The sequence below is a fragment of the Ciconia boyciana genome, chromosome 1 (assembly GCF_034638445.1).
Source record: "Ciconia boyciana chromosome 1, ASM3463844v1, whole genome shotgun sequence".
In the NCBI taxonomy this organism is placed as follows: domain Eukaryota; kingdom Metazoa; phylum Chordata; class Aves; order Ciconiiformes; family Ciconiidae; genus Ciconia; species Ciconia boyciana.
This window is the reverse complement of record NC_132934.1, coordinates 219900732-219968967: the sequence shown is the minus strand read 5'-3', so window position 1 is coordinate 219968967 and position 68236 is coordinate 219900732. Positions and strand designations below refer to the sequence as shown.

Here is a 68236-nt window from a genome sequence, read left to right as displayed (position 1 = left end):
CCCCCCCCGGTTTACATGGTTTGCTTCCCACCATGGGCTGAGGTCACTGGGGCCTGGCGGTGGTGGGGACCGGGAGCATCCCACATCCCACATCCCACATCCCACATCCTGCATCCCGCCCCGCAGCACCCAGCAGAGGGAAGCAACGAGCCGCGCTCCGCCCGCCCGCAGCCTCCGGGGGGGTCCGCAGGCAGCCGGGGGGTGCTCGGCCTGAGCTGTGGCAGACCCCCGGGGAAGGGGAGGGGCAGTTTGCAGGGTCCTGGCTTCAGGAGCTGGCATCATACACCTCCCATACCCCACCATACATCATACACCTCCCCGCTGCTGCTGCCAAAGCTCCCGGCCGGCTCCGGCCGCGCTGGTGCCTCGGGGCTCCCAGGTTGCGATGGACTCGCTCCGGGGCGGCCGAGCTCAGCTCAGCCCGCGGCAACACGCGGGTGCTGCAAGGAGCTAGCTGTCCAGCCCAACCGCCTGGCCACCAGCAGATCCCTGGGGAAGGGTTTAAGCACAAGGCAAAGATGCAGAGGTGCTCCTCAACGCAGAAGAGCACAGGGGCTCCTCAGCCAGAGAGGCTATTTTGGTGCCAAAGGATTGCTCTCCTGTGAATTTACCTTGCTGCTTTTTGAGCTTTGCCACCCACAACATGCTGCAGAGCCTTTCCCCGAGGGAGAGGGTCTGAGGACAGCTCTGAGGCTGGGGACAGCAGGTCTCATCCGTGAGCAAGGCTCTGCCAAGCAGCTCTCGGGCAAAGGTTGTCTGATTGAAGCTCTCACCAGAACAACCCAAAACTTCAATACTGGAAGAAGCAGAATTACTGGTCTCCAGGGTCTTTAGCTGGGGCTTGTAATTTCATTATACATAGGAGGATGCATATATTTGTCTTCATGTGTTATACAGATGTATGTCACAGGGTCTGAGCCTGGAAAAGCTGGGAGAATCCACTGGACCACTTTTTAAAATATTCATAGCTCCCAGTAACAGTGCTCCCAAGGACATGTTGATCTTACTCCTTACTGTGCTGGGTGCACAGTCCATAACAAACACTGGCAGAAAACAGGAACAGTTCTTAAATGTTTAATTGTTTCAAAATGTTCTTCCAAGGGTAGTCAGTTTCTACAGCGCCCGCACCTCTGGGTCAGCGGGAGGAGAACAACTCCTTTTGAAGCAGCCCTACCCCATCAGCTCAAGTGGGAAGAAATCAATCTTCCGAGTCTAAATGAGCCAGTCTGAGGAGGCGTTGTGCTGCAGTGCCTTATGGAAACTCCAGCATACTAATTAGTGCATGCTAATTCAGGAATGACAGTTATTTCAAGAAATCTGGTGTTGTAGCCTAACCCAGGCAAAATGCTCCAGGTGAAACAAAGCAAAACCTAGGGAGGAAAGCACTTGTGTTTTAAAGAGAAAACAGAACTTTCGGTTAATGTCTGAGAGTCCAAAAGCCATTGCTTGATATAAAGGGTTCCCCTTGCAGACCTGGGGGGACTGCTTCTATTATCAGTCCCCAGTTTGGGATGTCAGTCCAGCTGTGTCTGCAGAGGGTGAACCTTGCCAGACCCGGCCCCCTCTGCTCCTGATGGCCCTCATCCTCCACATACAATGGACCAAGGCTGAATGTTCAGCGACCAGCCGGGTCTCCCTGGGGCCACACATGGTCCCAGGTGGCCAAAAGGACTGTCACAGAGAGCAGTGCCTGCCCTGGCACCCACACTGACACCAGCAGTGCTCTCGTAGACATGACCAGCACAACCCAACCCTTTTCCTCCTCAATGGCTGGTCAGGACAGGACATGACCCTCGCCCACTTTGTTCACAGTCACTCTTGTGTCCCTTGAATCCTGGAGCAGACCAGAAGCCTGTCCAGATCCATGCCTAGACCCTAGACCCATCTGTCCACTCTCCAGATCCAGCCTTGGGTCTTTCTGGGTTCTGGTCTCCTCCCATGCATCAGTTAGTCCAGCTTGTTGTTTGTCACCAAATCCCACATGTGTACCCCTGTACACAGACAGTAAGGTCACTCAGAAAAGAGACAGAAGTGAGTTTAATGAGCAGACAGGACAGGCTGCGGTGATCAGGTGCATGGCCTGGAGAGCGCATTGACCAGCAAATTGTTTACACTCTATCAGCCCCTTTACCAGTCCCACTCCATTTTCCCACGCTGGTTCCTTCCCAATCCACCTGGATCCCTCCTTTCCCTCCCCTTTGGTCCTTCTCCTAAACATCCCATAATACATTTTGCACAGTCCCACAAGTCCCTTAAATCATCCCATACAAAGTTTTACACAAGCCCCATCGAATATCCAGCACTAAGTCTGCTCTTTCCCAGGGGACTCATGATAATTTTCTTTCCTTCTCAGAAGTTCTGCTTCAACTTCTTTCCTCCTGGCTCCTCCATCCGCTCCTCAATCACTGACCTGAAGGTTGTGGTCTGTGTTATTGTCTCTGTTATCTCCTGGGGTTTTGGGTTTGTGTACGTAGGTGTGATTTGTTATTTTTCCTGTCTTTTGCCTCTGTTTATCTGTTGAAGAGCCATTAACCAAATATCCTTACAAATCATGGTACTTACATTGCAGGTATCTTTGTATCCTTTACCTTCCGTATACTTTTTACCTTCCTTATAGCCTTACTTGCCACATATCCTTACATTGGTAGAAGTTTGGCATGTGCCCTCTCCTGGCTGGTCTTCTTGGGTGTTGAACCTTGCATAAGACAGTTGGCAGCGACCGTCACATTGGCTTTACTGGTAAATGGCAACCCTGGACGTGCGGACCCCTCTTTGGCAGAGCACCCCCAGTATCCGTCTCCGGGTCGTTTTGGTTTTCACGCTGTGAACGATAGGATTCAGGATGGGTGGGGCAAGGAAATGGCTGTTGGCTGTGAAAGCGTAGGCCTGGGGGGATATGTCTTTGCCAAACCGGTGCATCATGGACAGGCAGATCATGGGGATAAAGAAGAGGAGGACAGCACAGATATGGGAGATGCAGGTGTTGAGGGCTCTGAGAATCTCCCTCCAAGTTGCAACGTTCAGGATGGTCTTAAGGATGAGAAGATAGGACAGGAGGACAAAGAGCAAGTCCAAACCTAGTGTGGAGAGTAGCACAAAAAGGCCGTAGGTACTGTTACTCCTCGTATCCGAGCCTGCATGTTTGATGATGTCTGGATGCAAACAGTAGGGATGGGAGAGCTTGCTGACCCTGGTGAAACACAGCCGAGTCAGCAGGATTGGGAGTGGGAACTGGACAAGGGCGGTCCTCACGACGATTGCCACACATATCTTGGTGGTCGCTGAGTCGGTGAGGATGTAGGAATATTGTAGGGGGTGGCAGATGGCCATGTAGCGATCGAACGCCATCGCCAGAATGACAGCAGATTCAATATCTGTGAAGGAGTGAATGAAGAACATTTGGGCAAGGCAGGAGCCAAAGCTGATCTCTCTGGCCTCCAGCCACAGCATCCTCAGCCACAGCATCCTCCAGCCACAGCATCCTCAGCATGGTCGGGAACGTGGACATGGGCAAGCCCCGGTCGGCCACAGCTAGCATAGCAAGGAATAGATACATGGGTGCGTGGAGGCTCTGCTCTGCCCTAATGACGGAAAGGACAGTCAATTTCCCCAGCAGTGCCAGGAGGTACACAGAGCAGAGAGGAACAGCAGACAACATCTGAGTGGTTTCCCATGCTGGAAAGCCACTCAAAAAGAATGATAGGGTCCTGGTCTGGCTGCTGTTGGTCCTGGGCAGGATGAAACAAGGATACTCCATCTCATGCTTGAATAGCTGCCCTGGAACGAAAGCCAGCAGGGTCACAAACCACACACAGGCAGTAAGAAATAGGGAGCCCTTCAGTCTGCAGCCTTGGATCAGAGGCATCACCATGTCCAGCAAAGCCGTGCTACAGCAAAGCTTACCTGGAGCTGTCCTGAAACAGTCTGAGCGTGCTCGCCTCCCCCTGCATGCACACTGGCACAGAAACCACGCACAGACAGAAAACACGTGTATGTGTCGCATGCCCAGTGTAGGCAGGATCTAGCTCTGGCTGCCTGGTATAGCAGGGGAATGAACCATTTTTTAAAAAAAAAGGTCCATGAGTGCTTGTGTAAATGCAAATTGAGAGGAGGACGTGACATTGCAATTAGAGAGGGCTGATCTTGAATTTTGTGCTTTGCTGGGAATCTCCGGTGAAAGGAGAGGAGCTGATAATGGATCAGATACTGGTCTGCCTGTGGAAATACAGCAACTTTCTTAGGAATGGAGACCAGTAGAGCCTGGCCCTTTTAGACCAACAAAACACAGGCCATCTACAAACACATGGAGGGAAAAATATCTACTTAAGCTGAAGGATAGTGATTACTCACAAAGCAACATGTGTAAATTGTACACGGATAAAGGTAAGCTGGAAATTACAAGGACATCATATCAAAGCAGGACGTCTCTGGGCATCCTCCCACTAGAAATACAGAGAGGAGAGATGGATCTGCTTTTACATAAATTTTTATTTCTGTAAACTCATGCTGCCTCATGCTGCCAGGAAGGATGGGGACAGGACTCAAGGACTGTCATCTCTAGAGTCCTCTCCCCACAGTACTTGCAGGCATTCACTGCATGCCTAACTTTGGCTCCCATGCCTGTCGTTGAAGGACCACCTACCACAGGGTATCCACCTGTAAGTCTAGACAAGTATTTGAAACAACTGAAATAACTGCAAAACCATTACCTTTAAAAATATCTAGAACTATCTGTCCTTTCAGAAAATTGCAGAAATATTGCTGTTCTTTCCTCAAATTCATAAGGCTTCTATTTCACAGCACCTCTCTGCCCTTCCCTGTCTCAGTGTACAGGTTTCTGGCCCAGTGCAGCACCCTTGGATAACTGCAAAGACAGAACAAGTTCCACAGATTGAACTGGGCTTGCACAAAGCTACAGACTTTAATGTGTGCGAGTTTTCTGTAGTCCTCAAGGGAAGCTCGTCAAAGATCATTCCCTGCATTACATGGAGGGGAAGGAGGAGGAGTTACGGGAGAAAGTTATCTTCAGACACAAATACCTGATGGGCTCAGTTAAAGCAGCCATAGTTGCCAGTTCAGTCTCCACCCTGAGAGTACAGGATCTGTGAGAGGTTGTTTTTAATTGCCCTAAATTATGCCCCATCTCTTCCTCCAGAGGTCTGGCAGTGCTTTACACACACTGTGCTAGACGGGTGCTGCATCAGTTGCGTGCATGAAGAACTGGGGAACCTCCTTGTCTCATCCACATTTTATGCAACAAAACAGCACGCTCCCACCGCAGCATGCACTGGAGCAAGGGAGCGTCATGGTTTTAAGCAGGCAGAGCATGAGCTGGGGCTGTCCTGGCAGGAGGGAAGAGGAGACTCCTACTCCCGCTCAGCAGCCAGGGTGCATTTTCAGCACCTCAGTAGAAACAAGACCCTCCCAAACTTGAGATCGGGTCCATACTAAGCTCACACGTGTCATAGCCTGTCAGGAAAAGCCTGAGCACAAAAGAAGGGCGAATCCTTTTGGTTGCTTTTCTAAGTGATGACTCATTTTAACTCTTACAGTTTGATGTACTCCCGAAAATGACAAATTCCACAGATGCACCCCAGGATTTCACTGAGACTGAGTGTCCTCACGAAGCTGTGAGTGGAAAAGGGGCTGCACCCTGCTCTAGCATAAAGAGTGGTTCTCTGAATGGATGCAGGGCTGCCTATTCCCCTTTGCAGGCAGTGAAACATGAGAGTTTGGGGTCTCTGAGAGCTCTCCCATCTCTGTGCCAGCCCTCTGGAAAGGGGACAGAGCACAGCTCCTTGGAGCAACGCCCTCCTCGGGCAGCTGAAATGAGCTGGCCCATAGGAGGGTGACAGGGGTGTCTGCAGGGGCAAGCATCACGGACCGCGTCCACGTCTGGGAGGAGTCAGGACCCAGCTGAGCCCTGGTCAGTGGCACCGCGCAATCTTCCACGACAGAGCAAAGAGACCACTCACCTGCCTCGCTCACGACTGCCCTGAGCTTCCCACCAGCACTGCTGCAAGGAAGCAGCCTGCTCCTGGCTGTCAGGGCTCACGGCAGCAGAGGATTTATAGAAGACCCCGAGCAATTCCCCTGTGGGAGAGGGCTGGTCTGGGAGCACGAGGGCTCTGGGTTTCTCAGTGCTCAGACACATTAACTCTCACAGCACCAGGTCCACCCTGGCATGCAGTGCAGCTCTGCACCACGCCATCGGTCCCTGCTGACGGCAGGGGATGCACCCTGGAGACACCTTCCAGAGATGCCCTCCTCCTCCTCCCAGCCTCCGCCTCCCTGGAGAGCCAGGCCAGGCGTGGTTTGGATAGAGCAGCTCCTGCTCTGTGGCAGGGTGATGGATAGATGGGTCCTCGAGGTTGTTCCCAGCCCCGCTTCAGTTCTGTGGATGTGGAAGGAAACCCTGCAACAGGTCCCTGGTCTCTGGAGCAGACCAGAGCTATATGGCCTTGTGTCCTGTCCCCAAAAGTGGCCTTAGGCAGGTGTCAAGACAAGAACGTAAGAACAGGGCAAGCGTGCTTAGTAATTCCTCAAGCACCTTCCCAGCCCTCAGCAGTTTGTGGTCTAGGGGATTCCTGAGCCAGAACCGGTTCATATATACGTAATAGCTCAGGAGGGACTTTTGCTTCCACTAAAGGTTCATTTGAATCTGAATTTTGGTAACTGCAACACACAATGGCAAGAAGATCTAGAGCCAGCACTTTATGCTTGTTCTGAACACACTTCTTTGGAGGGCTCCTAATTCATGTACTGGAGGAGACAGCGTGCACTTCATCCCTGCCACCCATCTCAGAGCCATTCAAAGGTGGCTTGTGCTGTCACAACCAAAAGCAGTGTCCATGGTGTGACCGCTCCCTTCCTGACCAGTGCTGCATGCTATCTGCAGCGTCAGGTCATACACCTTGGTTCTCCAAGATGTGCTGAGTTTGCCTTCCAGGAACACCTGTCTCAAGCTCTTTGGTCCCTGCGGGACCCACATCTGCATGGTCCCACATCTGCATCTCTGCCTTCTTCCACCTTCCAGCTTTCTTCTTCTTCACCCACTGTTTCAGGACTACTGTCTGCCACCCTGTCCATGTCCTGCTGGCCAGCCTGGACCACCCAGACCATAAGCTTCACTGGGTATGGGGTGAAGACCAAGGAGATGTTGGGCATGGGTGTTGGCTTGCTCTGTTAGAAGCAGCGCAGCCGGAAGCCCAGCACTGCTCTGGCAGGTGAGCCTGGATGAGCCTGGACTCAGCAGCCTCCCCCCCGTCTGTCCCCAAAATGCCTCCCTGAGCATTCCAGCTCCCTCCAGCTGCCCTGGGTCACTCCAAGCTCCTGCAGTAACTCACCTGCTGTTGGACTGAGTAACTCAGTCCTCCTGTCGGGGTGCTTTGGGGTGCAGAGCATCGTGAGCCCCCGAGTGCAGCCACTGGAGTGGTGAGAGAGAAATGGGATTCGAGTGAGCGCTGTGAGGTGGTCCTCAGGGACCAGGACATGAGCACGCATCTGGGTGACACACTGAGTTCGGCTGGAGCAGAAGAGATGCTCTGGGACATCCACCTCCCTCCCCATCAGCTCTTTGTGGGTTTTCCCTGCACAGACCTCTTGTTATGCCCTTATTGTGTGACGGCAGACACTCTCGCAGTGTTGTAATTATACTTTAATTCAGAAGGTCAGCAGCATGTCTAGGTATGATTTAAATCTCCTCTCAGCCCTCAGAAAGGTTCTTGTGAGAGGCAAAAGGTTCATGGGGGTCTTCCTAAATATTGGAATGGATTTTACCACAGCACTTGGTGCACTGATGGATGAAGCATTTTGAAAACAGCATAATAATAAAATAAACACCCTGGGAGGATTTCATCTGACTAGAGGAAATGATGAGAACAAAATGCTTTAATGACCGTTGTTGGTGAGGGGGAGAAATGGAATATTTAATGCTGAACATTGTAGCTCAAGAGCCTCAGAGTGGATGAAGATGGTCAGATTTCAGTACCTAAAGTTATATTTATTACTGTATTCTTTGGGCCTTGTCTTCCCCCACTGGTAAAACACTAATGAAGAAACATGGTGCACAGGGATATGGTGAATGCATTTTTATTGCAAGGAGAAATTGCATTAGGGAAATGTTAACTTAAATGTCGAAATCATTTGCATTCGTGCAGTCTTTTTGATGGAGGCTTGTTACCATAGCCATCACAAACCCCTGGCTGACCGCGGGAAACAAGTCAGGCTGGAGGTGGCACCGGGCTTGAGCTCTCCGAGACCATGAGACTGATCACAGCGGGTCCTGCCTGGGATGGTGGCCCAGGAATGGGGGCAGCTGCCTTATTTTCAGAGTGAACTGAGATAAGCAGACCATATTCCCATCCGGGATACCTGGGTGTAAATTCCACACAGCTACACACAAAAACCGCAGTCCACGTGGACCATCAAGAGGGACATTTGCTCACCGCTAGCTCGGGCGCCAGCACTGACTCTTCACACACCCCAGGGGACCGCAAAGCGGCGTACAGCCCTCTCCCTCTGCCCCGACTGAGCAGAGGCACAGCCCATGCAGGCTGACTGCAGACTCGCTGCAGCGCTGGTAACTGCTGCAGCAGGTTACTACACGGAGCCAGGATCTCATCCCGGTGCATGGACCTTGCTCGTAGTTACTCCAGTTGAGATGCAGGGTTAGGGGTGGCAGACAGGTAAACGCGCAACCCCACCTGCGCCAGGGGATAAAGTGGCACGGGGGCTTCCCCACAGCAGAGCAGAGCTGAACCAATTTCTGTAAACCCAGGCACCTGGAGGTGACATTAGAGCCTTCCCAGTCCAGGCCAGCTCCAAAGGGGTTTGCTGTCTCTGTGCCCAAATATGCAATGAGAAAGCACCAGCCTCTCAAATGCTTGTGCATGTGGCTAATTCCCATTAAAAAGAGGCGTATCTGAGAGTCCCTGAGTGCTGCTATAGGATCAGAACAAGGGATGAAAAGGGTACAGAGGAGAAAAAGGAAGAAACTAGGAAATTCACCCACAAAGTCTGTCCTTGTGCATATCCTCAGACCCAGAAGGTGTGGGAAGGGACTTGGTCCCAGCCCAGAAAAGCCAGAAAATGCAGCAGCCAGATGCCTTGCTCTTGATGGAGACAGAGTGAGGCCCTCCCCCTGGGAGTCAGCTGCTGAGAAGGCAAAACTGGGGTTTGCTAGCAGAGAGATTTACTGAACTGGGGAGGGGATTCACTAGAGCAGCACAGCTTCATGCTGTGCTAGCAACAGTGCAGAACAGGGCATTTATCGGGGCAGGGAGACACTGTCCTCACCCCTTTGCTCAGCTGCTGGCCATGCACACGTGCCTCACGCTGATGCCCATCTGTTTTTTATCACCAAGGTCAGCTCAGGAGACAAATTCACCCCCAGCCGTATGGTCCGCTGTGTGCACAGGGAGCAGCGAGCCCCTCGCAAGGCTCTCCGTTCCCTCCCTGGCCTCCGCGGGCAGTTTCTGATGATGCTTCGTCACCATGAGAGGATGGACCCTGCAGGCTGGAGACTCACAGCAGGGGTGATGGGTGCGAGGGGCTTTCACACACCTTGCTGATGTGCAAATGAGAGTGCAAAGCACGGGGGAGCAGCCATGCTGCTGCTCTGGCTTTGTGTTGGTAACACCTCTGGAAAAGAGTGGGGTAAATCAAGCCTTGGAGGAGCTGGGTGCAGCTCCTTTCCCCCCAGCTCTGCTCTGCGCTCCTCTGCCCTTCATCACACAGGGAACCAAACCTGGGCTGTGCTTCTGAGAATGGCTTTGGATTAAGCCCCAGATTAACAGTGGTTAGCACCAAACACAGCCTGGCTGGAAAATCAGCACCCAAACTGGGGAAGGGCTTGGGGCATCCAAATCCCAGCAGCTCCTCTGGAAATCCCAGTCGCTGATGGGAGCGTGGTCCAGGGGAAGCCCAGCTCCCACCAGGCATCCCCCTGCCCAGTGCTTGCAGGCTGGCAGCACAACCGGGTGTCCAGGGCTGTGCCTCACTTGTCCCTCTCACCCCGTCCTGCCCCGGTTTGGCCTCGGCACACCGTGGGGTTTCACCAACACTAGAGGGAGCAGGAACCCTCCCATGGCAGCGGGGTGTCTGCCGGGGCCCCTGACAGCGGGTTTGCTGTCCTCCGAAATCGCACCCGCCTCCGGACCTGCACAGGGCATGGGGTCTGCGGTTGTGGGTCCCGGTGCTGTGCCGGGCTGGGCCCTCGCGGCCGCGATGCACCATTCCCGGGGCAAAGCCACGCACACAACTCGCACGGTGCCGTGGGGGACTCGCGGGGAGGCAGGGGGTCCCGGGGGGAACGAGCCGGGTCTGTCCCAGTGACTCTTACAGGGTGGGTTGGCCAGCCTTGCTTTTCTTCCCCCCTCCCTTCCTTAAACCCATGCCTCGGTTTTCCTGCCTGGAAAAAGAGGGTTTGCTTTCATTTGCATCAGCCCGAAGGTCTGTTGGTCCTCTTCCCAGTGCTGCATGCATGAACCGGCGCAGAGGTTGCCCCAGGGAGTGCCACATTTCAAACACGAAGGAAAAGGCTCTTCCCAGGGTGGCGACGGTGCCTTCAAATCCTGACTGTGTGCCTGTTTGGAAGGGGCTTGTGTAAAACACCGGCTCCTGGGATGACAGGAGATCCCGGGTGAATTTTGTGCCCTATGATATAGGGGAGCTCAGTCTGCACAGCTTAATGCTTTGGAACGCGAGTGTTTTGTGCTATGGATCACCCTAAACCACATTTACCCAAAAGCTCCTCAATCCCTGTGAAAGAGGCCAGCTTTACAGCACATGGAAGCGCTTGTCCCGAGCACAGCAGGCTCAGCGCCCACCTGCACGGAGTTGTGCTCAGTGCGGTCGAGAGGGCATTGCACAAACGCCAAACAGGCCTGGCATCAATTTCCAGCCGGAATGCTAACGAAAGGCTGGCTAAGGAAGATTATACCTTGTTGTATCCCTGGGGTAGGAGGAGGGCATGGGGCAGCAAACACCCCCTTTCTCGAGGGGGATCCTGCCCTGCCATGAGCATTTCATGGCGCTTTGGGTGAGCAGCCACCCTGTTTGGTGCCTCAGTTTCCCCACAAGGATCTCTGCCTGCCGGCCAGTGCAGGGGGAAGCAGGGGAGCCCTCTGATCCCCTGAGAGCCTTTCTCTGGGACGGGGAGCAAGGTGGTGTGCTTCCCTCTACTATGGAAATAGGAAAGGTTTCAAAAGCAGCCGGTGTATTTCACCCCCCCACACACACAGACTTGCAACAGGGCAAGAGGGGAGGATGAAGAAGAGGGGCTGGTTATCAGGACGTGTCCTACCGTCCCTTTGGGAATATGAGTCACCTGAGCCTGCCATGGGCTCTGCCCCAGAGATGGAGCGCAGTCATGAAAACCACGCTGCTGCAAGGGTGAGCAGCCCACGCTTGCCCGGGTGATCCAGGGCCGCCCTCTCTTTCCTGGTTCTGCTAAGAAAAATAAATAAAAAAAAAGTAAATATTTTTCAGCTGGTTGCCACACTGCCTCAGCAGAAATATTTTCTGCTGCGTGAGAAGTCTGACACAGCATAAAGGGGAATGCTGCTCCTTGGCCAAGGGCTGCCTTATCTCTGCGCAGCCGGGCTCCTGTTTGTGCCGTCCGAGTTATCGCCCTGCCACAGCACCACGCTGCAGCCGGGCTGGGAGAGGCTGCCATGACTCAGCACCCTGCCGCGGTGCCCGGTGCTGGTGCGAACTCATTGCACTCAATTTATGATGGGAGAGCCCGCCACAGCAATACGGCAGAAATAGCTACAACATCCCGCTGCAGAAAACAGCCTTGAGTCCTGGGCATGGGAGTGAGAGCCCCGTCTGGCTCTGCCAGGCAGGCGATGCTGGTTTCAGAGCTGCCTTTCTGCCCGGATGTCTGAGAGGACCCTCAAAGTGTCCCTCTGGGCTGGGGTGGAACAGGGCCTGTGGGACGTTCCCTGACCTCCGTCTCAGCTCAGCCCCACAGAGATGCTGTTATTTGGGACTCCCTGGGAGAAAGGGGATCTGCTTAGTGCACGGTGCTGGGACGATGGCTTGGTGCTGTGGAGAGCTAGGCAAAATTAGTAACGACCTTGAGGCCAGTCCGTGATTCACCCACGAGTCCTGGGAGCACAGAGGTGCTGGGATGAGCTGCTGAACACCAGGGCCTCTGGCAGGGCAGCTGGAGACAGGCGCTGCCAAGGGCTGCCCCAAACACAGAGTTTTGGTGCATCACTCAGGGCAGGGGCTGCTCTCCCATGTGAGGGGTACACGGTGCAGGCAGCGCTCAAACAGCTACTCGGAGGCTGCAAAAGGGATTGCCCAGGCGCCATCCCATTTTGCTACTTGAATAAGTAAGGGGTGCCAGGTTGGAGTCAGGTCTCCCTTTCTGCCTTCCTAAAGCCAAGTCCCGACACAGAAACAGGTCTGGCTCTGTGCATTGCAGCATTAACTGCTTGAAAGGCACCAGGGGAACATAACCCATACAGAAAATGTGTTCCTGACCCAGCTGGTCCTATGCCACAAACAGGAGGAGAAAAGTCCTTGTCTGAGCTCAGCAATGCACTTCTTGGTCCCATCGGAGCCTTCCTTGCTCACAGGGATGTCTTTCATTAGCGAGTGCCTCAGGACTGTTAGGTCTGGGACACAGCTCTCGTGGTCCCCATCCAGTGCTGGGGGCTTTTTGCAGGGCTCTGTGGCTAAGGGAGCCTTCTCAAAGCAACGACAGGCAGAGCCAGCTAGACCTGCAGCAGGTGTAGTGCTGGCAGGACTGGCTAGGTGCCTTGGAGCTAACCTGCCCCTTAGAAAAAAGGATGCCGGAGCCTTGTTAGGGAGGAAAGTGAGGACATTTGCCCTTACACTGAAGTCTCTGGGGTTTAAATGTCTCCACACTGTACTTCTGGCCAGCACGGGTACAACCAAGCATCTTCCCGGAGCAGTGGGCTCCTCTGCTCTTCCTGCAGCACGACTTGGCTCAGTTTGCCCAAGGAGCCCTGGGCTCCCTTAGTGAGCACAGGAGAGGAAAGATGTGGGGAGGAGAGGAGAGCAGCCTTACCCTTCAGGAGTGAGAGTGCTCCCCAAGGCACGAGCACGGGCAAGGGCTGGGGGAAGCGGTGGAGGAAGGCGGCATCGGATGCCATTAGCAGCCAAGCGAAGGAGGCGGCTGGTGCCCGCTCTTGAGATTTGGAGCCACGTGTGCCTTGAGAGCACTGCAAAAGCCCTAGGATTTTCAGAGGCAGAGGTTTCATGCCTCTTTGCTAAGGTCCTGAGGATGGTCTCCAACCTGCCTAGAACGGCTGGGCTCACTCCCACGGGGGTTTCCCTCCCCAGCCTGTCCCACAGTGGGCGAGCCCAGACCCTCTGTGCTCCGTGGGCTGATCCTGACCTCCTGTGCCAGCATCTGTTTGGCCCTGTGGCTCTTCCTTTCCCGGGCCTGTAAAGCACCCAGGGTCCAGCCCTGGGCAATGGGTCTTTCTGGCCTCTTTCTGCTCTCCTGACTGTGAGTTTGAGCCCTGAATCAGCAGAGCTGTGTTTGCAAAATAACTGAGTCCAGGAGAATTCCCCGCTGACTTGTCAGAGTGCAGAGACACAGGAGGGCGAAGGCACCAGCACAGCCCCCAACTCCAGACCCTGTTTGTGCCTGCAGAACTGCAGGGCTACTGCAAACCACCAAGGGTCAGGACTTTCGGATCAGCCACAGTTCAGCTGGATTGCCAGCAAGAGAAAGCAGAGTGGTTGCATTGCAGGACTCCAGCGTGCGAGCACAGGGACGCAGTGTCACATGCAGGGCTGTGTCAATGCCTGAGGGCTTTTTGCTTTGTAGGTTTCCTAACCAGGGTGCTATGTTAACACATGGCACTGTGCTATTCCGTGGTATTATAATCACTTATTTCATCTGCATGGGCAGGAGACCCCAGAAGGGACCTTTTCTGTGGGTCTGATTTTCCATCCTCTGCTCACCTCTGGCTCTGGCAGTGTCCAGGGCCCTGGGGAACACACATTTAGGGATCCCCACATTGCTAGAGGAGCAGAGGGGAGGGCTCGGTGACTGAGAGTCAGCTCCCATCCTCCTGATCAGCTGTCTTGGTACACGCTCTGCTCTGGTGTGAATGCTGCCTTGGGGCACCAGGCAGTGGTGAAGGAGATCCCAAAATCCTGTCCTGTAACACCTCTCACCTGCCCTAAGAGAAAAAAATGATAGGAAAACTCAATTTATCCCATAGATACCAGGGCTGCACACGGGTGTGACTAGCAAACGGCGGCAGCTGATGTGTGGATGGAGGTACGCCTGTACGGCTGTCCGTATGCCAGCAGGCAGCAGAGCGAGACCCCAGCCCCACTAATAATGCAGCCCATTTCTGCTAAATCCAGGGGCAGAAAACAGGCTGTCCCATCTTGAGCACGGCCGGGCGCTGGCTTTTATCTCAGGTTGCAGCGAGGGTGGTGAGGAGCTATCTGGTGCGGGGCTTGCAGGGCGTGGGTGGCGATGGGCTGCCCGCGGGTGATAGAGGGGGACCTGGGCACGGCCAGGGCGGTGGGGTCCCGACCAGCCTCTGTCAGGCTGATAGTTGGGTGTTGTGCTACATTGCTGCGGCCGGGGATGCTACACCAGCCCGAGCATGGCAAGGCAAAGGAGAGCCCTGCTCTGGGAGAAGTGGTGCTGCAATGTGCAGCCCAGTCCAGCAGCAAAGTGTGCACCGTGCTGCGATGGAGACTCATCGCATACCTGGTCACAGCTGGAAAACCCCGTCTGGCTCCCTCACCCCCTGCCCCGTTGCTCTTCCCCTCTGCACCCCAGGCAGTGCTGCACCGACCATGTCCCTCACTCAAGCGGTCCCACTCGGATGTCCCCTCCAGCCCCGAGCTCGTGTGGGCTCATTTTGCAGCCCAGGGCAGAGGTTTTGGTAGGAAGCCACAGGCTGGAGCCTCTTGCCAGGAGCTTGTGTCCCTCTTGTGCTGAGCAGATGAAAACCCCAGCAAGGGTGAGGGGTGAGAGCAAACCATCAACTCGGTTATAGGCAGGAAAAACACTGCCTTAAATGGGACTGTCTTGGAGGCAGCTTGTCACGAATAAAAAAGCTGCTTTTGCCTATTTCTGGGTTGCTTTTGCCTGAGTTCCTGTGTTGAGGGATCACTCAGAAGCTGTTTAATTAAATCTGTAGCTTTTCCCTGAATATCCTGGCTCTGATGCCTCACCTTGTGCCTCTCGTCCCTTCACCTCACTCAGCTCTGAACCCCCCATAGCCTATGACTCTGGACTGGCTTTAGGGCTGAGTATGTCCGGGTGAATCCCCTTCCAGGGTCATAGGGACAGGGATGTATGAACGGCGTCAGGTCACATCTCCTGCCGTGCCCTGGGGGTCCTCTGTGCATTTCTGTTGCAACCAGCCCCCAACCTCCAGACAGTGTCACCTGAGACACAAATTTCAGAGCCAGGAGATTTCCTACAAAATTAAAGCAATACAGTAAAAGGCTCTAAGTCAAATAAAACACCGAGGCCCATGCTTGCATGATAACTAAGTCATTACATGGCATGAAATTCAGGCCAGAGCAGTCAGAGCAAGGGGTGCTCTGCACCTCTTGGAGTCAGGCCTAAAGGGTACAAGGGGTTAAACCTGGATCCTGAAATTAGAGATCCATGATAAGGGCAGAGAGGCATTCATTTAACCTGCAGTTATATTTTCCCTTAGTTTATTGTTACGGCACAGAAATGATTTGAAATGTCTTTGTGTTGAAAGCAGAGTGCCTCGGGCGATGAGCCACAGCTAAATTAGATAAGTCTCCTTGCGGTAATAACATCAAGCTCTCTGCCTGCTTGCTGTAAAACTCCAGTCTGCTCCGAATCTCCACCATGGTGCGCCCGCACCTCTTCTGTTTGTGGTCTTTCCTATTCTCCCGTTCCCTCCTAAGGAAAAAAATTGCATTTTCAGAAATTCTCCTTGGCTTTCATTTTCAGGCCAGTAACCAGACAGTCCCAGCTAGGGAAAGCTGTATAAATTATGGTGATTCAGACCAGCCTGCTGCTGCTCTGCATTTTCCTGAATTCGTCATTGACCACATCCTGAATGGGTTTAGAGCAGCCGCTCTGCTGGTTTCCTTACAGTCTGTGAGCATTTTGTAAGGCTTTGCTCTGGTCCCGAATTTGGGGTTCACCTGGAGAGTAGCCTGAAGTCCTCGTTTGCCCCAAGCACCATTTCTGGAGCAACCCTTTACAGGGTATCTGCATCAGCAGTGTGGTGGGGGCAAGTTAGCTCTGGCCTTCAAGGTAAATCAAGGCACCAGTGCTAGACTGGACACAGCCAAAAGGACCAGTGGGATAGAAGTAGGCTGAAGCTCATATATGAATTTACAGCCCAGCGTGGCTGTAAAACGTCATTGCTGTTATGGACTCTCCACATCCAGAGGCGTACAAGTCTCTGATACAACCCTAACCCGATTAGCTGGCTGATTCACCTGCTATTATTCCTTTCCTATGAGTGCCCGTCCTACGGGATTTAAAGAGTTTAAAGAATTACTGTGGGTATAAAAGAAGTCATTAAAAGGAATCAATACAGAAAAGCAGCACCAGATGAGCTGGAATGACTTCAGCCTCTCTTCCTCCTCTCTTTCCTTTTTCTTCCCCCTTCCCCTTCCCCTCAGTTCTTTGTGGCCATTGTTAACCATCTTGTGAAGAAGTGGTCCTGCTCCTGCAACTGCACCAGCAAAACCAGACCCTGAACGGGTCAAAGCGTGGGACCAGGACCTGAGGTTTCTCACTGCAAGCCACGTCTCTGCCTGCTTTTCTGCAGAGTCCAGAAAAACAGCATTTATTAACCACAGATTCTTGTTAATAGTAATACTGCAGTTAATACTCTCCTCCAAGCCTCTGTGTTTGATGTGGTCAAGCTTGTCCCAGCTTTGCACTCCTCCTGCTCTCTGCCACCTGTCCCCGAGCTTTTTTATACTGCTGGATCAAATGCAGAAAAAAAGCATCATTATCTTTTCCCTTTTAAAGTTCAGCTCTGCGGAGCTGAAAATGAGTCTCCTAATCACAGATGAGGCAAATGCATTGCTAATAATAGACCCAGGTGTAGCTTGGATTTTGTTTTCAGTGGGGGTCTGCCAGGAAATGCAGACTACAGGACGAGAGAAGTAATAAATGAACAGGCCATGGTGGCTCATTTATTGTCATCCCTCAGCTGAGCGTACAGCTGTTTGGGTCAGCTCCGTGCTCAGTTGTATGGGCTGGCTGACTCACATAGTGGGAATATCTGCCTGTGAATTTAGGCTTGCACATATTTGATTTCACTCTTTGAGTCCTGTCTTATTGAAAATTGACAGCTTCTGAAGTCTTCAGATCTCCTTAAGAGCCAAGGGCGTGTGACCGTTTGTCTGCTCTTTAGGTGAGGAACTAAAGCAAGCGCTGGCCACCTGCACGATACATTTATCTGTGCTGAGCAGCCTCCGCTCCACATTGTGTTATCAGACCACTCCGGTGGCTCACTTGCTGCTGAAAGGGACCTGCGGGCCTTGCTTAGGGTTCAGAAATTTAAAAAAATGAATAAAGCCTCCTAGGACCTGAAGCAAGGAGCTGAAATGTGACTATAGACGTGAACCACCCCAACTGGATCATAGTGATGGGCTTGTGCCACTGCTCAGTGTGGCTCTGATGAGGTCAATGGACCAGTATCGACCTGTAACTGGAATGGGTCAGAGGTCTGGATGAAAACTCCTAAACTGCCTACAGACAGACCCAAAGTCCACGGTCTTGTCAGGATGCCCTACACCTCATGCATCCTGGCTTTGCCTTTCTAAGCATGTGAGCACAGCTTCACCTGAAGCCTGAAAAACAGGAAAGCATGCATGTAGTTCAACGGGAAGGTGACACCCAGAGTCAAACAAAAGCCTTTGGTCAGACCTTGAACTGATGGAAGTGGATGTTGCTGGTCCGGTTGTAACATGGCAGGTCCTGCTATCCTTGTGCAAGGCATTTAATTTCCCAGCAGGGAGAGGCCGGTGAGGTGCCTGCCTTGTTAATACTGTACACACATTGAAAGAGCAGAGGACCCTGCCCCAAGTCAGAGCCTGCCCCGGCACCGGCATCCCACACAGGTATTCCTTGAAACCTGGAGCACAAGGAGGTGATCGCTGTTTCATTAACACCACGCATGGCTGCACATCCATGGATCTCCAGCACACGGTTCAGGTGTGGAGGAACTGGACTGACAGGCTGATGTTTTCCACACTTTTGCCTGATGAAAGGTGCCTGCTTAGGAAAATGGACAGGGGCTTCTCTGCGGGTCTGTGTATCCAGAGCTGCAGAGCTGCGGCCAAGGGCAACAGCACTCAGCATCCCCAAGAGTGTGCTCCCATGCAGAAGGGCCTGTGAAGTGCCTAATTTCATAAATCAGGTCATCTATCCCGTCAGAGAAATATCCCTCAAGCTTAAAGAGCCTGTAAATCCTGCAGAGGACTCAAAGGTTCGGTGCTGCTGGCATGAAGCTGTTGTAAAGCACCTTGCACATGGGTCAGTGCCTGCTGCAGGCTGCAGGACATGGGGCGGCATGTGCATGCCTGTGGTGAGCGGGCAGTCACAGGGGGAAGGAGAGGGAGATAAGGGGGTATTTTGTCCTGGGCCTGCCTGTTAAGCAAGTCACAGGGCTTTTTCCTTGAAAACCACACCTCACTGCAGACTGACCACTCCGTGGACAGACCGACCCACCGCTGGTGGGGACCCCCACCCCAGCCCCGGCCAATGACCCCGCAGCGCAGGACGGGGAGGAGCTGCCGGCAGGGGATAAAAGCCTCCGCGGGGTCTGCAGCTCAGCTACGGGGTCTGCGTCCGCCTCCAGCTCTGAGCAAAGCCGCCTGCCACCATGGTGCACTGGACAGCCGAAGAGAAGCAGCTCATCGCCAGCATCTGGAGCAAGGTCAACGTGGAGGAATGTGGTGCCGAGGCCCTGGCCAGGTAAGTCCAGGTCCTGGGCATCTGCTCAGCTGCACGCTGGATAGAGAAACTGTGGCAATTGCATTTGGGAGCATTAACGTGCCTGTGTCTGCTTGTGTCCCTCCATCTCTCCCCAGGCTGCTGATCGTCTACCCCTGGACCCAGAGGTTCTTTGAGAGCTTTGGGAACCTCTCCAGCCCCACCGCCATCATTGGCAACCCCAAAGTCCGTGCCCATGGCAAGAAAGTGCTCACCTCCTTCGGGGAAGCTGTCAAGAACCTGGAAAACCTCAAGGCGACCTATGCCAAGCTGTCCGAGCTGCACTGCGAGAAGCTGCACGTGGACCCTGAGAACTTCAGGGTGAGCTGTGCTTGGGGCTCGACCCTCTCTCCCTCCATCTTGCAGAATATCTCAGTGCCTGGGGGGTTTCAAACAAGCATAAATGACATCTTTTTTAGTTACCAAACAGAAAGGGGCTGGCTTGGATGGAAAATGGGGGAGAGAGGAAGGCTGGGCATTTGATAAAGCCAGGGAAATGACAGGCTCCAGGCTGTGAGGGGTTGGGCACAAATATAGGAAGATGCTCTGAAAGCCTGGAGGCTCGTGCAGGCATGGCTTGAGAAAAGTGGGAGAAGGCTGTAGGGAGGCCAAGTAGGGCTGAGGTTGGAGAGCATGGAAGGAAGTGCCCGAAGGGTGCTGCCGCTGTGTCGGTGCCACGTGCAGCCTCTCCCCGGCACCTCCTGGCCCCAGGGATGGGGACCAGTTCGTGTCCCCTTTTTCCAAGGCTGGCAGACGTGGGAGGAGAGGGAAAAGCAAGTGTGGGATGGTCAGGGACTGGACACTGATGGGAAGAGATGCAGTCTGGGATTAGAGACAGAGAGGACAGGTCTGAGCGTGGGGACGAGGTCAGCAGATGAGGGAGAGGAGCAGGAGGGGAATGAAGCAAAAGAGATCAGGGTGCAAGGGGGCGAGAAGCTGCTGTGGGTGACGAGAGGGAGCAGTTCAGGCTGGAAGGGATTGAGGGGGCTGGATGTGGCTGATGGCCTCTGTTTCAGTCCTGTTTAAGCTCGACTTTGGGGATGTAGCAGGTAGACCTTGCACTGACCTAACCCTCTGCTCAAGTAGGCATGGGGTTTCACAGCAGAAAAAAAAAAAAAAAAAAAAGAAAAGGTCTGGAAATAAAGTCTAGAGGCTGGAAAAAGCAGGTGTGAGACGAAGCAGAGACAGAGGAGGTGGACACTGGTGCATGTGGTCAGCACAGCACTATTTTCCTGCACAGAGAATTCAGCTAAAAGAGCTTCCCTGGGTCGCAGCCTCCAGGACCCACCAGCGCAGCTGGGTTCCCTCCAGCCCCTGGTCCCTGGGTCCTGCGCAGGGCGAAGGGCTGCTCAGCACCGTGCTGACCTGATTTCCTTCCTTCTCTTCTCCAGCTCCTGGGAGACATCCTCATCATTGTGCTGGCTGCACAATTCACCAAGGACTTCACCCCTGCCTGCCAGGCCACTTGGCAGAAGCTGGTTGGCGTGGTGGCCCATGCTCTGGCCTACAAGTACCATTAATCCCTCTGGAGGCAGATGTGTCTGTAACAGTCAATAAAAAAATCCATATTTTCTGGACTTCTTAGTGTGCTCCTCTGTCTCTGCGGCTGCCTGTGGGGTGGGAGGGAGGGAACAAGGGGCAAGAAAGGAGGAAGATGGGAGCATCACGCTCCAGAAAGGCGGTCAGGCTGGCCAGAGGGGAGGCTACTTTCCCTGGCTATTTGGGCTCTCTCTGAAAGGCATCAGCCTACTCCCTGCTGCCCTTTCCTGCCTGCCCGGTGGGGCTGGTCCCGGACTTCCGCGCACAAAGTGATGCTGGGGTGTCCCTCACATGCGGAGGTCCGGTGGGACATCTGGGGATACTGGCGTCTAAAGCATCGATGGGCACATCCCAGCCCACCTAGTGCCTCTGAGCTTGCTGAAGACTCCAGGGTGGGGAATTCTGACCTATTCTGTGCAGAAGGCCAACCTGCAGGGCAAGCAAGGGCCCCTCTGGCCCTGAACCTCTCAACCTGTGATGCATGCAAGGATATAAATTTGTAGAGATTCACTGAAGCCAGCTTAGAGATTCACTGAAGCTTCAGAGTAGGCAGAAATTTGGCCCTTCATATTCTAGTACTGATGTATTTTTAAGAAGTTGATCAAAAGCATTTTCTGAATCAGCAATGAAAATGCTCTTACCATTACTCTTGTGTATTTTGATCAGAATATGGTATCTAAAAGAAAATGTGTATGATCCCAAGAGGAAGGGATGAGGGCAGCTTTTAAACAGGACTGATCAGAGCTTTTTGTTACTGAGATTGGCTTAACGGAAGAGTGTTTTTTCACTGGAATGGAAGGATTCTGTGTAAGCACATCAGTTTCAACAATGCTTTTCCAGGAATAACTTAAAAAACAACAAGGACAGAGATGTTGGTGTCTCAGAATGATGAAATCCTTGTTTTGCATGATTTAGGAATAAATTTTCTGCCTTTCTCCTGATAAAGCGGGGTTTTGCACTTATGAACCCTCTATCCTACACAGCCAGCCTGTCTGACAGGCAAACGATCCAGCCCCGCTGACAGTGCCGAGAACATCCTGGGCTGGGGGAAAAGAAAAAGAAAAAAAACCCCAGAAACCAGTCCAGCTTTCCTGCAGCATGCCATTCAGTCAGCAACTGGGCGTTTCAGCGTGATTTCAGGAGGTAAGACCATTCTCCATGTCTTTTTCCAGTTAGCACAAAAGTGCAGTTCAAAACCTTGGAAGTTGCCACCAAACAGAAAAGGTCTCCTCCACTTGAGGCACGGGCGGACATAACATTGACAGAATGACTGTGGGTGCATCCAGCAGCACACATTCTGTCTGTGTGTTTATACCTCTGGGTCCCGAACCAGCAAACGCTTGCACAGTGGCTGTGCACCTCAGCAATATGTTTTCGCACCGGTGTCTGTGAATGTCTTAATTCTCTCATTCTGTTCCTCCTCTCCCACCCTGTGCCAAGGACGATCCCAGTGGTGATGTGGAGCATCCTGCTCCCTGACCGTGCACTACGGCCAGCACCTGGATGGTCCTGTCAGCCTTAATCTGCAATTAGAGGTACAGGCAAGGGGCAGGATGCGGTGCTGGTGTTGCAGAGCCAACGTGCCAGGCTTTCCAAGTGAGAGTTGCCCCTCTCTTGTGTGAAGCAAGAGCAAAGTTATGACCACCAGCAGCCCATCTGACCCCAAAGGGGGGTTAGAGGCGAGCCCTGGATGCAGGCTAGACGAACACCATGGCAAGCCTGGTGTTGAAATGACACTGCCTAGCGCTAGCAGTGTTGCATCAGTAGCTCTAACATCTCTTTACAAAGGAAGCGGTGTCAGCAGTGCCGCCTTCCTTTGCAGCCGGGGAATGGAGCAGCACAGGGGAAGTGGCTTGACCGAGGCACCTCCAGCAGCTGGTGGCAAAGCAGGAATCAAATGTGCATTTCCAGGCCGTCATGCTGTGCAGACTGTCCTCTTTGGGGAGGACAGCCCAGCCTCATCAGCGCAGTGACAGGGGCAAGAGCAGTGCTGGTGTTTTACCATGAGATAAAATGGCCATCGGGGCGTTTCTGCAGCGGCGGTGCAGAGTGACGCTGGGATGCTCGGGCAGGGCTGGGAGCCACGAAGTGCCCCAGGGACGGTGAGACATCAGCTTGGTCCTTAGCAGTTGGCTAACAGCAGTTGGCTCGTGTTCAGGACCTGACTTCTGCCTTGCCCTCCATTATGCCATTTCAGTGAGCCCCAGATGCTCCCCGTGAGCCCCAGGATCTCTGCATGGTGCAGGCAGCCTTTTGGAGCCCAGAGTCCCTTCGAAGTGGTTCCAGCCCTCCGTGGCCTGACCAAGGCAGGGCTGGCTGATGCACATTCCTGTTTTCCTGCCTGCTGCTTCCACTCCAGGTCTCCCTGCCCTCAGCTGGGAGACCACGAGATGCTGGCGCAGAGTGGGGTGAGCCCAGACAGGGCTGTTCAGCTGGGAAAGGAAGATCACAGCGAATAAAGTGGGAACAAAGACACCGTTGAGATCTACTGGCTTAAGACACAAGAAATTGCATGTTTCAGAGGAGAGAGAAGAGGCTGGCCTGGATCCAGAGCATCAGAGGCTGGGTACAGCTGCCGCTCCTGCTGATAAGGGCTCTGGTAAAGCTTGGCGCGGGACACTGCCTGCTGCAATCAGAGTGACCAATAAATTCTGCTTCTTTCAGAAAGGCTGTCACTGTAGCTGCCTTTTGCCGTTGTCAGGATGGTTTATCTATAAAAAGGGAAGGCTCCCGTCCACGGAAGTGGGCATGGCCCAGTGTGGGGCCAAGAGATGAAGAGCGACTTAGGGGATCTTCCACCCACACCAAAGGGAACAGCCAACTGGAAGGATGCTCGAGGGAAGAGTCCTGAGCATAGTGACATCCGTCTCAGGCAGACAGCAAAAGGGCCCCTAGTTTTCCTTCTGGGATAAGCTGGGGATGAGCATGCTGCAAGGTATTGCTGTGGGTGCACCAGGGGAAAGGAGATCGCCCTTTGACTCTGTGAACTGGAGAAAAGCTACAGAAATGGCCTCTACTTGGCATGTTGTCATGAGCATTTCCCCTCCCACCCTGTGCCACCAAACAGCCCCTCAACAGACAACCCCTGCACTGGGAGCTCTGAGCATCCAAAAATTGCCAGCCAGGCCTCTGCCCCCAAGCCATAAAGCAGGTGATTTTAAAATGTACTTAAAATGAACTCTTTCTTATAAAAATGGATGAGATGGATGGATCCCCTGGGGAAGCCCCAAGCAGAGCACAGGGCTGGACTGTCTGGGCTGGGCTGTCGTGCCTTAGTTCTTTGCCAAGCGTCTCTCTGCAGTCTCACAGCGTACAGGGCTGCATACAGTGAATGCTCGTGGTGTCCTGACCAAGATGGCCCTGCCATCCTTGCAGGCACCTTCGGGGCTGTATCTGCTTGACTGTGAGCTCATGCCTCTGACCGTGTTACGGACCGCTGCCCGACTGTTGTAAACAGCCTCTGGGCCTGCCCAACATAGCAGGTTTTCTTAAAATGTCTTTGTAGCTGACTAATCTTAAAACTAAAAAGCCCTTGGAAGTCTTTCACAGGGAGTTTAGTCTCATGCTTTTTCCTCCTGTCAGCTAACTGCCCCGTGGCACTAATGCAATTGCTGGAGATGATGTGAAAAGCACTTTGAAGGAATCACTTGCCGGGACGGGACGGTGTTCTCCGTCAGGGACACTGCGAGCTCGGGAGATGCTGCTGCCCACAGCAGTGAGCAAGGAGGAGCCGCACGGGCTGGGGAGGGACAGGGCTGAAGGAGAAGGAAGGAAAGATAAGGCGGAGCTCAGCCAGCCCCAGGAGCTGTTCATCCTTTGCTTCTTCTCTTGGTTTAGCATCTCACCTCACGCCTGGGATGGGGATTTGAAACTGCCCTCGTGGGATGGTGCATCTGAGCTGCTCTGGTGCCGAGGTACCGCAGGACTGGTGCCACCAGTTCTCCAGTCCACTCTGCTAATAAAGAATCTGGAAGCTGTGTCTGCAGCTTTACTGACGTTATGGCCTCCTCATTTCTGATGTCTATATTAACTGAGAAAGCATGTGCACGAACCAATTTGCACACAGAGCGGAACTAGAGTGGCAATTAGAGAATTTAGCTTAAGGTCAGGTCACCGGTTACAGCTGAAGGCAGAGCTCAGGACCTGACTGTATCACAGACTTCTTGCATGATTTTAAGTGCATGAATGCATCCTTCAGTGCATCAGGACCCCGTTTGCAAAACTATACTGGTAAGAATACTTTTATTCTTTGACGCATATTAGCTGTCATATTATAATCACGCATAATTAGCTGTCATAATTAGCTGACGCATATTAGGTTCCCACTCCCCTGTTAGTGGGAAACACCTTGGATCAAGATGCCCTGTCAAGGAGGAGGGTGGAAAAAAGTCACAACTTTCAAAGATACAGTAACTGCAGGGAGTAATGGTATTGACCAGAGGTAAGGCTGGAAGAACTTATTGACAGTTTTATTTGGAGCAGGCAGAGAAGAGACAAGATAGTGCTCCTCAGATTTGTAAAGATGGTTGCCAAGAAGAAGACAGGAGGCCAGACTTCATCCTGCATGCAGTGAGAGATCACCCCTGCAAGGCTGTTTCTTAGGGTTGAATTATTTTATGTGAACAAGCAATCTGATCAAGACAGCTCTACCAACAGTAGAAATGCTGCTTTTCCAGGGCAGCTTATTTCTTTTGGGGTATGAGGTATGCTATATATCAAAATAACTCTTTTTTCTGGTATAAGCAGTGTCTGCACTGAAGAGTTTGTCAGTGCTAGTACCTGATATAGCAAAACCATCCAACTTTTGCCATGCAGACAAGGTTTTATAGCATATTTCTGCTAGCAGTCTGAAAAAATAAGCATGGTTCCCTATTTGGTTCTGCCTTTTATTTGGTTTACACCATTTCTGATTTGGTCAGGCTCAGAACTGTGCCCCAAAGCCACCCAGTTATTAGACTAAGGGACAGTCATCAGTCCCATACAGTAATGAGGCATTCAAAATCTAAAATAAAATACATGCGGTGTTGTCCTCTTCCTGGAGGGCCAGCAAATAAAATTAACATTGGGCTGGTTTTGCACAGTATAGCCTGGTCCTAGACTCCTGCTGGTGTTGGGTGGGACTGGCATGGGTGACGTGTCCGGCTTGTACTCCTCATAGGACTAAGGCTAGGGGTAACACCATGTTCTTGAGACCCATAACTCAGAGTCACGCCTTTGAGGTGGATCCACTTTCTCTGATGACAGGGAATTGCACTAGAGATGGGAAATAGGAGAGCTTAGGCTCAGAACAGCATGGACAACAACGATGGACAAAGACGATGGACAACAACTCTGAAGCTCTTTGCTAGGACAGACAAGAAAGGAGGCTCTCCATTTAAAGCATGGGGCCTAGATTTGGGAGTGATCATTCAATCCTTGTTTCCCAGTAAGCCTGTGGTCCTTCGAGCTGGGGTGGATGATGCCTAGAGCTGTTCAGGATGAATCCCCGGAGTGCAGGGCACCAGTGCACCATTAAGAGTCTGAAAACACGTTCAAGGTGGAGACGGCAAACTCGTTGAACGTCACTGCCTGTCTTCTTGGGTCTGCAGTGCATGTTCAGCCCCCAGCCTCCAGCTGCCTCGCAACACTGGAAACCCAGAGCTGGGGAGGAGCTGTGCAGGCAGCTCCATCTGCGCTCGGGGCCGTGAATACAAGTACATGGGTATGAGATGATGCTTGTCCACTCAAAGGCAGAGGGAGGAAAGGGCCTCTTTTCCCCTTGGACAGCATCCAAAATTGCTATCTTTCCTTGTGCAGCCCAGCTCCATCCCCAGCCCCAACCAATAGCTACGTGAGCTGAGATTAGGACAAGCCATTACTAGTGTATAAAAAATCTCTGGGCAGACTTCAGCTCCACCTCCTCGTCATTGTTCAGGGAAGCCCCAGGCAAACCTTCTTGCTTGACACCATGGTGCACTGGACAGCCGAAGAGAAGCAGCTCATCACCGGCCTCTGGGGCAAGGTCAATGTGGACCAATGCGGTGCCGAGGCCCTGGCCAGGTAGGTCCAGCTCCCGGGCATCTGCTCAGCTGCACCCTGGATAGAGAAACCACTCCAGTCACGGGAGCATTAACGTGCCTGTGTCTGCTTGTGTCCCTCCATCTCTCCCCAGGCTGCTGATTGTCTACCCCTGGACCCAGAGGTTCTTCGCTTCCTTTGGAAACCTCTCCAGCCCCACTGACATCATCACATGCCATGGTCCATGCCCATGGCAGGAAAGTGCTCACCTCCTTCAGGGAAGCTGTCAAGAACCTGGACAACATCAAGAAATGTTTTGTTCAGCTGAGCAAACTCCACTGTGAGAAGCTGCACGTGGACCCCGAGAACTTCAGGGTGAGCCGTGCTCGGGCTCCAGCCTCAGCTGGGCAGAGGTTTCTGTTCTCTGGAGGGGGCTTTAGGGGTCTCTGAGGTGTCTGACAGTCAGTGAGACCTAGAGAGAAACCCTGAGGCTGCCTGAGCCTGGGAGCCAGCTGAGGGCAGAGGTGGTGGAGGGGAAGGGGGAGTGAATATGCATATTTGGGGAGAATAGAGAGGAGTTATGGGGCTGGGATCTGTGAGAGCAGGGACCCAGGCAGGCGAGGTGGATGGGGATGAAACACAGAGTTGAATACATGCCGGTAGGGAGCAACGTTGGTTTGGAGCAGCCAGAGACCAGAAGGGAAAAAACCGAGACGGGGTTTGGAGGGAATAGCTGAGCTTGGCTATGATGGAGTGGTTAAACCAGGAGAGAAAATAAACACAGCCACTTCAGCAGAAGGAGGGGATCTGAGCCAAGAGAAAGCAAGGGTGGGTAGGGATATGAAAGGAAAGGATAAACCCAGTCGAAGCAGAGGGAGGACATTGCACAGCAGGCAAAGGAAGGTATGTGGGGAGGAGGATCCAGCACATCCAGGCATCCTGGTGAGTGCCAGAGATGCAAGCTGTGCAAGGAGCCTGGTGCTCTGCACGGGGCTGTGATAAATCCGTTCCTTGCTTTGTGATGAATTCCCCAATAACCAGCATCCACGTGCGAACACCTGGGTGGTGCAATGGTGGGGAGGGAGGTGGGGGGCTGCACTGGGCTGACAGCTTCTCCTCCCTCCATTGCCAGCTCCTGGGTGACATCCTCATCATCGTCCTGGCCACCCACTTCAGCAAGGACTTCACCCCTGCCTGCCAGTCCACCTGGCAGAAGATGGTCCATGTGGTGGCCCACACGCTGGCCCACGAGTACAACTGAGCCTCCCGCAAGCATTCATGCCCAGAGATGTTCCCAGCTCATGGAGAAACATCCCCTGGTTCTGCTGGTGTCTAATTGCCAAATGAACACCAACAGCTTCAGCCATGAAGAGGTGTCTGCCTCTCTGTGGGAATGGGATGGGGGCCACCCCAGGGTGCTGGCGAAAGGGAAGGGGATGCTCACACACACGGGGTAATATGAACCGTGGTCCTGTCCATGAATTCATGCCAGCGAGACTCATCTAAGCTTCACAATCCAGGGGAACATTCAAGACAAAAACCAAATAAACACACTACAAAATACAAACAGAAATACTCTGGTGCTTTTTTGAGACATCAGGCAACATCGTTGGGTTTAATGTTTTAAGTCTTTTGTGGATTAAGTGGAACAAAACTTTGTACAGAAACATGCAGTGGGAGAAGTGGCAGTGAGATTAGGTGAATCGTTTGTAATTTCCTTCATGGAAGGAAAAATGCTTTTTTTGGTGGTGGTGGTTTTTTTTTTTTTTGTCTAAATCATTGTAATTCTCAGAATATTAAAGGCAGAATGTAATAGACACAACTATCTATTATGGCAAAAAATATGCCAAGAATGGTAATTTCATATACAGGAAGGACAGAGCATTTGCTCTCACTATCCCTACACCTAACTTTCCACAAGCAAAACGAAGTTCCCTGAAGAGTCTCCATGCCACGCAGAGGATCGGGGCCCTCACCAGCCTCCTGTCCTCCTTTCAGACTCACAGCATCCCCACAGCACCGAGAGCAGCTCAGGGACATGTTTGGGGTTTCTGGGTGGTGAATTCCTCCCGCCCCTTATCAGAGAGAAGGCAGAGCAAATGGCTCCAGAGCAGGTCTGAAGTAAACACCGCACTGTTCAGCCTGGAGGGCTGGGGAACAGTGTCACCCCCCAGTCCCAGGGTCCTTTGGCCAAGCCCCCCCTGAAGTGAGCAGGCAGAGGAGAACCGGTGCAGCCAGCAGAAAAACGGTGGCAGCCCGCAGCCCATGGCCAATGCCAACGCATTGCTCCGTGGTCATCCAGACCCCCTGGACCAGCTGGCGTTCCTGTGCGCTGCCTGGGCTCGGCCCCACCAGCTCCATCCCCAGCTCCAGCGCCTGCATCCCACCCCACCACCTCCAGGCTGCTCTGCTGGAGACAGGAGCAGATCTGCAGTCCCAGGAGAGCCAGCTGCCTCTCCCACCACTTGGGAGGACCACTGCTCCTCCAGCTGCTGAATCACTAGGTCAGGCACTGTCTCCTGCTGCGCATCTGCACAGACCCCAGTATACCCGGTCTTCCTCACCTCCCCTGGGGCCCTGCGAGCCAACACCATGCAGACAATTGGTGTGCCCTGTGTTATAACATCTCCTTTCCGGCCTTGCTTGACCTTTGCTAACAGGCTTTTTGAGACAGGAGCTCTCTCTGACTGCAAGCAACTGCCCGTGGTTTTCTTACTGTTACCCTAAAGTTAGCAAACTGTTAAATAGCTGATAGGCAAGAAGAAGGAGAACCCAAAGCCTGACAGGACCTGCAAGAAGAGGACAAGAGCAACTGCTTGCACACTGCTGGTGCATTCAGAGGGAGGACCCAACAGCCCCCAGTCCGAGTCTTCTGCCTCACGGCCATGCAGCCCACCATGGTTTGTACCATCCGAGGGGCACCAAGCCCTGCATGCACCTTCCTCCGAGGGCTTATGCGGCACTTGCGCGGTGCCGTGCTCGGGCTTTGCGTGGAGATAAATGCCACCCTTCAGCAGGGAGCTGCAGAGCTGGAAATCAAAGGCAGGGGGAGGGCGGCCCGCCAGCCCGTCCCAGTGGTGGATCTGGGCATCTTGCCCTGGAGCCCCACCCTGATGCCGCGTCCCTTCCCTCGGGGTGCCAGGGCTGTGCCCCCCCCCGGGGGGCCCAGCCAATGGAGGGGTGCATGAGGCAGAGGAGGGGCCCAGCGTAGTGTATAAAAGTGGGGACAGGGAGAGCCGCTTGCCAGCGTGCGATCCCCTCGGGAGCAAGAGCCGAGACTTCCTCCGTACCTGCCGGCAGCCGGACGCTACCCGCCACCTGCCACCATGGTGCACTGGACAGCCGAAGAGAAGCAGCTCATCACCGGCCTCTGGGGCAAGGTCAATGTGGACCAATGCGGTGGCGAGGCCCTGGCCAGGTAGGTCCAGCTCCCGGGCATCTGCTCAGCTGCACCCTGGATAGAGAAACTGTGGCAATTGCATTTGGGAGCGTTAACGTGCCTGTGTCTGCTTGTGTCCCTCCATCTCTCCCCAGGCTGCTGATCGTCTACCCCTGGACCCAGAGGTTCTTCGCTTCCTTCGGGAACCTCGCCACTGCCAGCGCCATCACCAGCAATGCCATGGTCCACGCCCATGGCAAGAAAGTGCTCACCTCCTTCGGGGAAGCTGTCAAGAACCTGGACAACATCAAGAACACCTTCGCCCAGCTGTCCGAGCTGCACTGTGACAAGCTGCATGTGGACCCTGAGAACTTCAAGGTGAGCCATGCTCCTGACCAGGGGACCCATGCTCCCCACCGCGTCTCTGTGGGCGGTTTCTCCCATAACCCTGAGCCCCGCCATGTGAGGGGTTTACCCTAGACATGCCGGTGCAGGAGGAAGAGGGGCTGGTGGTTGGGGCGAGGGGGAGACGCAGGAGAAGGACAGAGAGGGAAGGGACCAACCTGCAGCTTGGTGAGAAAACACCGAAGGGGCTGAGAGGTGAGGGTTACGGAGAGACCGTCTGGAGGGTGCAAGCGAGGATGCACGGGAGACGGGAAGGTGGTGAGGAGGTGGTTTCAGTGCAGAAAGGGAGGGGGAGAGTAAAGCGAAAGCGGTTGTTGAGCAGGAAGAGGTTTGAGCCAAGGGGAAAGTGAAGGAGCAAGAGCGAAGCTTGGCACAGAGGAGAAAGGAGAGATGAGTGAGGAGCAAGAGATGGTGGCTCGATGCCAAAAGCAAAAGAGGAATGGGACCTAGAGGGAGAGAAAACTTTGGCTCCTGCGTCCCTGCAGCTGAGAGTTTCCCAGTGGGGAAGTAACCCCAACGTTTGTCACCGTGGCTGGCAGAGATCCCCCCAGCATGAGCTCATTGTTCATGCCAGGGCGCTTTGCAGTGCCGAGTGCCGGCTCCTGCCGCGCGGCAGACACTCAGCTGGGGCTTCTGCTCAGGAGAAACTCCCAAACGAAGCCAGAAGGGAGAAAGAAAAATCTGATCGACAAAATTTCTGGAGAATTTTTGGTTGCTCTTCCCATAGAAGTAGCGGAACCTGAATCTTTAGAGTAAAAGCAGAGACAAACTTAAGGTACATCTTAAAAAGGACTCCAGGGAGATTTTTAAGCCTACAAAATGGAGGTTTCCCTGGGTCTAACGCGAGTGCTTGCGTGGGGATCTGCAGGCTCCTGGGCATTGCTAACTCGAGGGTGCTCTTGTCCCCCCAGCTCCTGGGTGACATCCTGATCATCGTCCTGGCCGCCCACTTCGGCAAGGATTTCACTCCTGACTGCCAGGCTGCCTGGAAAAAGCTGGTCAATGCGGTGGCCCACGCTCTGGCCCGCAAATACCACTAAAGCATCAGCAGGAAAGCCCTGGCAGCGTCCTCCAGCTGCGTGTCGTGCACCGGCTGACATGCTGCTCTGGATCTGACAGCTTGTAACAGCCAAATAAAGCTCATCCCGTGAAGTCTCCACTGAGTCCGTGTGTCCCTAAGAGGCTGGAGGGGTTGGGGGGACGGGGACCTGGGGCACCCACAGGCTGACTGGGGTGTAAGCTTGAGCAGGGTGGGCATTTTGCTCCCAAAAAATACCACCTCCCTTTGTTCTGTATGTTTTTGAGGGGGTTGTGTGGGATTTGCCGCTGGAAATCATACTTAGTATTGGGTAGATACAGCCCTGCTACCTCTGTGGTCACACACTGGGAAGTTTGCATTGAGGAACTAGTCAGTATTCTACTGTGAAACCTGTGTGTTTTCTTGCAAGCAAGGGGAACTTGGAGGATTCATATTTTTTAGGGAGGATCAACAAAGTGAAGACTTTAATCTACCCTGGCTTATTCCTAGCAGAAAGCCTACAAGAAATTAGCTGACTCATACTGGCCAAGCAGCCAGCTGGGTGGGGGTAGCTTTTAGATAAACATTTTGCTATCAAGACCTGTCCAGACTTTGTTTATGCACTTCTTTTTCACCCTGTGCCGCCCATTCTGCAATTATGGGGGGCCCAATCCTGCTAATAGTGGTGACTATTAATAATTTTCTGCATGTGAGTATCAATCGATGCTCTGTGCACGCAGAGTGTTTTGGGTGTTTAAGTGTCTGCAGAGCAGGACTCTCCAGGGTAGAGTTTGTTCTTGGCATGGGAAGCACCGTCTGCCCCGTCTGAACTGAGCATGATGCAGTAAAAGCAATGGTTAGCTGAAAAGACATGCTTACTTTTTAAAGGGAAAAAAGAGGGCATAGCTATATATCCCAGTATCTCTGATACCCTGTTTGCCCTGTGTCCTATCCCTGCTTCATCCACATTTGTGGGCATCCCACTCTCTGCCCCTGACCCACTGGAGGGTACTAAAAGCCCTCTGTGACCCATAAATGCCCCTTCTCACACACATCACTCGAAGGAAGAGACATGTTGTTTCTGGTGTCAAGGCAGACACTGAGAAGGTGAGAAGATGATTCGTAGTAAGTCCCAAAGTGCTTTCCGCCCTGCGGGGAGTCTGGGCAGGCACAGAGTGCAGTGTCTTGGTCAGGTGTCCAGGGTCACAAAAAAAACAGATTCTTACACGATTTTTTCATACGTTTCATGATAGACATTCATAGACTTTCATAGGAACATGATTGTTCACAGACTTCAGGAAGAAATGACTGAATTATTTGAACAAGTAGGTCTTCTGCAAGCAAGGTGTCTGGGGTAGAAATGGGCTGAGCAGACCTCCCGGGAGCAGGGACGAGGGTTTCCATCCCCTGCACCCGACAGTATGGCAGGATGGGTAACGGTGCCCACCGGCACTGGCCGTGGCTTCAGTCCCCGTCCCCAGCCCCAGTTGGGGGACGACACCCCAGTCCCTGTCCCCCCAGCAAACAGATCCTGCGGGATGTCCTCTCCCCGTGCTGCTTTGCCTGCTCCCATTTTGTCTCCTGCGTGAAGGCACAACCCCACCGCGGGAGCCGACAACCCCCCGGGCGACGCCCGGTGCAGTGCGGTGCTGGCAGCCTGGAGGGGCCGAGAAGGCGGTGCAGGAGGGTGGGCACCGGCAGCAGCCCGGCGGCATTTTGCCTGTGTGTTCTCTCCCCCATGCATGCACCCAGGCAGTGCTCGACTTGATTTATCGCCATGCTCCAGCACACCAGCCCACGTGCACTAGATTTTCTTGAGAAAAGGCAGATGTAGGCAACTCTACTGTAGGCAACTCTACTGTTCATCCCTATTCCATTGAAAAAAAGTCTACAACTAAAGGGGGAAAGAGATATTCTCAGGCTGAAAATCTCCCTCAGTATTTTCTTTCTTTTAGTTGATTTTCCTCCTATGCCTGTATTTTCAGTAAAAGGCCAAGAAGACACTTAGCAGGAGGTGGTCCATGGAGGAAGGCAAGCCCCGATGTCTGAGGACAAGCTTGGTCAGCTCTTTAGCTCTGCTGCAGCCCAGCCATCCAAACAGCCCACCTCCTGCCCGGTCCGACAAGACCCAGCGCCTCTTACTTGGTCCAATCCAAATCCTATGGAAAACAACAGGAAGACAGTGGATTTCCCCAGGTGCCTTTGTATCAGGATCAAAATCCCCGCGCTTTCAGCAAGGACAGTGTTTCTTGGGTTTTTATGCAGAAAATAAAACGGGAGAGGCCCCCCCCCATGCAAGGGCATTGCTCCTGGCGAGGGTGCATCACCTCCAGCATGCTCAGGGGTGTCCCAGGGGAGCAATTCACATGAAGCCCAAACATCTCCTCCTGCCAAAGGAGGCTGGGCACGGCCTGGCTGAACGTGAGGGAAAACGTGGAATACGGCGGCCTTGTCAGGGCAGGTTCAGAAGGGAAAGGCCCTGGGCTCCCCCCGGGCTGGACATCCCTGAGCTGAGCTTTTGCTGCTTTTTGAGCCCACAGCAGATCCTGCAGTGGCAAACTTTGTGTTCAAAGCCCATTTCACCTGCCCTTTATGGATGTGGATGAAAGCAGAAATGCAATGAAAAGGGTGATCCTGTTTGATACTTGCTCCCTGTCCAGCAGCACTGCATCTGGCTGGTCCTTTTACATCTGAGGGGAGAACACTTGGGCGAGCTTCTTCCTGCTCCAAAAGGGACAAGTAAACCAAGCAGGACAAGTTCTGTTACAGGAGGAGGACAATAGGGTTAATGCAGATTTCAGCTGCAAAGCCTGACATCCTCTGAACAACTGCAGCATTGCCCACAGCTCCTGGTGGTGCAAGGAGACTGGAGTCCTCCTGCAGCGCAGGTATCTGCATGGTTTGCTGGTGGCAGACCCCCCCCGGGTTGCTCTGCCACAGGCTATATTTTGGCAGGGGCATTCATCATTTCGCTGATAGAGGCTAAGGCAAGGCAGGGTCCAGCATTTGGGAGAGCCAAGGCACAAGGCTCACACCCCATTGAGTCCCATGCACACGTGTTAAATCGTGATGGACTATCGCACAGTGGCTTGTGCAGCCCTTTCTCTGCAAAGGGGCCCACGTCTGGTAGGTGAAATGGAGAACTGCCTGCACAGAGCGGGAGGCATAAAGCTCTTGAGATCAGGATAACCGGAGGCCCCTTCTCAGCGTGCCACGCCCTGGCCATCCCCTTCTGCTGCCCCGCTGGTGGGGACCCCCACCCCAGCCCCGGCCAATGACCCCGCAGCGCAGGACGGGGAGGAGCTGCCGGCAGGGGATAAAAGCCTCCGCGGGGTCTGCAGCTCAGCTACGGGGTCTGTGTCCGCCTCCAGCTCTGAGCAAAGCCGCCTGCCACCATGGTGCACTGGACAGCCGAAGAGAAGCAGCTCATCGCCAGCGTCTGGAGCAAGGTCAACGTGGAGGAATGCGGTGCCGAGGCCCTGGCCAGGTAAGTCCAGCTCCTGGGCATCTGCTCAGCTGCACGCTGGATAGAGAAACTGTGGCAATTGCATTTGGGAGCATTAACGTGCCTGTGTCTGCTTGTGTCCCTCCATCTCTCCCCAGGCTGCTGATCGTCTACCCCTGGACCCAGAGGTTCTTCGCTTCCTTCGGGAACCTCTCCAGCCCCACCGCCATCATTGGCAACCCTAAGGTCCGTGCCCATGGCAGGAAAGTGCTCACCTCCTTCGGGGAAGCTGTCAAGAACCTGGACAACATTAAGGCGACCTACGCCAAGCTGTCCGAGCTGCACTGCGAGAAGCTGCACGTGGACCCCGAGAACTTCAGGGTGAGCCATGTTTGCAGTCCCAGCCCCTTCCCTATGTCGTGTGGGGAAAGTCAGATTTTGCTTTGCAGCTGGGGTATTGCCTCCAACAACACTGTCTAGGGGCACTTTCTTTGGCTGGTGGAGGCAGAGTCCCTATGTAGTACCCTAGCGAGATGATAGCTTGTGCAGGACTGTCTGCAAGAGTGTGGGTGACTTTCACACTAAAAAGTCCAATTTTTAGTACCAGCACAGCAACGGGGAGGAGAAGGTATTGGGAGATTGTTACCTGAAAGAGATCTGGTTGGGGACAAAAGAAACAAACCCGGGGAAGGTGCAGCATGGGCTGGAGGAGTGAGAGGCAGAGGGAAGCTAAGCAGAGCATTTAAGGAAAACATAGGTCCTATAGCAAGATAAGCAGCTAGTGTGCTCGAAAATCACAGAGCAGGTGTCTGCCTTGTCCAGCATGGACTGCCTGTCTAGATGGGGCACTCCGTCCTCCTCCAACACTTTTAAATAAAAATGGATCATTTTCTTCATTTACTTCTAAAGAGAAAAAGAAAAACCAAAAACATCATTTTGCAGGGTGGGTCTCAGGCCAAATTTCTTTAGCATCCCAAAAATGGGGGGAAATAGTTTCAACGTTCTTTCTTTCATTCTTTTTTTTTTATATATATATAAGAATAAAGCAAATATTGTTTGCCCAAAACCAAGAGCTTTCTATGCAAAGACTGAGGATTTCGTTGTAGCAGTCCCGGGGAACGGGGAGTGAGCCAGTCCCTGCAGCCCCAGGGCTGCTCCGATGAGGCAGGGGGGCTGAGGAGGAAGAGGAGGAGTGTGCAGCTTGTGAGAGTCCTTTCAGGAGGGGAACTCAGCCTCAGGGAGAAGTCAGGAGAAAGGAAAGGCAGCCTATGGGTTGCAGGGTGGTGTGGGATGGGAAGGAGAGGGACCAGAGGGAAGTCTGCAGCAAGAAAACCAGGGAGACAGAGAGCTTGCATAAAGGAAGAAGCTAGAGACATGGCAGGACAGGGTGGGGTTGGTGGAGTTGTGTGCAGCAAGAGCGCAGAGCCTTCTTTGAGAGGTTGTGGATCCAACAGCTCAGCCCCAGCTCAGGGATGTCCGGTCCCCACTCCGTGGTCTGCTGCAGCACAATGGTTCAAGCAGCACTAACCCTCTCTGTTTTCCTCTTTCTCCTCCAGCTCCTTGGAGACATCCTAATCATTGTCCTGGCTTCCCACTTCGCCAGGGATTTCACCCCTGCTTGCCAGTTTGCCTGGCAAAAGCTGGTCAGTGTCGTGGCTCACGCTCTGGCCCGCAAGTACCACTGAGCATCCCGGGACCGGCCGTGCGAGGAAGAGTCCCTGCTCTGCCACAAGCACCTCTGAGCACAAGGAGATGCCCTTTGGGTATCCCATCTAATAAATGCCTCCCAGCACCATGTCTGCAGAGTCTCCCTGTCTCTGTGCTGGGGAAGGAGGCGGGCCAGGGGAGTTTGTGCTGTCAAACGCAATGCCGTCCGCGTGTAGGTGTATTTCTTGTTTCTGAGGGCTGTTGCGGACAGAGTTTTCTTAACTCTGCGGTGCTCTCATGTGCGCTCCCTGCCAGTGCACACACGGGGGTCTGTGAAGCAAAAACTCCTGCAAAGGGCCCTGACGCCTGGGAGTGTTTCAGAGAGGGTCATGGCAATAATGAGGCATTGCAAAGGATCCACGTCTGTTCTCCCAGCTCTACGTTAATGTGAAATAAGGTGAAGCCAGCACTACCCGGAGCACAGAACTCCCAGCCAAGCCGTTGCTGCACTCAGGGAGCTGGAACCTGCCTTGCCCTGCTCTAGGGCTGAGGATGCACCATCTCCTTTTAGAGCAGCTGATACAGGAGAAAACCTTTGAACTCTGACTCTTGGGAGGTTCAGGAGACGTCCACTTCTTCTAGCTATATCAGCTGGCCTAACAGGAGATACTGCTTCCCCAGGGGGGATTTGTCATGCTGACACACATAGCAGACCCTCATCCCCAGGCACCCACAGTCCCAAAGACCCCCTCTCTCCAGACCGAGGGCATTCAGTTCCCAACATCACCTGGCAAACAAACCCACTATGCTAACTGGTATCTTGGGCTTTGCTGTGCCTGGCCCTCCTTCTCCCATCTGAGGGGCCTTCGTGGTGCATGGAGCGAGGCTGTGGGTCAGGCTTGGTTGTTCATTCATTGGGACAAAGGTGATGGTCAATTTTTTTTTAGCTATTTTATTATACAAAACAGGAAAAAACATAAAAATGGTTAGGACTGTGTTTGTCTTACTCTTAAATCTTGTCTTAAACCAAGACTGGAGACTCCTTGCACAAGGGGGCTGACAAGCAGTGCTGTTTACGGCACCTGGTGCAGCAGAGTTCTGGCTGTGATAGAAGTTTCTGGAGTTACCAGGGAAGACACTGTTGTTTTGGGTCATAATCTTTCAGAACATGCCCTCATCTTACCTGGGTTCAGCAGGCTTCTCCTATGCACCAGATCTGGAGGTTTTTGTACAGAGAATAGCGCAGCTCCTGGAAACGCTGTGCAGCCAACAGCAGTGCAGCCCACGTGCTGGCCCTGCTTCAAGCAGGACATCAGACTGGAGACCCCTGAAGTGCCCTTCCCACCCAAATTATCTGGTGGTTCTGCACTCTGAGTTTGCAAGACGTTTGCTTGCTTTTCTCACCCATGTCTTTTTTTGAAGGGCTCCATAAAGAAACAAGTTGAAGGTGCCTTTATACATCTGCTTTGTTTGGATGCTCTAAAAGACAGGATTGAAGAGGGGTGGGAGGAGGGTGTAGATGTTGCCCATCAGAGTGTGGAAGATGGGGATGCCTTTTTCCCAAATCTGTGCAGGACGGGCTAGCCAAGTTCTGGGATGAAGAAGACTGAGACCACACAACCTTCGGGCCCTCGTCCTTGGAGGCAATGCTGAGAGGTGTCACAAGGACCACAATAGAGGACAACAAAACGAAGAGGGTATCCGAACCCATGGTGAAGAAAATGAGGTCCGGTGCATGGATGCTGTTGAACGCCATCTCTCTGGATGGCAGCCAGGTCACCGTGGGATGGAGGCAAAGGGGATGGGACAAGGCAGTCCCCGGTCACCAGGCACCCAGAGGAGATGGAGGACTGGGGTATGATCAGGACTATGACCCTCTGTGGGTGCGTCAGCCCTATTTTGGCTGCCCTCATGCCTGTTGGCATGGTCATACAGCTCCATGGGGGCAGACAGCCATCAGCCTGTCAAGGGGCATGGCAAAAATCACTGCTGACTCCAGGAAGGTGAGGGAGCCTGTACCCCGCTGAGACACACGGGGGTACAGGCTAATTGCCAGGAGCAAGGACTGCAGCACCCTCGGCACGGTGAAGAGACACAGCCCAAGGTCAGTTAGGGCCAGCATGGAGAGGACACGATGCAGGACTGGTGGAGGCTTTGGTCTGCTTTTCTAGCATACAGAATAACACAATTTCCAGTGCTTGTAGTGACATGAACAGAACAAATTGAGGTGGAAATCTGGGGTAAGGTGTCCTTCACACCCAGGGAATGTGGTTAGCAGAAAGGCTGTGACCACAAGGCCGGTCCAGTGCTCACTCCCATGAGGTGCTCTTGGTGTCCTCTCCCTTTTTAGGGATTGCAATCTGCGCAGCCCAGATTTGGCTCAGGTCTAGTTTAGAAATGATAGAAAACTCCTGAATCCCTATGAATTGCATCATGCAGCCCTGAACTGATGGGAAGCTCACGCTAACAGGTTGATGGATTGTTCTCCTCTTTCATGGCAGCTTCTCTCAAACCTGAGACAGCACTGCAAGCCTTTGATGAATGAGCACACAGTGTTGCTTTGGAAAGAAAGGAAGGGAATTTCCACAACAACAGCACAGACTAATAACTGAATAGATTTCATAAGAGGAGAACTGCTTCTCATGAAAATTGGTAGGAAAAGGCATTAGGAAATAGTCTTAAATTATATAAATCAGAAAACAGTTGTGATCTGTGGTTGCGATACCTGCTCTTCCTCAGCCATTGGGAGATGTCACCTCTCCTCTCCTCCTGGAGCCTGCTCTCCTGCAGACCCACCATGAAAATGGAGCCCCCAGGTCTGCAAATGGTGAGATGGAAGATAAAACTTCTTATTTATCTCATAATAGACGTTGTTTGCAGTTTTTACAGGTGATAAGAAAAATAATTAGTTGAGTATCTATGCTAGGATAATTAATGGAGTCTGTGCAATGAAAAATGTGGTGGTGTGTTTTGTGCTTATGAGAGAAGTATTCATCTAAGGAGCAGTGTAAGGAGCAGGCTAACCAGAGGACTAGCAGGTATAATTATTTTTATCTGTCCTGATCCCCACACTTACCAAAATAACAGGAGCAGAAAAAAACCCCCAGTTCTCTTCGCTTCTTAGCATAAGCCAAAAATACTCTTTAACTGACTCTGTGCTGCCCCTGCTGGGGTTATATATAGTGTAAGGCACGATTTTATGCCTCTAGAGGGAATTCTCTGTCAGGAGCATCAGCATAATAGAGCATTTCAGAAGACAGGTCTTACAGCTCGTGGGATTGGAATATAATCATAACAAAATTCATCCATCCATGTGATATGTTTGTTGTGTTTTCCCACACTACTTGAAATGAGGATGAATGGTAATGTACTTGTTCTGATTTTGCAAAAGATGCTTTATTGCTTTCGAGAAGTAAATAAAGATGTTGTTTTCTCCAAGAAACAGTATGGAAATACCCAAGCTACCTAATGGCTCTGTGCTCCTGCAGAACCATTTTTTGGTAGTCTTATACACCACACGTTATGTTATGGGGATATTTGGACAGAAAATCTGTCTGCCTGTGAAACAAGGGGGATCCTTTTCAGCTTGCCTAGCCCATGGGAGAGAGCTTAATCTATAGGGCCACAAGCAATCCCACGGGTGAGACTGGAGGGATGGGGCCAGCTCTGCTGGCTGTTTTCCATGAGCCACGTTGTGCAAGGATTGGCTGGGAACAGGATCACAACTTTTTTCCTGTGTCACTAGCAAAATCTGATGTCATGGCAACTGCAGTACTGCTGCAAAAACCCTCAAGAAATATCGTTTGGATATTAAGAGATTTTTGATCCATCCCCCATGGTAACTTTGGAGAGATGAAGGTTTGAAACCCCAGAGTTTTCAGTGTTTTATTGGGATTCCACTGCTGATGTTTGAAAAATGATGTGTATGTAAGAATGTTTTTGCATGGCCAAAAAGCGTGCTCAACCTCCACCCATGCTGGTACACGCTGAGCTTGTGGGCACTGCACCTCCCTCTTGCCATCCCTTTCCCAACCTCTCTCCCCAAAGTTTTGCCACAGCAGAATTTAGATCTTCTCAAGCATACAGAGAAAGAAGAGTGAGGCACCACTTTTGCACTAAAAGGCCTGGCAGGGATGTGTGTATTTTTCTAGGGGTGCAAAGATCTAAAGATGCACTCCATTTTACCAAAATTCAGTGATGAAATCTAAGCGGTATTTCCAGGGAGTTCCATCTCTAGCTTACCTTCAGATCTAGTTGGCAAGTGCAGAGCAGCAGTTTCACCCTGGAGCCAACACCTACACATGGGGCAAATAATTGACTTTATTCAATGTTTAACATTTAAAAAATTCATGGTTCTTTTTTTAAAAGGGAAGAAAAATCTAGTGAAAAATATTTTTTTTCATCGCTGCTCTGACCAGCATTTCCTAAACATTTATGATCCTTGTGTTTGCTCTTGCAGCATTTACCCTTGTGCTGCCGCCAAGGTGGTAGCAGCTGAAGGTACGGCAGGGAGTACCATCACCTTCCTGGACTGTGTAGTTGGTTTGCATTTCATGGCCTCAGCCCCTGCAGCAGGTCCCAGGTGACTGTCATTGCTGCTGAGATTTCACGCAGGCATTATAAAAAGAGACAGCTTCCTCTGCATGTGGAACACAGGCAGGAGTGTGGTTCTCTGTCCCCCCGCATCTTCTGCCTGAGGACTTCAGCCAAACAGAGGTAAGGGCATCTGAAGGGTCAATGCACTTCCATGTCAGTCGTGCTTCATCACTGATGTTTTAATTTTGGGCGGGTCATTTTCCATTCAGATTTTGTGATAAAAGGTAGCTTTGGTTCACAGCTGGCTTGCTTATCTATCACTGTGCATTCCTGCAGCTGTTCCACACTCTCCATCCCTCCATCCATCCGTCTATCCATCCCTCCATCCATCCGTCTCCCTCTGTTGTGGTTTAACCCCACGGATGTTCACTGAATACCCCCTTCCTCCTTCCCCCAGATTTTATTGCTGAACACGATGTCATATGGTATGGAATATCCCTTTGGTCAGCTGGGGTCCTGGCTGTGTCCCTTCCCAAGTCCTTCTGCACCTCCAGCCTACTCGCTGGTGGGGCAGGGTGAGAAACAGAAAAGACCTTGATGCTGTGTAAGCACTGTTCAGAAATAAATAAAACATCAGTGTTTTCTCAACACTTTTGGTCACAAATCCAAAACAGCACCGTATGAGCTACTATGAAGAAAATTAACTCTATCCCAGCCAAAATCAACCCTCCAAACCCATCACCTTGCCACCCAGGCAGCTATTGCCAGCACACCCCTCGGCTGCCTGTTTGTCTATCCATCTATCCACATCCATCTTCATCATCTATCTCTATTTCTTCCCCACCACACGGTCTCCTCTCAGTGTTGTCCACAGCCCGGGTGCCTCCTGCTGCAACACAGGGAGACTGTAGGGATGCAACTGCTGATATTTGGAGGAGGGAGTGGACATTTCTATAGAGAGCAACATCCAGTGTTATAACAGCATATTTCAAACAGATTTAAGAGCTTTAAGAACTGTGTTTTTTCATGGGATCTTTCACAAAACACAGATTATGCCCCATCTGCTGATGGGACGATGTTTCGCTCCTGTCTCTGAAGCGGCTGGTGCTGAGCACACTTGGAAATGGCACACTTGGAGATGGAGAAGCAGTTCCTCTGGTCCTTACTCACTGAGAGCCTGACAGATGGTGCTATGAAGCACGACCGAGCAAGGATTACGCTCTGTCTACAGGCTCCGTGTTCATCCTTCTGGGCAGAAGCTGAGCATCCACCGGAGCCAGAGCGCCCACTCCTCCCCCGTGGCACGGCACCCAGCTGGGCTGTGGAAATTCATCCTTTCCCTGTGGGCAGACACATTGCTTACGTGTCTCGACAAGGACAAAAATAAAAGGAGGATGGGAAGAGCAGGTGAGGAATATTCCTTCCTCAGCCTCACTGTGGAGCAATCGAGGTGAACATCTTCGTGGAGGGGCACTGCGGGGGGCAGGACGCCCAGCCTCTGGGGCAGCCCCATGGGTGGAGGATGGGACTTTTCCCAGTTTAATGAATATTTATCCAGGCCAGAACAGTCAGCGATGCACAGAGTGAACAAAGCAATCTTTTTATTTTTGTGGGACATCCAAAGCACATTTACAGATGATGAGGATGAGGCACATGTTCAAGTCTGTACACCCATATTCAAATACTTAAATCTATATTTTCATGTTGAAGATAATTAGAGCACCCTGGAAAGCTGTCTGCTAATTTAACTTATCAAGCTAATTATTTAGCTGGTGAAGTAAAGAGTGGAGGCACAGATGTCTGGAGCTTTGTCTGAGAAGTGAGGCAGTTGGAAGTAGACTAATTCCATTTTTCACGGCACACTAATGAGCTTAGCCACATGCCCTCCAATTAAACAATGCCATGTTCCCTGTTTGCATAGACGGATGGACCGTGAATTCCTTGAGTGCTGTGGGCTGGAAAAGTTTAACTTCTTCCACATCAGCCACTTCAGCCCCTGAAAAGAGCAGCAGACAAGCCAGGCAAATAATGAGCATAGGTTACAGGAGCATTTTATAACTTTTTTTTTTTTTTTCACTTACAACCCCAAAAGGTACCGTCCCTGTATTCAAAGCTTAAGCCCTGTAAGCATGGCTTTTCTTTTGTGATTTCTGTTTCACATAGCACTGTATTTCCCTGAGGTATCTGTGGGCTGTGGATTGGAAGCCCTTGGTTGACAGTTCTGTAGAAGAAATGAGAGCTGGGTTTGTGTACACATTGCTTAATTTTACCCATAACCCTTAGCTGTAATAACAACATTCCTGCTAAGAATTATCGTTGCTGTGTATATTACTAACACACGTAGCGACTGGGATACCTGTCACTTTGAATAGCTTGGTGGGCTATCAGTAAGAACTATAGTAATGGCAACAACTATTAGAATAGTAAATAATCTCCAAAGTGAAGGGAAACTATAATGCTCTAAATTTGCCAATGCCTGACCCAATTTAGACTTGCAGGAGTGACCGTGTCCCCTCGGGGGTCAGGGTGGGTGACCAATAAATTTCGGTAATTGCTGCTGTTTCTGTAGCTCCCAGGGACCCTTGCCAAGGAGCACAGTCCCACGGTGCCGGGTGTTGCACAGACACAAAACAGGGAGAAAACTGGAGCCTTTTCCCCTTTCCTTTCCACGGAAGGGTAGGTTAAACGATAGTAAAGGGTGCAGGTGGAGGACAGGAGGACAAGCAGGACTGTATCTGCCAAGAGCCAAGCCATGGTCCAAACTCAGCAGCCGGGCAGGGAGCGGTGGTTTGCAGAGCTCCAGACAGGGCATCCTGCAGTGGATGAAAGACGAAAATCTGAAAATCCAGCAAGCAAGCTGAGGGAGCTGGCTGGGCAGGCTGGTACCTGCAAGCAAGGACAGACAACCGGCTGGAGGCACAGCCTGGGAGGGGAAACAGGCATCTGTTGTCTGCTGCAACAGCCCATGGGCAAGGAGCAAGGATGGTGAGAGGGACCATTGCCCTCCTGCAATGTCCTGCATGGAAGTGCATGGGGTGAGGCTGTGTGCATCAGGGACTGAGAGTGGAGGTGTGGAAAAGGCCGGGGACCGAGGGGAAAGGCTGAAAATCCGATGTAGAGAGCTGGAGAGGGACCCATGTGGAAGCAGAGACGAGGGCCTGAGTGCCAGGGAAGGACAGCGATGTTGCTTACAGCAACTGAGAGAAGAGGCTGTAGCAATGTTCTGGGAGGAATGTAGCCCCGGTGCAGTAAATGATGTTATTATTGACTTTACAGGTGAGGAGCCTAGGGAAAATAGAGCAGGAAAAAGGACTGAACCAGCACTGCAAAGTGCTTGTCTCTGCTCTGGCACATCTTCAAGAAGGAGAAAAGAAATGAGAACTTCACGCCACGACACCAGACTCTTTTCATTGCCCTGCGAAATCTAATCCTGCATTACCTTTGAATTGCTAATGAAAAAGGAGCCTTTAACGAAGGCAGGACTGGAGCGAGCATGTCCCCAGGGAACAGCAGCTGTGCTGGTGCCCTGGCTTTCCTGCTGACAGGCATTCCCAGGTTTCCACCCCTGGGTTTTCTTCCCTTGCTGTCTGATGCTCATCACAATGCTGGGAAATGGCACCATCCTACTCGTCGTGAGAGTGAACCAAAAGCCCCACCAGCCCACTTACTACTTCCTTTCGATGCTGGCAACCATGGACCTGGGCCTGACTCTGTCCACCTTGCCCACGATGCTGCGTGTCTTTTGGTTCGGCTTCCCGGTCTGCCTCACCCAGGTGTTCTGCATCCATGTCTTCTCCTTCATGGAGTCCTTGATGCTTCTGGCCATGGCCTTGGATCACTGCCTGGCCATCTGCTGCATGCTGAGATACTCTTCCATCCTCACCAGTGCCAGGGTTGCAAAGACAGGGATGGTCTGCCACTCTCTGACGCTGCTCCCACTCATCTGCCTGCTCACACAACGGCCGTTCTGCCGGTTCCACGTGCTGTCCCACTCCTACTGCCTGTACCAGGACATGGTACGGCTGGCATGCACAGACTCTACCCTGAGCACCCTGTATGGCCTAACCCTGGTGCTGTTCATGATCCTAGACTCAGTGCTCATCACCTTGTCCTACACCATGATCATTAAGGCCGTGGTGGGCATCACCTCCAGAGAGAAGCAGACCAAAGCCCTCAACACTTATGTCGCTCACTTCTGTGTTGTCCTCATCTTCTATGTCCCCATGGTCAGCCTGTCCATTATACACCGGTATGGGAAGAATGCCACACCCTTCAGCCACACGTTCATGGCCAACGTCTACCTTTTTGTCCTGCTTGTGTTGAACCCCATCATCTACAGCATGAAAAACAAGCCCATTCGCAAAGGCCTCCTCAGGCTCCTGTGTCAACGACTGGCCTGGCCTGGCCACGGCCAGCAGCCCAGGAGTCACTGAGAAGTGGGAAGCTTGCCTACATTAAATGCCCATAAAAAGTGATAGGTCAAACATAAGCAGGAGTTTAAGAGAGAGAAAAATTAATGGGAAGAGCACCTTGCAAAGGATGCTCTGTCAGCAGAATGCTCTTTAAATGCATCAAAAGCAGGAATCCATCTAGGAAACAGGTGGACCACTTGGTGACCAAGGGTGAGAAGCATCCTCAGGGGTGATAAGGCCATCGCAGAGAAGCTCAGTGAATTCTTTGCATCGGATTTCTATACCCGACACTGTCTTCATAGCAAAGGGATTAGAGGATCTTGATCAGTTTGAAGTAAATATGGAGGAGGGGTTACATCAAAGAAATATCAGTTAAATACCACTGACTCCCAGGACCAGGTGTCATTCACCTGAGAATCTGGAAGGAGCTCACGTGAAGCTGCAGAGCTGCTGGGCAGGGTGCATCACTCTATTGCAAATGGTCATGGTGCTGCAGGGCGGATCATCCCTTCAGCTCCGCCTGCAAAAGGGGCTCCATGGGTTCCTGAGACCTACTGACCAGTGGGCTTGATTTCCATCTCTGGTGGGACAGCAGAGGCTGTGATAAATAGTAAAGTCACTAAGCATATGGGTAAACACATATGGTAAAGCTCTTGCAGAGCCAGCCAGGCTACTGCAAGAGGGAATCCTGCCATGGCAGTCTGCTGGGCTTCTGTGAGAGTGGCTCCAGCTGGAGGGATCCCGTGGCCATAACACACATGGATGCCCAAAAGCCTTTGACTAAATGCTTTTAATGAAATTACTTTGGAGGGGCATTGGAGGAAACCCTCTTCTAGGGATGGGAAGTTGGTTAAAGTAAGGGTAGGTCATTTTCAGTCCAGAGAAGAGTCAGCAGTGGCCTCCACAGGGGATCTCTGCTAGGACTCATTTTATTCTGCATTGTCATCAGTGACTTGGATGAGGGAGTGCACAGCGAACTCTCAAAGCTTGCAGATGACACTAGGTCAGCCACTGGACTGATAGCAACTCTGTTCTGTGTTTTTATAGGATTGTTAAAACTTTAATTGCAATAACAATAAATGCTTGGCTCCACATAGAAGGTATGCTTCCTTTTGCTGTAACAAGCTTTTGAGTGTACCACAGCCCCAACGCACACAGAACCACCACAAGACTTGTTAACAACTGAATGTGATAAGCTATTATTTGGATCACAAGTCCCACCAAAGTGGGTCTCAAAGCAAGGAGTTTGAAGAAACTCTTGCTGCATGGTGGTAGGTATATGTAATACATCTGTTGATAGTTCTCCTGGGCTGCCATGAGAGACAGGGAAACCCCATGAAGGTTTGTCAAACCCAGTGCTCAACCCTGAATCCCAAGGGAGAGGGCTCAGCCTGAGGAAGGCAGCTTCTGTTGTTTGGGTCACATCAGCGAAATCTTATCAGGTAACCTGTAAAGCATTGATGACCATTCAGTTCTCAGTCTGACTTGGAATACGTAGGGTATTTTTTTTTATTTTTCTGTAATTTCCCTTGGGTATTCTTGTGCCCATTTAGGCTTCAATAAATACCAGTGTTCCTTGGTTGTTCTCAGCCATTACAGCTTTATGTAAGGGAAAAAAGAAGGCAGGATTTATTCTGGCCCTTCTTAGCCCCTCCTGGGATGGTGGATGCTGCAGATGCGTGAGGAAGGCACTGGCCTTTGATATAGAGCCTTGGGCACAGCAGGGCTGCAGCCAGCACTGCTACCAATGATTTTGTTTTGTTTTAAGTGCATAGCACTGCTTCACCTCTCTGCTTTCTAACCTTAGGCCAAAGCAATCCTATTCAAATAAATGGAAATCAAAGCAGAGGGAGGTATGGGGAGCAGGCAGGACATTCTGGGGTGAAACCAGCCCCAACTATCTGCTTTAGGGTGATCTGAGCCACTCTTCTCCAAGCTCTGTCTTGATTAGATCTCCTCCTGAGTGACAGGAGCTTAAACACCCAGTGTGCATGGAGGCACCTCATTTCAGGAGTCTCCGGTGGAGCTGGCTCTCCTGTTGCTGTAATACAGGATGGTGGAGCTGGACTCACTCACACCAGCTGGGGATCTGACCTGAACCCTTTTTGCATATAATTCTGCTCCCATTACAACCTGATGATATTGTGAGCCTGGTGCTGCCGCAGTGATATTGCACAGGCTCTGTTTCCATTGGGGGTCTGCACTGAGCTGGTGCACAAGTGGCTGGTCCAGGCAGAGCAGATGAACCATCGCTGCTGCTGTAAGTCTGCAACACCCCAGAATGGGCTGGTTACAGTCCCTGGGAAGGGAAACGCATGGTGACTTTCAGCTCCCGCAGCACGAATCACAGCTTTTGGATATGTCTTGTTCCTGCTGGAAATGTTACCTGGCTGGAGCGAGAGGGCTTTGCCATACGCCCCAGGTCCTTAGACACTTCGCAGTCTTAGCAAGTCTGGCTGCAGGTGTAAAAAGCTTGAATAAACAGCTATTGCATGTGTGTAGATCTATGCTGCAGTGCATGCTGATGCACTAGAGCCTAGATGGCTGAGCACATCTAGGAAGCATTAGATTTTCCGTGCAGATACATGCCCAGGCAGTGCTGGCCAGGAGGATCAATTCTGTCATTCTGGCAGGAGCTCTGGGTCCAGCTGAACCAGTGCCATGGTGAAGGTGGGAAACTCTTACATCCACATGTCCATTGCTATGACCTCCTTGTCTAAAAAGAAGGGCCATTAGCTTAGGAACCTCAGCCAGTTACAGCTCCTGCATTATTGACCAGGAATGTATAGAAGACTGTAGATACTGCAACACTCCTTTATGAAGCAAAGAAAATGCTGTGGGCCTAGACACAGGGTATACTTCAGCTACTGCATAAGAAGAGTTTAAAGGTTCAGGATCCTCAGCAGTCAAATGGATGACAGGATGGAGCAGAGAGTATCTAAACTGTTATTCACCAGCTGTTCTACTATATGCAAAACCTCTTGGGTCTTCTGTGTCCTACATCTGCGCCTTCTTGGAGTGTGATTTTTGTGTATCCCTCTGCAGATCTGTTTAGTTTTTGCATTATAAATAATGAGGTTTAGCAGAGGGGGTACAAGGAGGTAGATATTGGCCATGAGGACATGAATCAGAGAAGAGGCAGGTTTCCCAAGCCTGTACACCATGGACAAGCCAATCATGGGGCTATAATAAATCAAAACAGCACAGATATGAGATGCAGGTGTTCAGGACCTTGACATGCTCTTCCTTGGATGTGATACTCAGCACAGTCTTAATGATATGGCATAGGACAGAAGGATAGACAGCAAGTCTAGCCCAAAGGTAGCCAGGACGACAAATAAGCCATACATACTATTCACCTTGATATCTGCAGAGGGCAGCTGGAGCAAGTTGGGGTGCAAACAGAAGGACTGAGTCAGCACGTGGGACCTGCAGAACAACAGCTTCTTCTGAAATATCAGCAAGGGGCTAATGCTTCTCGCTGTGAGCCCCAGCCTGATGACACCTACCTGGGGTTGGTCAGGATGGACTCATACTGCAAGGGGTTGTAGATGGCCATGAAGTGGTCGAAGGCCGTGGCCCACAGCACCCCAGAGTCCAGGACGGAGAAGCAGTGAATGAAGAAGATCTGGGTGAGGCAGGCATCAAACCTGATCTCCCGTGAATCAGAGAGCAGCATGCTCAGCACTGTGGGGAGCATAGTGAGAGACACACCAAGCTCTGCGATAGCCAGCATGCACAGGAAGAGGTACATGGGCTCATGGAGGCTGCACTCTGATGACAAAGAGGATTGCACTGTTTCCCAGGATGGAAATAATGTACATGCAGCAAAAAGGGATGGCAAGCCACAGGTTGCCATTTCCATTCCTGGGATTCCTGTTAGAAGGAAGGTAGAAGGTTTAAGGAACCTACTGTTGGTCATTTTCCTACTGCAGCATCTTCATCCTGTCAATGATCAAGCAGCAGATGCCACTCATCCTACAAAAGAATTCACAGAAATCATAAAGGAGTAATCATGCCATAAAGAAAAGCTTTCTTCGTGTCTCTGTCACTGCAGTGATGGGGATCCAGACTTCTCGGTTTGCTGAGACAGCAAGAGGGCATTTTACCTTTGTGATCAGTTCTTGGCATGGAGAACTACAGCTCCCAAAAGTCATAGAATCATAGAATCACAGAATCATAGAATCATTTAGGTTGGAAAAGACCTTTAGGATCATCAAGTCCAACTGTTAACCCAGCACTGCCAAGCCCACCACTACACCATGTCCCTAAGCACCACATCCACACAGCTTTTGAATACCTCCAGGGATGGGGACTCCACCACTTCCCTGCCAGCCCGTTCCAGTGCTTGGCAACCCTTTCGGTGAAGTAAAATGTCCTAATATCCAAACTAAACCTCCCCTGGCGCAACTTGAGGCCATTTCCTCTCGTCCTATCGCTTGTTACCTGGGAGAAGAGACCGACCCCCACCTCGCTACAACCTCCTTTCAGGTTGTTGTAGAGAGCGATGAGGTCTCCCCTCAGCCTCCTTTTCTCCAGACTAAACAACCCCAGGTCCCTCAGCCGCTCCCCATCAGCCTTGTGCTCCAGACCCTTCCCCAGCTCCGTTGCCCTTCTCTGGACACGCTCCAGCCCCTCAATGTCTCTCTTGGAGTGAGGGGCCCAACACTGAACACAGCATTTGAGGTGCGGCCTCACCAGTGCCGAGTACAGGGGCACGATCACTGCCCTAGTCCTGCTGGCCACACTATTTCTGATACAAGCCAGGATGCCATTGGCTTTCTTGGCCACCTGGGCACACTGATGGCTCATATTCAGCAGGCTGTCGACCAACACCCCCAGGTCCTTTTCTGCCAGGCAGCTTTCCAGCCACTCTTCCCCAAGCCTGTAGCGTTGCAGGGGGTTGTTGTGGCCCAAGTGCAGGACCTTGCACTTGGCCTTGTTGAACCTCATACAACTGGCCCCAGCCCATCGATCCAGCCTGTCCAGGTCCCTCTGCAGAGCCTTCCTACCCTCAAACAGATCAAGACTCCCACCCAACTTGGTGTCATCTGCAAACTTACTGAGGGTGCACTCGATCTCTTCGTCCAGATCATTGATAAAGATATTAAACAGGACTGGCCCCAACACAGAGCCCTGGGGAACACCGCTTGTGACCGGCCGCCAACTGGATTGAACTCCATTCACCTCAACTCTTTGGGCTCGGCCGTCCAGCCAGTTCTTTACCCAGTGAAGCGTACGCCCGTCCAAGCCATGAGCAGCCACTTTCTCCAGGAGAATGCTGCAGGTGTCAAAGGCTTTACTAAAGTCTAGGTAGACAACATCCACAGCCTTTCCCTCATCCACTAAGCAGGTCACCTTGTCATAGAAGGAGATCAGGTTGGTCAAGCAGGACCTGGCTTTCCTAAACCCATGCTGACTGGGCCTGATCACCTGGTTGTCCTGGACGTGCTGCGCGATGGCACTCAAGATAATCTCCTCTATAACCTTCCCTGGCACCGAGGTCAGGCTGACAGGCCTGTAGTTCCCTGGATCCTCCTTCCAGCCCTTCTTGTAGATGGGCATCACATTTGCTAAACTCCAGTCAGTGAGGACCTCCCCAGTTAGCCAGGACTGCTGGTAAAGGATTGAAAGTGGCTTGGTGAGCACTTCCGCCAGCTCCCTCAGTACTCTTGGGTGGATCCCATTCAGCCCCATAGACCTGTGTGTATCTAAGTGGTGTAGCAGGTCGCTAACCATCTCCCCTTGGATCATGGGGGCTTCATTCTGCTCCCCGTCCCTGTCTTCCAGCTCAGGGGGCTGGGTACCCCGAGAACAACTGGTCTGACTATTAAAGACTGAGGCAAAGAAGGCGTTAAGTACCTCAGCCTTTTCCTCAGCCTTAGTCACTATGTTTCCCCCCGTATCCAATAAAGAATGGAGATTGTCCTTATCCCTCCTTTTGTCAGAGAGCTTATGGAGATGGAGGGACACAGTACCTGGCTGATGGTTGAATAACGGGCCTGTCTGTGCCAGGACACAGAGAGCTGTTTACTAGATTGGCAGATGTGATACCGTATTGTCTGTGTTGCAGTAGAGGGCAAAAAGACTCGAAAGGTGGCATCCTGGATGAAGGGTGAAAGCAGACTTGTATCTCATACAGAAAGCCCACCTCTGGACTTGGGAGTTGTGGAGGGGGTTCACCGGTCCTTGCTCCGGCTTTTCCTTGTCCTGTAGAAGAGCAAGAGAAGGACAACCATGCAGATACCTAGGCCTGTGCTCTGATATTACCAGGTTACTCCCTCACCTGGATGTCTAAGTGTGGCTTCCAGTGCTTTATGAATGAGATTCCCATATCGCTTCTGTGTGGGTGTTGCAGAGCACGTCTTCTCTGCTGGCTGTGAGCTTCATCCCCATTTTAGATCTCTTTTTTTTTTTTTAAATTCTTTGCAACTCTATTTTCTTTCTTTCTGTGAATGAATATCAGACTTGGTGATCTTTTCCTTCCCTAAAAATAACCTTGGCAGCAAAGACCTGATATAAGTGCCTTTGCACCAAGTGGTTTCTGCATCTTCGAGAGCTGTGCACAGCTGAGAACCCAAATAGTGCGGCAACATTTTGCAGGATCCAGCAAACAAGCATTCACCAGCGTGCTGCCAAAAAGCAGCGTTGTGAACATCTGCTAGTCCAAGAGCAAAAGATTTTGGACTTGGATATTCTCGTATGTACAAACACAAGTGCTGTCTTCCAGTATAAATGAGGTAAACAATAACCAAATCACCCTCTCTCAGGGAGGAGAGCTCTGGCAGCTCCCTGTGCTGTACAGGAACCACTTCTGCATCCTGAGAATAAAAGATTTCAGTCCTACTTACCCACCTTGCCAAGCTGTAACACGGGCAAGGATTTTCCTTCCTTACAGGTCACTGTCCCCTCACCTGGGTGCAGGTGCCTGCTGTGTAGGTATCAGCATCTCAGCTGGTTGTCTGGACCCCACCAATCACATTGGGGAACAGGCATTGCCAGAAGGCAGTTTGTCTCACCCTGATGTCTACCCTGGTCAGATAAACTGTGCGTACAGCCCTCACTGACAAGAAAAAGGTCTGAGGGTAACAAGATCTTCATTGCGTGTACATCCTCCCTTTAAAACTAATAATCACTTTAACACTAATACTACAGTAACACTGACAAAGTGTTATTATCTGAAATTATCTAACAGCTGACGTGAAAAGCAGCACAGAAAAAGCAGATCACTTTGCCTTAAATATGGAGCAATACCCAAATAGGAGCTGCCTGAGCATCTTGCCTCCAGGCTGCCAGTGAATGCATCTTTACATCGCCACTCCACAAGATGCCCCAGGATGCCCAGGCTCTCTGGATACTTCTGCGTCTTTTTTTTTTGGTTGATCCACTGTCTCAAAGGAGGTGATGCAAACATACTATTAAGAGAGAATCCCAGTGTCAAGTGGGAGGCTACTGTGGAATTGTCTTGGGTTTGGACGAGGAGCTAAATAGGACTAGCAACTAGATGTAGAGTCAAAGCAGGACTTGAATGTGGTGTGGGCTTCTGGCTTCAACAAGGAGACATCAGACAGGAGGAAACTTTCCTGGGAGACCCTCTGTAGGGGTGAGAAGGATAGATGTGAACCTACCAAGAGGAGAGAGCAATGGTGGCAAGATCTCCCTTTCCTGGCAGCTGTGGCCTCAGGCACCATTGTCAGGAGATGAAACTCCTGAAAACACTGGGCTACCCATCAAAACGCTCAGTTTTGGCCTTTTTCAGCAATGGGACCATTTGTTGCCTTTGGATTTCAAAGCACCACCCCAAAGTTGTACACCACCCCCGTGAAAGTGTGCTTGTGTCCCTGGTACAGACCTCCTCAGCTTTCCCACCACTTTCTCCAGGCAGCTCACATACAGTGTTAGCATTGACTGGAGGGCACTGCTGACCCCCTCCCACCCCAGCAGCCACCCATCCATACTGTGCAATGATCCAGATGTCACAGCCAGTGTTATTTATTTACAGAGAAGGGAATCCTAGAGTAGGAGCCTAATCTGTTGGTGCTGAGTATCTGATATTATATGGTGGTGATGGCTTGTATGCACACATCTCATAGGTCACAAGGAGCTATATGGGTTGGCCAGTCACCTTTGGACGTATCTGACCAGCAACCATCCCCTGCTGTCATTTCTTTCTTAAAAAAGGCATCTCTTAGAAGACCTCTCCCATTGCTACTGGAGGAGACAGCATGATGGAACGGATGGACATTGGTCATGAGGGCAGCTCCCATGTTCTTAATGAAAATGAAAAAGAAAACAACATTTTTTGTGGAGTCTGAAGAAAAATGGGGCTTCTACCTCACCAGAGCAGTGGCGGGTGAGCATCAGTCCACAAGAAATGGTGCAGCCCTGCTTTATGAAGTGGGTGCTCGAGACTGGCTCAGACGAACTGCAGTTGTATCTATCCTCCTTTGGCTTCCCCCACCTCTTGTCTGTGGTCCATGAGAAGCCACTTCTGTTTTATCTGAAGAAAAAGGATGAACTGAGTTGAAATGTAAGTATTCTACTGAAATGGTGCCAAAAAATATTCATTTCCCGTTTTGTCTGCAGCCTAACATCTGCTTTGCTTCAGCAGAAGTGCATGTTCTCTTCCTGGGGGCCCCGCCTCCTGCTTCCCTGCTGGTATCCAGCTCATGGAGAGATAGCTGGAGACTCCTCATGGGTGGCCACGATAGTCAGGGCTGCTCAGGAAGATAGAGAGCCCCAAGAAATGCCAGGTCAGGTCAGAGATCTCCTCTCTATCCATTAGTGCTCTTCAGTTTGCACTAAAAATAGAGCAAAGGTCTGTAACGTGCTTGAGTTTCATAACTTGAGTTTGGGTTGTCTGACCTTCACCTCATTCTGCTGCCTACCTTTTTCAGATATAGAGCAGTGATTTCATAAAACATGTTTGCCTGTTTATTGGGATAGCTGACATATTAGTATAGTGCAATACTGTTAGCAATGATCTCCCTGTGACAGGTAATTCCAAATAATTGCATCAGACAGGGTTTCTGATATTTTTGAAAGTGTTTATGTTTACATAGGACTTTTGGAATTTGCTAGCATAGGATTATTGTAGGTTTTGCCTTCCTTACAAAAAAAAAAAAGGTTAATGCTTAAAATTGAATTCTACCCATTTCCTTCTACAAGGACAGTCACCATTCCCATCCGAGCGCCTTCCCATAGCATCATTTAGGTTGGAAAAGACCTTTAAGATCATTGAGTCCAACCATAAACCTAACACTGCAAAGGCCATCACTAAACCATGTCCCTAAGCCTACATGTCTTTTAAATACCATCACACAGTCCAGGGAACACTCTTCATATAATGAAAGCTGCTGCAGGAAGATCATTTGGAGATATCCAACCTTCCAGTGTAAATATTTTAATCATGAGAGGATATTTTTTTTAGTAGTGAAAGAATTTTAACAGTGAGGAGTTTAACTTCTGGGAGGGGCCAACGCTCCATCTCCCAGTGGTGTAGAAGCCAGACTGAATGTCTTTATGCCAAGTTTCATCACACAATGGACGAAACCTCCTGGACAGTGATAACAGAAGAGACAATCTAGTGATTTCTGCAAGAATGCATTGCTTAAACTCCAGGCATTGAGGAAGGGTTCCTCCCTGAACAAATAAATAGTAACAGCATTAACTCTTGTTAAATTTACCAGCATCGTCAGTAAATTATAAGCACAGTTTGAGGCACATACATATGGGTCAGGTTCCCTTTCGCTGGAAGAGGAGGACCACCCTTTCCCAGAGCTTCTTGGTGCTCACACCATAAACAATGGGGTTTAACATGGGGGGCACTAGCAGGTAGAGATTGGCCACTGTTACATGGATGTGGGGAGGGATGCTCTGCCCAAACCGGTGTGTGAGGAATGTGAAGAGGGCAGGGACATAAAAGGCAAGGATGACACAGACATGAGATGCACAAGTGCTGAAGGCTTTAAGTCGTGCCTCTGGGGATGACAGCCTCATTACCACCCACAGGATCATGGTGTAGGACACAGAGATCAGGATCATGTCAGATCCTGTCACTATGAAAGCCACGAAGAGGCCATAAATGACATTGACTCTGGTGTCCCCACATGCTAGCTTCACCACAGCCATGTGCTCACAGTAGGAGTTGGCGATGACGTGGTGCTGGCAGAAGGGCACCCTGCAGAGGAGGAAGCAGAAGGGACTCACCAGGAGGACCCCACGCACCAGCACCAGGCTCCGAAGGGCCACCACCACCGGCACAGAGATGATGCTGGAGTGCCGCAGCGGGCAGCAAATAGCGATGTAGCGATCCGAGGCCATGACCATGAGCACGCCTGACTCCACTGATGAGAAGGTATGGATGAAGAACAACTGAGCAAGGCAGGAGACAAACCCGATCTCCCTGGAGCCCAGCCAGAAGATGCCAAGCATTTTGGGTAGCATGGACGTTGATAGGACCAGGTCAGTGAAGGCCAGCATGGCCAGGAAGAGGTACATGGGCTTGTGCAGGCTCGGCTCTGTCTTTATAATGAGGAGAAGGGTGATGTTGCCCAGCACAGCAATGGCATACATGATGCAGAAGGGGAAGGCAATCCAGAACTGCTCCTTCTCCAGCCCAGGGATGCCAACGAGTAGCAAATAGGGAGGGTGGGAGAAGGCAGTAGAGTTCAGAGACATGAAACCCTTCTTGTCTCTTGCCTACACTGAGGGCTCTTGCGTCCTGTAAAAAAGCATCAAACACCCTCGACCTGATCTGGTCAGTGGCAAACAGAGACTGGCATGTGGTATGGTCTCGAAGCTCAAATTCCCCACACAGCCACCCATCCCTGTGACAGCTGCTTGCACTGGTTCAGGAGAGCACTTTTGAAGCAAGTGTCCTGACAGTTTCCACTGAAAGTGTTCTGTCCCACTCGGTGGAGCGGTCCTGGAGCATGCGGACTGGATTCCTCCTGGATCAAACTGAACAGAAAGGCTGCCCTAGGTGCACACCTGATGCTCTCCAGTGTCCAAAGGGTGTCCAGCCCAGGAGACCAGATGAAAGGTGGTCTGAAGTAAACCTTCTTGAAATGTGTGTAGTGGGGATATGAAGTCATTAGCACCAGCCCTATAGCTCTACAGCTTTTAACAGCACTGTGCTGCTTGCCAGTGTAAACAGAGGCAACGAGTGCTTGCCTCAGTCAAGAAACATGATTTCAGGGCAAAAAACTGAGCCAGTGCCACAGTATTTGACATCCCCCCCAAACACAGTGCTCCAGTGATGTCTATTCTCCCCCCTCCAAAAAAAAGACTGCAGCTCACTCAGCCCCAGCATGTTGCTCAGCTCATTTTTTTTTCCCTAATACCTGGGAAAAAGGATTCCTTGAAGTGCCCTGCAGCACAGATTAGGCCAATGTTCCTGACCTGATAAGACCCTTCAGAAACCTTCCTGGGGCCGACCGCACTTGTGCTGGAGTGCTGCAGGGAGCAGAGGGACGGAGAAGACAATAGCAGCTTCCCAGAAGAGAGCTAAGCTTTTCCTCCCCGAGGGTCCGGTGCTAGCCGAGCCAGCGGGGTCTGCTCCCACTGCATCAGGAGTGAGATTTCACACCGTGACCACTGCAGCCCAGCCCAGCATGGCCACCAGTCACCAGCTGGAGATGGGTTGTCGGGGCTGCGCTTGAAACCTTACAGATACGTATGGCTTGGGGTCACCTGCACTCTCGGAGAGATTTCCTGGGGTTTTTTTCATGTGGCTCTAAACCTAGGAATTGAAATTCCTGATATTTTTCTTTCTTCATTCCACCTCCTTCCTGCCAGCTGCCTCTGTTGGTGCTGCTTTACCTAAAACTTCATTCTTCCATGGAGAACACTGGGACAGGGAACACAATTCCCAGGCAAAGGCAATGCGAGAGACAGGAGAGTGCCTGCAAGCTCCACTAACTGGGGGCTGTTCAACCCTTGCTGCTGCTGCCCAGGAGGAGTGATGGCATAAAAGGCCTTATTGCAGAGCAACAAATTGCTGCCCGAACCCTAAATACTCACCTGCCTCCTGCAGGTTTCCATGCAGGGACTCTGCACTGCAGAGACCAGGAGATATTTACCTGTCTGACAGATAAATCCCAGCAGGGAGCTCTGCATTTCCCCTGCTACTCAACGAGTAATTAGAGAGCGAGAAATAGACGGGTTTTAACCCCCTCAATGCTGCTGACCTCATAGACACAGCTGCATTTTGCCCAGTTTTGTATGTGTTTTCTTGCAGTGTGTTTATCTGGAGGAGATTTAAGAGCTATGGGGCAGTTCAAGATTAAATCACAGGACTGGGTTTGAAATTAAAACTGAAGCAACATGAATTATGAAGTACTTTCCAAACAATAGCAATCTATCCTTTCTCTGCTATGTTTCATCCGTAGCTCTAATACAGGCTTAGAGAGGGAAGTCAGTAACATCATCCTCATTACATAGATGGAGAATGGTGAAATAACAAGAGGCAGATTTGAGAGCCCTCCGCATGTTTGTTAAGTAACTCCCACTGCTGTGTGGCACACTGCACCTCCCTGTGCTGTTTTTGTGGAGTTCATGCAATATAGCATCTCTGTGTCAAATATTTGGCAATGCCAATTTCTATGAAAAAGCAAGTCATACAAATAAAACCCCCTTCCATATTGGGGAACTGTATCAAACCCCAAGGCAGCTACTGAGAGTGTGTGGGACAGCAGAAATGCCAGAGTGTGCAGAGACACTGGGTCCCAAGGTCCAATTCCAGGAGTACTTGGAGAGAGAGAAGAGAAGAGAAGAGAAGAGAAGAGAAGAGAAGAGAAGAGAAGAGAAGAGAAGAGAAGAGAAGAGAAGAGAAGAGAAGAGAAGAGAGAAGAGAAGAGAAGAGAAGAGAAGAGAAGAGAAGAGAAGAGAAGAGAAGAGAAGAGAAGAGAAGAGAAGAGAAGAGAAGAGAAGAGAAGAGAAGAGAAGAGAGAAGACTTGGAGATCCCCCAGGAGATCCTCCAGGAGATCTCCAACAACTGCTCCAGCCCCATGCAACTCCTCGTTGCCTCTGTTGCCACCTCCAGGCTCCTGTGACTCCCAGTCCTCTCCCCACCTCTGTGCAAACCACACTCCCATCCTGTCCGCCCCTCCCTCTCCTTGTCCCACCCCTTCCCTTTTCAGTCCCTTTTGCAAGGCTCTTTCCTCACCTTCCCAGAGCCAGCTGGGCCCCAGCTAAGTCGGTCGGTCCATCTCCACCTCTGCCTCTTGGCCCTGCTCACAGAGGAGATGTGGGTTCAGACGCCCCATGCTCTGGTTGGGGGTTTCCTTCTGCTGCGGGTCAGAGGTGACCTGGGGCCTCAGCAATGGACATTTCAGCTAGAAAGCGGTTGTCATAGTCATTTGCAAAGACATACGTTGAGGAAGAAGGCATGTTCTGTCTCTTCCCCAGCAAAGCAATGCTCCACGACTAAAGTTTGGAAAACAAGATGGAGAGCGAGAATCCCACACAGTTTTCATCTGTACCCAGGAGAAATTCATGCTCCTCCCTGCTCTGAGGCTCTAGTAACTGTCTTTCTGAGAAATAGATGGCTAGGAAATATAATACAGCATTTTCAGGATGGTTCATTCATTTTTCTTTATTAATTTTTCTCTCAGTACAAAAGGAAAAAAAATAAGGAACATACGGAGAATGAGCAGGAGCCATTTCTCAATGCCACAGACATCTGAAAAGAGTTTAGATCCATAGCGTGCCTCTGAAAAATTCATTCACACTTCCCAAATCACATTAGGCAGGTACAGACTGTTTTCATTTTTATGAAAATTTTTTAGCCTTCTAAGCTCTAATATAACAGAATATGACAAAAATGACATGGGGGTAAAATTGCCTTTAAGTGCCAGATGGCAACTACTTGTAACTCACTTAAACGAAAGTATTTATTTTGAAATAAAATGTGCTTTAATTTACCAGAAAAGGTTATAAGAAGATGTGTTTCATGGAGACTGAAGCTATACAAGCACAGACTAAAAAAAGCACACCCATTTTACTCTCAGTGTTAGCTGGCAATTGGAAGAAACTGCACCAAACTCCACCAAATATTGCTGTCATTTGAAGGCCATGATGCAAGACAGCATGTGTCTTTGATAAGATACCTCTTCTAGCACACCTAGAAGTTATGGGCAAGATGCAAGATCCCCTGAGAGCAGCACCTGGACCTGTTTTCTGTCCTCCCTGCCGGAACTCATTGTTCATTGCCTGCTTTCCACGTATTTCCCTGTTTTTCTCAAATAATTTATTTCTTTTTCACAGCTAAGTTTGCTTATATTGCACCAGCATATACGGAGGCAACAGGAGCACGTGCCAAGCAAAGGAAGGTTGCCCAGAGGGGTTGTGCTGCCTCCATCCTTGAAGGTTTTTAGGACCCAACTGTATAAAACCCTGAGCAAACTGGCCTAACACTAAATGAAACTTCTCTGTACAAATCTTAGACCATCAAGCATACTTCCACTTGCATGGTGTGAATCAGTGCAGATTTACATGTGCTATAATTTTTATTTTTCTCTTTCCTCCTTCTCTAGCAGTTCCTCCTGATATTGGTTGTTTTGGGCTCTGGGTTGACCTTTCTGGAGAGTGATCTGCCGTGCCCTCAAAGGATTATCCCCCAGTCTACTCAGCACTTGCTAAACCACATCTAGATACTGCATCTGGTTTTGGACCCCAGTGCATAAAAAGCATCAACAAAGTGGAACAAGTTCAGCTGATGGCTCCCAGGGTGGCTGGTGTTGGAGCAATGCTCCATGAGGAGAGGCTTAGGAAAAAGGGCTTGCTCAGCCTGGAAAATAAAAGGTTTCGGGAAGACCCAACAGCGGAAGAGCAGCCTTCCTCTACCCTTATCAAGAACTTGGAGCCAGGCTCCTCACAATGTGGCATGGCAGGAGAATGAGAGAAAACAAGCGTAAGTCAAAACAAGAGAGGTTCAAACTGGATATAAAGAGAAGCTTTTTCACAGTAAGGACAATCAAGCACTGTAATAGAGACCCAAAGAGGTTGTGCAACATCAGTCCTTGGAAGCTTTCAACACCGAGCTGGATAATGCCCTGAGCAACCTTGTCTGACCCTAGAGCTGCCCCTGCTTTGAGCGGGAGGTTGGATTAGAGATGTCCTGAGGTCACATCCAACCTGAATTACCCTGCAATTCTGTGATAATCATCTACTAACGGAGACATCAGCGTTCAACAGCACCTGGGCCTCCTGATGGAGTATAGCCTTCTTAATAGTACCTGGTGCTGCTCTAGTCACCTGTGAAGGGTCCTGCTGAGCAAGGCTTTGTGCACTACTCCCTTGTGTAGTTGTCCTGGTTTCGGCTGGGACAGAGTTAATTTTCTTCCTAGTAGCTGGTATAGTGCTGTGGTTTGGATTTAGTGTGAGACTAACGTGAGAACATGCTGATGTTTTGGTTGTTGCTAAGTAATGTTTACACTGGTCAAGGGCTTTTCAGCTTCCCATGCTCTGCCGGAAGGGCTATTCCATACCATATGATGTCATGCTCGGTATATAAACTGGGGGGAGCTGGCCGGGGTCAGCGATCGCTGCTCAGGGATGGGATGGCCATCAGTGAGTGAGTGGTGAGCAATTGCCTTGTGCATCACTTGTTTTGTACATTCTTTTTAGTATTAGTATTAGTATTTTCTCTTCCTCTACTGTCCTATTAAACTTTATCTTTATCTCAAGCCATAGGTTTTACTTTTTTTCCGATTCTCTCCCCCATCCCACCGGGGCAGGGGGAGGGTGAGCGAGCGGCTGCGTGGTGCTTAGTTGCTGACTGGGTTTAATGCATGACAGTAGTGAAGGCCAGCGTGTTCGAATTAGAGATCACACACCCCTGGCACCTCTCACTGGAGGAATCCCGGGGGCTGTTGCAGTGGGAACAGCAAACACGTCCCTGTGCATGGCAATGCAGCCACTTCAAGGATGAAGACCACAGTTCATGATAACCAACAACAAGGTAAGAGTTTAAACTGAGAGGAAAAAGAAGAGATTGCTTGTTTATTTCTCTTTATAAAGAAAGAGATTTATTTTTAAAAAGACAAAGAACATTAGGAAAAAAAATAGAAGTGAGCACCCTTCAAATCTGTATGTTTCTTTCTAAATTGTATTGTACAACATCCTTTCCCAGGATCTTTAACCTTTTTGCAAAATACGAAATGGCGTCTCCATCCTTAGAGATACTCGAAAGCTGTCTGGACACAATCCTGGGCAACTGGCTCTAGCTGGCCCTGCTTCAGCTGGGGGGTTGGACAAGATGACCTGCAGAGGTTCCTCCAACCTCAACCATTTTGTGAGTCTGTGATGGCGTGAAAACAAATGCAGTTTGCTTTCAGACCTTCTTCATTGGCCCTAAGGCTTGTTGGCTTTCATGGTATTAAAAAGGTTTTGTAGTAGTGTCCTGCTGGTAGAAAAGTCACGCGAATAAAGAGAGGAGAGGCTGTCAGGTACTCTGTTTCATGGGGAAAACCTAGGAAGTATAAAAAAAAGCTTGAAAGATGAAGATCTTGAACTGAATTCATAATTTCTTAGGAATTCCAAGCATGTGTGAAGTCAAAGGTATGACATACCTTTGACTTGGAAATACCACTTCCTTCAGCTTGGAAGTATCACTAACATTTATAACTTGCTTATTTTTTCTCTTGAGATGTTTTCATTTTATTGAATATAATTATTAATTGAAATTATTTTTACAATTGCTACCAGTAACTCTGGGTCTGAAATTTTTCCAGAGCATCTTCTACAAGGACGCTGAGCTATCTTGACTGAACACCCAATAGGTCAGAACAAGATCACAGAGGTTGAGGACTTCTTCTGAAGTGCATTTCTGCATCTATAATGTCACTTGCTATAATTGTTTTACTTAGAGATTGTTGCTACAGCCAAAGTTTCTGGCAAAAATTTTACTAAAATGTTTTTGGAAAGTGAATGTGCCACAAGCGGAAATCATGAATTAACTAAATCGTTCAAAAGAACACTGTAGCATTCACTCAGCTCTGCTATTGTTATGGGTGAGATGGGAACAAAGAAGTGCAATGTCAAGACCATTTTTATCAGTTTGCTGAGCCACTTTTCCTTCCCATTGCACTACCTGCTGGATCAGGGTTGGATTTAGATCATTGTAGTAGATTCTTTCCATGTTTGGTGAGGGTAAAAACTCTTGGAAGGAGTTTACAATTGCTATTTACTTTTTGCCTTGTGGTAGCACCTTGGAGTCTCCTACCATGTGCTAGGTGCTGTACAGAGGACAGTCCTGCACCAAAGACTCTAAGTGTAAAACAAGACGAGCTGGTGTGAGGATACAGGAGACAGCAGCTGAGCACAGGTCACTGGGCAGTTCTGTTGTATATATGAATAAAATTCAGGATCCTCCTCCGTATCTGTTTGGTCCTCACCCCGTAGATGATGGGATTGAGCACAGCAGGCACCAGGATGTAGACATTCCCCATGATGATGTGGACCAGTGGAGCCAGGTCCTTCCCAAATCTGTGCACCACGGACAGCCCAATCAGGGGCACGTAGAAGGCCAGGACCACACAGATATGGGCAATGCAGGTGCTGAACACCTTGAGCCTTTCCTTCCACAATGCCAGCTGCAAGACAGCCTTGAGGATCGGGATGTAGGAGAGGCAGATGAGGATGGCATCCAGCCCCATGACCAGCAGGATGGCGGTGAGGCCGTACACCACGCTGGGGGTGGTGTTGGCGCAGGCCAGGTTCATCACATCCTGGTGCAGGCAGAAGGAGTGTGACAGCACCCGCGAGCTGCAGAATGGAAGGGGCAGGAGAAGCAAAGGCAAAGGCAGGAAGAAGATAACTCCCCTGGCCATGGCTACCAGCCCTATTTTCGCTGTCGCAGCATTGGTGAGGATGGCAGCGTGTCTCAGTGGGTGGCAGATGGCCACGTACCTGTCCACGGCCATGGCCAGGAGGACAGTGGACTCGATGGCCGAGAGGGTGTGGATGAGGAACATCTGGACAAGGCAAGTGCTGAAGCTGATCTCCCTGGCATTGAACCAGTAGAAGGAGAGGATGCGTGGCACTGTGGACGTGGACAAGGCCAGGTCAATGGCAGCCAGCATGCAGAGAAAGAAGTACATGGGAGCGTGCAGGCTGGGCTCCATCTTCACGATGAACAGCACCGCGCAGTTGCTTGTGACCGCCAAGATGTACACGGAGCACAGAAGGATCGCCATCCAGAAATGGGCAGCCTCCAGCCCCGGGATGCTGGCCAAGATGAAGGAGGATGGGCTGAGGTCAGAGCTGTTGGGGAAGGGCATGGCACATGGGGTGAAGAGCAGTCATGCTATGCCATAGCACATCCCCTGCTGCAAGGGAAAGAGAAACAGCAGCTTTATAAATCCTTTGCCATGACTGTGAATCCCATGGGGCTGTGCCTGTGAAATGCAAGGGCATCTTACAGTTGCCATACTGATACAGAGAGCTCCTCTCTTATTTCGTTAGCCCATTATTGCTATATACAATAACATATGCAGCCACAAAATGGTGGCATTTGAATTTGAACAGGAATTGCTTGAATTCTCTTAAGTGCAGAACACTGTAAAATCAACATTTTAAATGATAAAGCCAACAGCTGCACTTGTTTTCTTTTGTTTTTAAAGGGCAAAATTAAAAAAAAAAAAAAAAAGAAAACACATTTTTAGTGCTTCCTGTTAAACTTCAGTTCTGCTTGAGTTTTTCCATATGGGCTGTGCTGTCCTGTCAGAAATGTTCTCTGTGAAACTGGCTGTGCTGCCTCCCACGGTCCACCACTCCCAAGTACTGCAGACACACACAGTGAGACAGGCATATTTATTTGTTTGCACACAAAAACTGGATTTTCATCCTTTCTGTTTGAAAACACATATGGAAATAGCAGGATATCTGTAGAGAAAAAAATTCACCTTATTCTGTATCTGTAAACTTTCCAGGAGTGCTGTGGTCCAGGGAGAATGGCCAGGAAGATATGCAAAAGCCTTTGCTTTGGGTGCCTTTCTATTCTCAGCGATCAGATTTTTAAAAATATTGGGATTTAAAAAGTGTCGGGATGGAGCGTCAAAGGCCGATGCAACGGCAGCGTCAGAGCCCCAGCGCTGCACAGCCCAGCCTGGCACGGGAGGGCCTGGGACAGCCGGGTGCCTGCCTGACTCGCAGCCCCACGCTCTGACCAAAGAGAAGGGGGGGATTAGCTCAGCCCCCTGGGCAGCGTGGACTTCATCATCACCCCGATGGGCCAGGAAGCGAGTCAGTAGCTGGCTGCACCCGCACTGGAATAAACCCACCGTCCCCTGCCCTGTATGGACAGCATGAGGACAGCACGTACCTACTACCTGCAACATTACTGAGCTTTCTGATTATTTCTTTCATGCCCTATCCATGTAAAACAAGGATCCAAAATGTTTTCATGGCGAGCTCTGCAGGCTATTAATACAGCTATTTTAAAAGTAACATTCAGTTGTGAAAACATTTTTTTTTACTGCAAATCTGTGGTGAAGCCTTTATCCTAAAATAGCAATCATGATTTATTTCCCTGATGTGGGGTTTTTCCATCTTGAATCTATAACAAATAATACTCATACTCTAGCTTACTCACACTATAGCTTTTTATACACAATTTACAAAAACATCGGTGGACTGTTACTGTCAAGTTGCCTAAGAGCTATTTTAGTGATGAAATTTTCAGCAAACCACTTACATTAAGATGCCATCTGAATGAACAAAGCACTTTTGTAATTGCCAACAAGTATCTGAGCCAACTTACCTGCCAGCCACTGAAGTGTAATTACAGTATGAGTCTCACTGTAAAATATCTGCCATGCTATTAATCCCTTTTGAGAGAATGTGACTGAGAGACAGACACACGAAGTAAATAATTCCTGGATGTTTCAGGTCATCTTTAGGTCTTTGGCATCGATAAATTCACCAACATTTTCAGAAGTGACTAATGATTTTAGATTGCTAGTAGGATGAAGACCAGGTACTGTAAGGACCTTGCTTCCTGTAGAGATGAAAACTTGATCTGTGTCTTCGAAACCACCAGTAAATGCAGGTTTATTCTCCTAGGGTGATCCTCCCACCAGCAAGCCCCAGTAACTGCATTTAACAAGAGGTAAGCACATTCAGACTCTGGGAGCACTAGCAGCAGCCACAGCAGCTGATCTCAGTAAACGCTCATAAACATTGACCAGGCTTGTCCCATGGAGCCAAAACTGGTCTAAGACCAACTTCCCAGTTGGAGCAGGCAATGGGACAGTCTTCACCATCTGAACCCATCTCTCCTCTGCTCCCTCCTGCGACGTGACAGTGAGAGGGGAATATATATACCCCCTCAAAAGCCCTCTGAGCCATTTTGAGTATGTAGCCATTTTTCCATATCATCTCACCAGAAAAAAAAGTATACATCAAGCCAAAATATTACTTCAGGGGGAAAAGAGAAAAGAAAAATTAAAAACACAAGGAATCACTCAAATCCAAAGCATTTTTGAACCAAAATTAAAATTAATCTTAATTGGTGGTTTGATCAAATATGTTTTGGTTTTTTTCCTAGCTGTTTGTCATCACTTGTAAACAGAAAAGCTGTACCTGTTTGTAGCTCTGCTGCGGTTTTATAAATAGGCCCAGGTCCTGGCTAAGTCTGTTGCTCTGGGCAGGCACTTGCTGTATTTGGAGTCATGCAAGCCGTGACTACTAAAGTGAGCAGGACATGGCTGGAGCCTCATCCCACCATCATCCACACCGTTAACCCCTTCCTTGCCTCCATGGACATCCCTGGCTGCTGCCAGCTAGCCCTGCCCCCGGCAGTGCCCAGGCATGAATGAGGGGGTAGCACCAGCAGGGGAATAATGTCCACTGGGCTGGGTAAAGCCATCCTGGTTAGGAAAGGAAGAAAGGATAGACGTGGATGTGGCCAAGAAGCACCAGGTGTGTCCCGGACAGAGAACTGTCCTTATCCCTCTTTTAATTATAGTGTGGACAAAGCCACAGAGCGCAGCAGGGACTGCAGCGTGGCTCCGCATGGATGAGGGTAACGGGAGAGTGTCCTAGGGCGGAGGAGATGCACAGCGCAGGGCTCAGAGAGGGCTCGGGATGGGAGGAGTTGGCAGTGGGAACCAAATGGAGGTGGCAGGAATAGCCTTCCTTCTCTTCTCCTTCTCTTCTTCTCCTTCTCCTTCTCCTTCTTCTCCTTCTCCTTCTCCTTCTCCTTCTCCTTCTCCTTCTCCTTCTCCTTCTCCTTCTCCTTCTCCATCTTCGCCTCCTCTCCTCTCCTCTCCTCTCCTCTCCTCTCCTCTCCTCTCCTCTCCTCTCCTCTCCTCTCCTCTCCTCTCCTCTCCTCTCCTCTCCTCTCCAAGAGATGCCTCTGATATGTCTCACACTGCTCTTCCTGTGCCTCATAGGAAATAAATCCATTGGCAAGTACTGTAAGTGATCCCATGGTACAAAGTGGAGAGCTCAGGGCATCACAGAATAGGAATTAGCAGCTTTAAGTGGTTCATCTATCTCTTTTTTTCTCTCACACAGATGTTAAACCACAATTAAGTTTCCCATTCCCAGAGGCAGCCACAAAGGTTTTTGAACATATGTTCCTAAAAGACAGTACCTTATACAGAGGTTCCCAAATCTTGAGCATCTGCTTGGTACCCTCCAGCTACACAGGCTGGGAAGCAAACGGGGCGGCAGATGAAGCTCTGCTGAACTGGGTGATGGAGATGCACCAAATGCACTGCAAGCCTCACTCCACCGTGGTCTCCAGCTGTGCTAGTAAATGTGCTAATAAATCTCCCACACATTTCCTCCCTGGCTTTCCCCCCCTGAACATTTGCTTGGTGTGGCAGATGATCCTTGGGCTTTTGCTGTTTCGGAGAATGGCTGTAGCCAGGAAGCACAGATCTCCAGGCAGAAACTCTGGAATTTTTCAGAATGGGAGCAGTGCTGTGCAAGGATCCTGAAAGCTAAACATCTCTCCAACAAAGCTCTTTTCTAGGCTTTTCTGCTGAAAGTTGTGTTTGTTCCCTTGTGTTAATCTTTCCTCTGATAATAGCTGGCTACGAGCACCAGGTTAGACCTTAGATATTTTGAGCAAAGAGTGGTCCCATTGGGTGCTATCTCAATGCAAATGGGACCTCCACCCCAAGACCCGCTGTGCCAATGCTCAGGCAGAAGTTCTGGGGGTGGTTTGCTGAACAGTATTTCACCCTGTGCAAGGGCCCACTGGGATCCTCAGCAAAATAACTAGCACAACACAAAACAAACAGTGGCCTGGGAATCCTCCCCTCAGCAGTCCTCCCTTCTCCCTTTCCATTTTTTTTATGGAGATGTTCCCTCACTATTCTTTTCTGTCTATTCCAGGTACTGTTATGTGTACAGCAGAATAGAAAAGGACACTAATCCTGGGTTAGTCTGAAGTGTGAAGAGCTTAGCAGCAGGCAGAAACAGGGCAGTTCTGGTGTGCAATCCTGTCCCGATACCTCCTGCTGCTTCACCCCTCCAGGGTGAACACTGACCATTTCTTCTTATTCTCCATCATGGTCAAGACTGGCCAAAATATGGCTTAAGATCAACAAAAATACAGCTCCATAATTTGGAGGCATGAAAGATTTGGGGCCGTTTTATTCTGTCTGTGGGAGGACGCAAGCCAGGAAGATCATGAAACCTTCCTGCATGCCTGGCTGAGACCCATCCTACAGCAGAGCAAGAAGGTGCTGGGAGACACTCCACCCTCCCTGGAGATCTCCTCCCCCCGTCCCTCTGAGGGATACAGTCAGTACCTGGCAGATCACAGCTGGACGATTGTAGTACATGGTCCTTAGTGCCAGGAAGTTTAGCTATTCCTATTATATTTTTTAAAGCCCTTTTTTCAGCAAGAGAGCTGGCCAGACCAGATCCCCAAGCACCGTCCCG

At 50.8% G+C, this 68236-nt stretch overlaps 7 protein-coding genes and 2 pseudogenes across 7 annotated transcripts; 5 read left to right on the top strand and 4 right to left on the bottom strand.

Annotated features, from left to right (window-relative positions):
- Positions 1-2733: 2733 nt before the first annotated feature.
- Positions 2734-7167, bottom strand: LOC140651217 (olfactory receptor 51L1-like). Its single transcript, XM_072860468.1, has 4 exons — positions 6990-7167; positions 3904-3955; positions 3501-3581; positions 2734-3466 (listed from the first exon to the last, which is right to left on the bottom strand). The coding sequence occupies exons 1-4, from the start codon at positions 7165-7167 to the stop codon at positions 2734-2736; spliced, it is 1044 nt and encodes a 347-aa protein (XP_072716569.1).
- Positions 7168-18267: 11100 nt separating this feature from the next.
- On the top strand, positions 18268-20501 carry LOC140649007 (hemoglobin subunit rho). Its single transcript, XM_072855603.1, has 3 exons — positions 18268-18937; positions 19054-19276; positions 20347-20501. Exons 1-3 carry the CDS (start codon positions 18846-18848, stop codon positions 20473-20475), a joined length of 444 nt encoding a protein of 147 aa, XP_072711704.1. The 5' UTR covers positions 18268-18845; the 3' UTR covers positions 20476-20501.
- A 5711-nt stretch (positions 20502-26212) lies between these two features.
- Positions 26213-29914, top strand: LOC140646706 (hemoglobin subunit beta-like; annotated as a pseudogene).
- On the top strand, positions 29724-31432 carry LOC140646704 (hemoglobin subunit beta). The gene is made up of 3 exons (XM_072851065.1): positions 29724-29909; positions 30026-30248; positions 31187-31432. The coding sequence occupies exons 1-3, from the start codon at positions 29818-29820 to the stop codon at positions 31313-31315; spliced, it is 444 nt and encodes a 147-aa protein (XP_072707166.1). The 5' UTR covers positions 29724-29817; the 3' UTR covers positions 31316-31432.
- A 56-nt stretch (positions 31433-31488) lies between these two features.
- LOC140646707 (hemoglobin subunit epsilon) lies at positions 31489-36759 on the top strand. The gene is made up of 4 exons (XM_072851066.1): positions 31489-34181; positions 34665-34780; positions 34897-35119; positions 36295-36759. Exons 2-4 carry the CDS (start codon positions 34689-34691, stop codon positions 36421-36423), a joined length of 444 nt encoding a protein of 147 aa, XP_072707167.1. The 5' UTR covers positions 31489-34181; positions 34665-34688; the 3' UTR covers positions 36424-36759.
- A 7655-nt stretch (positions 36760-44414) lies between these two features.
- On the top strand, positions 44415-45354 carry LOC140651158 (olfactory receptor 51Q1-like). Its single transcript, XM_072860346.1, is given in 2 exon segments — positions 44415-44482; positions 44484-45354. Coding segments are annotated over 2 exon segments (939 nt in total).
- A 2885-nt stretch (positions 45355-48239) lies between these two features.
- LOC140651097 (olfactory receptor 51G2-like) lies at positions 48240-49255 on the bottom strand (annotated as a pseudogene).
- Positions 49256-55068: 5813 nt separating this feature from the next.
- LOC140646701 (olfactory receptor 52R1-like) lies at positions 55069-56070 on the bottom strand. The gene has a single exon (XM_072851062.1). The coding sequence runs from the start codon at positions 56011-56013 to the stop codon at positions 55069-55071; it is 945 nt and encodes a 314-aa protein (XP_072707163.1). The 5' UTR covers positions 56014-56070.
- A 6594-nt stretch (positions 56071-62664) lies between these two features.
- LOC140646703 (olfactory receptor 51E2-like) lies at positions 62665-63682 on the bottom strand. The gene has a single exon (XM_072851064.1). The coding sequence runs from the start codon at positions 63616-63618 to the stop codon at positions 62665-62667; it is 954 nt and encodes a 317-aa protein (XP_072707165.1). The 5' UTR covers positions 63619-63682.
- Positions 63683-68236: the final 4554 nt, after the last annotated feature.

Coding starts and splice junctions, on each gene's coding strand:
- LOC140651217 (XM_072860468.1), bottom strand. CDS start 7,167: ATGCCCAACATCTCCTTGGTCTTCACCCCATACCCAGTGAAGCTTATG. Junction 3,956..6,989: donor AGATGTGGGACCATGCAGAT/GTGGGTCCCGCA, acceptor TTTCTGTGCCAG/TGTGCATGCAGGGGGAGGCG. Junction 3,582..3,903: donor CTGTTTCAGGACAGCTCCAG/GTAAGCTTTGCT, acceptor TTCCGTCATTAG/GGCAGAGCAGAGCCTCCACG.
- LOC140649007 (XM_072855603.1), top strand. CDS start 18,846: ATGGTGCACTGGACAGCCGAAGAGAAGCAGCTCATCGCCAGCATCTGG. Junction 18,938..19,053: donor GGTGCCGAGGCCCTGGCCAG/GTAAGTCCAGGT, acceptor ATCTCTCCCCAG/GCTGCTGATCGTCTACCCCT. Junction 19,277..20,346: donor TGGACCCTGAGAACTTCAGG/GTGAGCTGTGCT, acceptor TCTCTTCTCCAG/CTCCTGGGAGACATCCTCAT.
- LOC140646704 (XM_072851065.1), top strand. CDS start 29,818: ATGGTGCACTGGACAGCCGAAGAGAAGCAGCTCATCACCGGCCTCTGG. Junction 29,910..30,025: donor GGTGGCGAGGCCCTGGCCAG/GTAGGTCCAGCT, acceptor ATCTCTCCCCAG/GCTGCTGATCGTCTACCCCT. Junction 30,249..31,186: donor TGGACCCTGAGAACTTCAAG/GTGAGCCATGCT, acceptor TTGTCCCCCCAG/CTCCTGGGTGACATCCTGAT.
- LOC140646707 (XM_072851066.1), top strand. CDS start 34,689: ATGGTGCACTGGACAGCCGAAGAGAAGCAGCTCATCGCCAGCGTCTGG. Junction 34,781..34,896: donor GGTGCCGAGGCCCTGGCCAG/GTAAGTCCAGCT, acceptor ATCTCTCCCCAG/GCTGCTGATCGTCTACCCCT. Junction 35,120..36,294: donor TGGACCCCGAGAACTTCAGG/GTGAGCCATGTT, acceptor TTTCTCCTCCAG/CTCCTTGGAGACATCCTAAT.
- LOC140646701 (XM_072851062.1), bottom strand. CDS start 56,013: ATGTCTCTGAACTCTACTGCCTTCTCCCACCCTCCCTATTTGCTACTC.
- LOC140646703 (XM_072851064.1), bottom strand. CDS start 63,618: ATGCCCTTCCCCAACAGCTCTGACCTCAGCCCATCCTCCTTCATCTTG.